This window comes from Kogia breviceps, chromosome 7, assembly GCF_026419965.1.
Source record: "Kogia breviceps isolate mKogBre1 chromosome 7, mKogBre1 haplotype 1, whole genome shotgun sequence".
NCBI classification, from domain to species: Eukaryota; Metazoa; Chordata; class Mammalia; order Artiodactyla; family Physeteridae; genus Kogia; species Kogia breviceps.
In genome coordinates this window covers 107440209-107509830 of record NC_081316.1, presented here as the reverse complement: position 1 = coordinate 107509830, position 69622 = coordinate 107440209, and the positions used below count along the sequence as shown (strand labels likewise).

Genomic DNA, 69622 nt, shown 5'->3' with positions numbered 1-69622 from the left:
CTTATGGCTTCTTGCTTGCTGGAGTATGTCCTGTCCCAGGGCTGCTGGAATTTGGTTTCAGGGGACACCGAGGTCTACTCTCCCCTTCTCCCTCTTGGGAGCTGAGGAGAGTGTCCATTACAGTCTGGGAGTCTGGAGGGTGTCCCTGTGGAGCAGTGAAGCCAGAATTGGCTTCTGTCTGTCTGTCCAGCTTCCTTCCTTCCTTCCGGGTTTTTCTGACACCCCCTCCTCCCTCCTCCTTCTGTCTGTCTGCTGCTTGGGGTGTGGGTCTGTGTCTGTGTCTGGGGGCCTCTGCTGCAGGGAGGAAAAGTGTTGCTCTGGGAGAGGTGAGCTGGGCATGTCACTGAGCCAGGGGAAAGGGACTTGGAGGCCCCCTTGATCTTTGGCCTTGGTTTCCTGTTTTACCTAGGAAAGCTGTCTTCGCACAGTATCTGCTGTAACCCTACTGATGCCTCTGGGCAGCTCTCTGAATGAGACCCGCAGGGTGGGTGGGCTTCCACTCCCCTTGCTCTCCCCCCTCCTCAGCCTCTCCAAGGAGCAGCTACTTTTTCTGGGCTGGGGCTGCCTGGCTTGTCTGCTGCCCCCCAGCACTAGCTTGGCTGCCTTCTCTGGGTCAGGACCATGATTTCATGGCCCCAGGGGAAGAGCATGTTCAGGCCCTGTCTTTCTGGTATCAGCTCTGAGGCGCCTGCTGATAGGAGCTTCAGGACAGGATGAGAATGGGAGAGAAAGGAAGGTAAGGGGCTGGGGTGGGGTGGGGGGGTCTGGTATCAGGAAGGAAGGCGCTGCCCTCCCTCAGCTGATCAGGCTCCTTGGCCTTGGAGAACAAGGCCTGGAAGCTCAGCCTTCTGGCCACTTGCCTCTGGAGGTTCTCTGCTTACCTGTGTTGCTTCTGATTGGGGTGGGGCAGGGGTTAATGCTGGAAAGGGTGCCCCTGAAGGGGAGAATACCTATATAACCTTGTATCCAGTGTGACTCTTGTGCTCAGGGTAGCAGGGGCCTCACGCTAGAGATGGTTTCTGGAGGTCCATATGGAGGCTCAGAGTCTCTAATTACGGAGGTTGAGGGTCCAGGTGGGAAGAGATTACAGAGTCCTGGAGAAGGATTAGTATTGGTGGTCCACAATCGATCACAACAGTGGTAATGTGCAACCTAGTGAACTTGCTTATTGAGGCTGTGTTGGGCACCCGTGATTCCCTTTGGATAGTGTCTGCCTCCCAACTTCTGGGTATTTCAGTTAAGCAGGAGCCCTGGGCCGCAGACTCAACTTCCATGAAGAGGCAGGGCAATAGCCTTCTGGGCAGAGGCCTAGTGGGTGGCAGTGTCGACTCAGCAAGGGCTGGAATGCCTGGCACCTGCTTTAGATTAAAGGAGATGCCTGCAAAGGGGGCTGCCTGCCTGCAGGGGGAGGGGCCGGGATGGAGCTGCGTGGAGCCCAGGAGTGGGGTGGAAGGAAAGGAGCAGGGTTGCAGGCAGCAGCAGCTCTGGCAGGAGTGGAGGGAGCCAGCAGTCACCCAGCTCAGCAGCCCCTCCTCCAGGGAGTCCAAGACAGGAGCTGGGGGCCGCCACACTGCCTCTGGCGCCAGGGGCTGAAGTTCCGTCCCAGCGCCCTGGGGGGGCAGCTGCAGGGAGCCAGGGTGTCTGAGTGTCCAGTCTGCCCAGGACTGGAGGAGGCCTGCAAGGAGGTAGGGGGCACTTTGGGGTTCTTTTTGGCCTGACGCCATGTTTACTCTTCTGGGGGCTCCTTGGTTGCTGGTAGTGAGGCACTCCAAGAGCCTGGGCACCCAGGGGTGATGGGGAAACGGCATCCTTTCCCTGTGCCAGGAGCCCTGGGCACTGCTTGGTTGCTGACCTCAGGGGAGGGGGCAGAGGGGATGGCACCGTGGGAAAGTGGGCAGCCGTGGGAGCCAAGCGGGTACAGGCTGGGTGCCGCGGGCAGGGAGCCTCTGCCAGGCCTGCTCTCCCTGGGGTGGGGCTGGCTGTTCCCGGGACTGGCTCAACCTGTTGAGCACCTGGCTGCTCTAGCTTGGCATCTGTGCCCCTGCCTGCCAGCCCCACCAGCTGCCCACTCGTAGCCACACTGTCGGGGCTGCCCCCAAGGATCTGGGGCGAGGAGGCTCTGACTGGCCAAGGGGCCAGGATGGAGCTGGTAGAGGCTCCTCCAGGGGCGCTAAGTTTCCCCAGGTCCCACCCTCTACCAGAGCTGGGGCTGGAGCCAGTTGGAGGGCCAGGTAGCCAGAGGCTAGGAGCTGAAGGACAAGGTGAAGAAAGCTGCAGCACCAGAGGTGCTGTATGTCACTTGGATGGGCCTCCCTGAAGGCAGCCTGGAGTTAAGGCCTGGCATTTCCTCTGCTGGGTGCCAGGGCCAGGCCTCCAGAGCCCCACCCCCAGCCTGGCCTGACCTCCCCTCCCTGGGAGAGAGCTGCCACTTTCCCTGGAGGTTGGGGGAGGGGTAGTAAGGGCATCCTGGTGCCCTGGGAGGAGAGGGGTGACTTCCTGGATGTGGGGGTCTGTTGTAGTGCCTCAGCCTCCCGAAGAGCCCCCCTCCCTGGGAACCCAGGTAGGAAGCTCTGGCTTCCCAGGGAGATGTCCCCCACCCTGCCCTGAGTGTGGGTGGTCCTGGGTCCCCTGGAAGGTCCCTGACCCCCTGAAGGCCCTTGCTGTCCTCCCACACCCTCTGACCCCGTAGCTTTAGGCCTGCCTTGGGGCTCTGCTAGCTGGTGGGGAAGGGGAGCCAGCTGCCACTCTGTAGGGGGCCCTTCCCCACCCAGGGGTCGGGGAAGGGCCCAGGTAGGTTCCTTCGCCTTCTTTCTTCTCTAGTCAGTGGCTAAAGTGGAGGCCTCTCCTTCTCTGCCTCCTTTCCACCCCAGGCCCTCCCTGCTTGGCCCTGGGCCACCTGCCCCTCCTAACCTTGGTGTCTGGCCTAGTCCCCATCCCCAGGGGCTGGGATGCCCTCTGTCCAAGTCCCTCTTCCAATGGGCTGGTGGCCCTGCGCTGGCCTGTCTTCCTCCTCCCCTTCACTCTCCACCCCCCAGCCTCAACTGAGAATGGCCCTGAATCCAGCATTTCCAGCATTTCGAAACCGGGATTGTTTTGAAATCCCTGAGTACTTCTCCACCCCCCTGCTCTGACTCCCCTCCTCCCCACTAGCCCAGAATTTAGTCCTCTAATCTGACTTCATGCTCTGCATTGCCTCTGTGTGTGTGTGCGTGTGTGTGTGAGTTTGTGTGTGTGAGTTTGTGTGCTAGCACATGTCCATGTGCATATGCTACTCTGTGTGTGTGCTCGTGTATCCCAGTGTGGGTCTATCTTCTGTCTGTCAGTAGTTCTGTGTGACTGGCTGATGTCATTTGTGTTTCCCGAGCTCTCTTTGGCCTTCTCTGAGTATGGGAGCCTCTATGGGTCTTAAGGAGTCATTTTGGGGGAGTTTGGGTTATTTTAAAGAGGTATCCTGGATGTGTGTCTTTGGGGATTGTGTCTGTTTCTCCGATACACGTCTGGGAGTATCTGAGGAGTATGTGTGCTCGGGATTGTGTCTTTGACGCACGTGCGTGTGTGCGTACATGCGCACACTCAGTGCATTCTGTTTCTGTTGCCGCCTTTATCCTCCTCCCTCAGGACATGTCTGGGGTGCGTAGCCACAGGTCTCCCCATAGCTCCCTGGGACATGGAGTCCTCTGTCCTTTGATAGGGAGGTTTCTTGGAGCGAGGCCAAGGCTTCTGGCAGTTCTGTGGTCCTTGGAGAGAAACTGCAGTGGGGAGACTTTGGGATAAACTGTCCCCAAGGCTGGGCTCTCTTCCTCCGCCCTTCACGGACACCCGGCACCTTAAGGGATCCCAGTACTCCCAGTGCATCCTCTTCTTGTGCTGGTGATATCGTGGGGGCTGTCACAGGGCGGCCCAGTGCTCTCCAGAAAAGGCTGGGGAAAGGGAGTTAACCCTCCACCCTTGGGGTCACTTGCTTCACTGGGGACAAGAAACAGCCAGCCACATCAGACCTGGGAGCTTGGTGGCTAAAGTTCAGAAAAGTTGACTTTGCTAGCTAGGGGCAGACAGCAAAACAAGACAAGACACTCATATTTCCAGCCTGAGCAGAAGACAGAGGGGCCTGAAACGCTGGGGCGGGGTGGTGGGGTGATGTGCCACCCCAGAAATATGAAGTGTTGGATGTGAGACCAGCTGCCATTGTAGCCTTGACCCTGGGAGTCCTTCTTGATGTCTGACCTTAATTGTGTTTTACAGGAGGGGGGTGGGGATTGCTAAGGGGAGCTTTCTTTCTTTCTTTTTTTTGCCAAAGCAAGAGTTGTGTTAGTAGAGTTATGTCTGCATGGGATGCGGGCCCTTGGAACCCCTGATGCCTCGCTGTGACTCAGTTTCCCATCCTGGGATATAATTGAATACTTTCCTCTAGAAGCACTTGTAGCAAATCAGTGAAGAAGAGGGTTGGGGCAGGGGCTGTTTGTCAGAGTCAAGGGCCTGTGGAGACAGCAGCACGAGGTGGGCAGAGAGAAAAGTTGTCTGTTTATAAACCCCCTTCCCATGGCCTCTGGTCCCAGGACACAGTGGGAGGAAGGGAGGGGTAGAGGCACAGGTTGGTACAGTGCTCAGTGACCCAGCAGGGGCAGGGCCTTGGCAAGGAATTTTCAGTTTGTTTCTCAATCTCTGTCTCTGAGACACGCACACACACATCACTGCAGACACCTTCAGGAGATGAGCCCAGAAAAGTCACCCAGGTGGCAGTAGGGCGGGGCAGTACCAGATGGGGCCATGTGGTACCATGTTCTGGCAGACACCCTGTGCTTGCCTCCTAGAACTGGAAGTTGGGCCCAGCGGGAGGTCCCTTCCCCAGCTCCCCTGTCGTGTGCCTGGGAGCACCACAGGCTGGAGAGGGTTAAGTCTGGTTGGCAGGGACACCCCCCCACCCAGTGCAGTGAGAGAGAGGGAGGGGTGGTTAGCAGCTTGCTCTAGTTGGCGTCTCTCCCAGAATTCTTCGGAAAAGAACTCCCCTTTGACCCCCAGTACAAACTGAGCCCAGCCACCAGCCTCCCTCCCGCCTGCCTGTGGGAGCTTCACCCAGCCCCCTCCTACTGAACTGCTAAGCCTGATTCTCTCACCCTAGGCCCTCCCAGCCAAGCCCGGTCCCCAGGGGCATCTTCAGGGGACAAGAGAGACCACATGGGGACATAGGACCCACACCGTTCTTCTCCATGACACAGGATAACCCCGGGGTGGCTGGTGCTGGAAGCTGGGGTCCTCAGCCTCCCCATCCATCCCTCCACGCGGGTCCGCAGGCCAGGCCATGGGAGTCCTCCCCCCTCTCCCTGTGGGCTGAGCTCTGAGGGAGCTCTAAGGCATCTCCAGCGCCTTCTCCTTTCCTGCTTGCAGGGGAGGGAGGGGGAGCTGTGCGGTGGGGCCGCTGGGTCAGGCCTGGCTCCCAGCCAATCCACAGAAGTCGTGGAGGGGGGGTGGTGTCCAAGTAGCTCAGGGACTTCCTGGAGCTGCAGGCCCGTCTGTGTGTACACGCTTAGTGGTGTGCGTGCTGGGGGTGGGGCTGGGGCTCTGGGAGGAGCGGGGGTAGAGATTGCTGGCCTGGGGCTTCTAGCTGTGACCCTCTCTCCACAGGGAGCCCCAGCCCAGATCACACCCTTGAGCCTGAGCCCGACACGCATTATCCTGAGGTGAGAGGTCTGTATGCTTATGTGTGTCCTCACAGCCTCCTCGCTCAGCTCTGTCTGCCTCTGCCGTTGCCTCCTGCTTGGCTTTTTGTCTCGGGCGCCCTCCTCCTGGCTCTCTGCCCCCACTTCTCCTTTCATTCTCCTCCCCCCGGAGGAGAGGGTGCTGACTGCCTACAACCTGGAACCCGGTAGGGGATGGGGGCGGGGCCGGGGCAGGAAGGGTTAAAGCGCCACAGCCGCTGCTCCAGTGAAAGTCCCAGCCGGGGTGGGTGGTGGGGAGCCCCAGCCCGGTCACCCCTGGAGGGCAAGGTACGGTTTCCTTCCCGGTCATCCCAAGTTCTTGCTCCCCGTCGCCTGCTGGCTTTGGCCTCAGCTGGCTGCGTCAAAGCCAGGGTGGCTACCAGCCACAGTAATGTGGTTTCTGCCCTGGCCTCTAGACACACACGCACACACACACACACACAGGCGCGCAGACACACACACACACACACACACACACACACACACATACACGCTTTCTCCCTACTGCCACCCCCACCCCCCTCCCTCCCTCTCTCCCTCCCTCTCCTCCTTCCCTACTTAGCAACAACTCCCTGAATTCACAACAAACACGCCTGTAGGCTCCTGGTCTGACTAGGGAAAGCTGGAGAAAGCAGAGGACTTCGAGGAGGCACTTCTCCTAGACTGTCCCCAGGAGGGAGGGGCTTCAAATCCCCCCACCCTCCCTGCTGGAGGCCACCACCCCTCAGGGACACAGAGGAAGTGGTCCTGCCTCCAACTCAGGCAATGAAAAAAGTCGGGGGCAGTGCCAGGTGTGGCTGAGCAGGTGCGGGGGTGGGGGTGGGGGTGGGGGCAGGGCTGGGACTCCACCCGTCACTAGTGAGTCCCACTTGACCTTTGACCCCCACCTGCAGAGACTCTTCCTGCCTCTGGGCCTCTCAGCAGGGACCTGTGCTGTTGTCATGGTGACTTCCCTTGCTTCTTCCCCAGACTCTTAGGGACCAGGATGGGTGACGATGTAACAGATTGGGGGTAGATGGGGCTGGGGTGGCCCAGGAACTCTGCTCTCAGAGCCCCAGTGGGCCAGGCACCTGTGTTGAGGGGGTGGGGAGTGGTGGCCTCTCTTTGATCTCTTCCCTGAGCAGGAACTGTTGGCCTCTAGCTAGGACCTGGTGCGAATAGGGGTTGGAGGGAGTATGGAATGAGGGGGTGAGGCGCCATTCTTTTGTCATAGCACAGAGGGCTGCTACCAGGGTGAACATGTATTGTGAAATGGTTAATAACCCAGTTTCTGGAGTGTCTGAGTTCAAATCCTGACTCTTCCAATTTTGGACTGTGTGCCTCAGGCAAATTACTCAACTTCCCTGGGCCTCGGTTTTCTTATGTGTAAAGTGGGGATAACAAGAGAACTTTCTCGTAGAGTACTAAATTAGAGGAATTAATTAGATAATGCATGTGAAGTCTTCAGGACAGCTTGATGTTACAGAGTAAATGCTCAATAAATATTAGAGATCCTCCTTGTTATTATTAGTCATAGCTCTTCATAGGAACTCGTGGTCCTCCCGGGGGCTTTAGCAGGGGAAGAATTGATGGGGCTGGGGAGAGTGGACGGTGGGGAAGAGACAGCCTTTCCAACACTTCAGACTCCTAGATTCTAACACCCATCCAGACCCACTTTCTTGCTGCCTCAGTTTCCCCACTGAGGGAAAACTAACATCTTGGTTGCAAGTTTGCCGAATAGCCATGGGCCTGGAGAGGGGTCTGAGGACTTAGGTCCTGTCTCCCTCCCCATCTCCCAGCACTTCTCAGGGCTGAGCCCTCCCTCCCCCATGCTATTAGCTCAGATCAGCTTCAACACCCCTCCCACCATCCCATCCCCTGATGCTCTGTTCCTTCCCCAGGCTGAACAGCCATTAAGACACTCTGTTCTAAAATGGCTTAGATGGCTGCCTCCTCTCTTTCCTGGCCTAAGGTGTCAGGGACCTTCTTTGGGGAGAAAAGTAGCAGTGTGGGGCTGTGACATGGATGGCAGCTGTTAGGCCTGCCTTGGGGCCCAGGGTCCACTGGATTCCCTGTACCCTGCCTGGGCATTTTCCCTGAGCGTGGCAGGGCAGTGCCCAGGCCTGTGATATGTATAGAAGCCCAGATGGGCATGCCTGGCACCTGCTGCACACAGATGGGCAGAAGCCCAGAGGAGGGGTGGGGTCATATCAGCATCCAGAGGACACACCCAGAATCCTTTCCTCTGCGCCGGTGAGTGTGGGCAGGGCTGGGTAAAGTTCTGTTTCAACTGCCCTGTGTGCCCCGGGGCAGGCCAGGGGAGAATGCTGAGTAACTTTGGGTGAGCAAGGCTCCGAAAGGCCCTGGGATGAGAGTTGGATGACGGAGGGGCCAAGGCTTGGGAACTTCTGGGTGAGGAGCCCAGCACTGGGCAGCAAGGATGGTGTGCCCACAGAGAGGGAAGCTCTGCAGATAAGTGGTTTGGTCTTCTGGGGAGTGAGTGTCCAAATCTCTGGAGAAAGTGGATTCAGATGTGGCAGAGTGCCTGGGATACCAGGGCTCCTGAGTACCTTCTCTGGCCTGGTACCAAGGGGGATGGGCTGGAGCCCCTGGGTCTACTCACCACCTCCTTCTGGGAACAGAGGGAACACCTCCCTTCCATGGGCCTGGGAGTGAGGGCTCAGTGTTGGCCTGGGCCATGCCTCACTGCTGGGCTGGCCATGCCGCTTTTGCCCAGCCCCTGGGGCCTGTTCCTTGGGCAGGCTGGGGCTATTTTTGGGATCGGGCTGGGGCTCTGGGGCTGGTTTCAGATGTTCCAATGTGAACAGGAGAAAATGGGAACAGATGGCTGGAGGGTTCCAATCAGCAGGTCCTGCTGGGAGCAGGTTATTTTTAGGGCCTTGTTAACCCTTTGGGAGCTGTGGAGCCACCCTGAGAGGGACAGCCCTCTCTAGTTGAGAAGAGCACAGGTCTTCTCTCTGGACCTCTGCTTTCAGAACTGCTTGTCCCAGTTGCTCTTCTTTCCCTCTCAGACCCTCCACTCTTTAAAGAGGCCCATGGCAAGAAAGTAGGCTCCAGCTTCCTCCCAGAGCAGACCCTGCACGGAGACTGCCAAGGAGTAGGATGGGGAGAGGGGTGGCTGGTGGAGGGGACGAGACGCGGGCCACTGTTTGAAAGGAAACTCCCCTTTGCTTTTCTCTTGGGGTTTTGAGACAGCCCTGAGGCTAAGAGAGTGGATAACTGCTCTCTGGGTTCATGCTCTGGGTTTGAGTGTATGTCGATAAACCCAGTGATGCCCAGGGAAGTGCTAGCTGAGGGAGCTGGCCTCTGTGAGGACAGAGAAAAAGCCAAGCTTTTGTACTTGATACCACTGAGATGATGCCCATGGGCCCCGATCCCTTGGATACTCAAGAGCAACTATCTCGAGAGTGCCCACATCTTTACCAAATGCCCACGGATTCGGGTGCCATGTAGGGTGTAAAGAAGGGGACATCATGGCCAGAGGTGGTTTGTTGAGGGCCGAGTATGTCACAGGCATTCTGTTGGATGGTGTCACTATTAGTATCTCACTCGATATATTGATCCTCATTTTGCAGATGAGGAAACTGAGGCTCAGAGGGCTGAAGGGATGGACAAGGTCCCGTCGCTCACAAGGGATGGGATGTGATTGGCATCCTTGACGGCCTGACTGCAAACCCGGTTCTCATTCCACTGCATCACTCACACTGCCTGCCAGTATCCCAGCCCCAGAGGGCGAGGCTGACGGGACTGGGCCTCCTCAGGGAGCAGGTCTATGCAATGAGTGTAGGAACGGAGGCCCGGGGTCAGGGGACCCTGCCTGTCACTGCTCTCACAATCCCTTAAGCCCTTCTTGCCTGAGGGTGCCAGGACTGACACCAGAAACCCCATTTGGCCTTCCTGTCTTCCCTGCGGGAGGATCACACGCATACATCCTGTCTCATCAGCCCCCACCCTCACCCGTCCTGGCCCACATGCCCCTGCTTCCTGCAGGGTCACAACAGTCTGGATGTCAATGTGGGCAGAGCTCGAGGGCCCTCCAGCTGCTGCTGGTGCCAAGAGTTTGGGCCAGGCCGGCGAGGTGAGGTCTGGGAGGATGCCTCTGACGCCGGCAGTACCTCGGGGAGAGAGCAGAGCGGGCAGGCGGGCTCTGGGTGAGGTCCCGCGCCCCATGGTGCACTGCCTGTGCCAGCAGTCTGCCCGCACTCGCAACTCCCACAATGGCCCCATTGTTCCCAGCCGCCAGGCAGTCAGGCAGTTTGGAGGAGGTTCCTGGGCCACCCCTAATCCCACCCCCCCAAAAAAAAAGGGCCAGATTAACCCCTTGGAGGACAGAGGCCAGGTGAGGGCCCACAGGGAGCTACCCTGCCCATTCTTCCCTTCTGGGAATCAGGGCTTGGGACGCCACCTCCCAACACGTGTACCCAGCGACAGGGCATCTCTGGAGATCGGGGTTTCCCACAGGGTGGGGAGTAGCACCTAGACCCTCTCCCACCCCCAGGGTGGTGTAGGTGCCAGGGGGCAGGAAGTGCCAGTGGGGTGGCAGGCGGAGACCAGATATATTTGGGCCGGTGGGGCTAATTCCAGCCACCGCTGCCTGCCCTACTGGCTCCTGAGCTCCTTTCCTTCCTGTGAAACCAGAGCTGGGTTGGGCCTAGCTCAGGATTTCGGTGGATTTAAAGAGGCAGCACCACCCCTGCCAGCTTGGCTTCCTCTCCCCCTCCCGACGTAGGGTCTGGGGCAGAGAGAGGACTGGAGAGCTGCTTGCTCCTCCCTTGCCCCAGGCTAACCCCTGGCCCTTGCCCCTGCTGGGGTACCAGGCTTTTGACACTCCCTTCTCCCAGAGCTTTGGGTGGGTGGGGTGGGCGGGGGTGGGCTGTGGTTTCCTGTGTTGGCTGTTTGTGCCTGGCCCAGAGTGCCCGCTGCCTGCCTGGGCTTCCTGCCCTGTCTTGTTTCCTTGTGCCCCCCCTCCCTCTCCCCCTCCCCCCGGGGGAGGCAGCAGCCAGAGATCGGGCAGTAGCCTTTGGGGGCACCCTACTGCCAGGCCGTGTCTGCTTCCCGAGGCCTGGCCACTTGGGCACTGGCTACGGGAGCCAAGTGAGGTGACCTCCGGCTTGTCTAGGCCATGACACTTAGTCCGGTAGTTTCCAGAAGGGCAGAATCCCCTCCAGAAGCACCCTGTTCAAAGACCCCAGACTGGAAGGTCTGGGGCCAGGAGTTTCCATGTCCCAGCAGGGTTAGGGTTGCCTTGACATCACCCTGGGGCTGCAGGTGGGGTGGGGCTGGAAACTCCCAGACAAAATGGTTGATTTGCATGGTCTCCTTTGGCAGGAGGTGGGCGGAAGTGGGGAGAGCTGCTAGGAACCAGGGTGAGGGGAAGGCCCCCCCAGGCCTGGAAGTCCCCACACAGAGGGTCCCAGAGCATTACCTTGGTTCTTGAGCAGATTTCCTGCTGGGCTCTGAATCCTTGACCTCCCCACCCGGCTGAGTCACCACCTCAGGAAGAGGAAGTGACCTCGGTGGTAGAGGAGAGCTTCTAGGGACCAAGGAGTCCTGACACCCAGGAGAAAGGGGACTCGGGACCTTGTTGTCTTGACGGCTGCCTCTCCCTGAGTCAGTGGCTGAGGATCCCACCACTAATACTCCCAGCAGGTTCCTGTTCTTTCAGCTGCCACAGGGTCCTAGCAGCCCATTTCCTCTTTAGAGGTGTCTGCCCGCTGCGTGTGGAAGCATGGACCCTCCAAGCGTGTTCTCACTGCCTCTTTGGGATGGTTCTGAGCTGGACGATAAGACTGGTGGGCTGGCTGGTGAACCAAGGAGAGGCTCCCAAGGTAGGGGCAGCTGGAGAGAGGCAGGTTGCCCCGTCGAAGCCTTCCTGGTCTCCCTCCCCCAGCTGAGGTCAGGTGCACTTTAACCCTTAGGTCACTGCCCCCCCCACCCCGCACCCCACGTTGCACCAGGAGGGCACGATCTCAGGCAGGCTTTGTCTCAGCAGCCTCCTGGGCTCCATTCTCATAGGTCTGCCCCTGGCCTCTTCACTCAGGTGACTGGCACCTGCTCCCTGTTTGTGAGCACATGTCACTGCTCCCCACCCTACCCCCTAAGAGGCAACCACAGCGCTGTGTTCCCAGAGCTCCATCCCTGTCCTTTCAGCCATCTCAGGGGCTCCTGGCCTGGTGCCAGGAAGCCCCTTCACTCTTATTTGTTTAAAAACTGCACCCACCAGGAATCAGCTTTCCTGCCTCCCATCCCCAAGGTTTTCCAGGTCTCTTCCGGGGACTGTGAGTGCTAGAGGAGGACGGGGGTCTCTGGGATCTGGGGCAGACCCCTAAGGGGCAAAGGGGGGAGGTGTGAGATGGGAAAGTCCTGACTCATCTGTACTTGACTCAGCTCGTCCAGCCGCTGGGTGGGAGCGAGGGGGTGGAGTCCTAGAGAGGAGGGCAACTCCAAGATTCTTCTGGAGAGGAGGCTCGGCCTGACTGTGTACCCTGTAGAGGACTAATTTTCTAACAGCCCCTTCCCAAATTATTAGATGTCCCAATATTTGAAGCTGTAAACAGAGGAAAGTGGGTGGCCTTTGCCCTGCCCCAACCCCGGGGTCTGGGTCCAGTGACCTGCGGCGTGTGGGAGGCCCATCTGTCTGGTGCAGGCTCAGATGAGCTGTCATGACTTGAGGGGAGGACGCTGCAGTGTAGGGGAAATACCAGGGGAATGGGGTCTTGGTGCTGCCATGTAACGGTCATGTGACCCGGGGGCCTGTCACTTCCTTTTCCCAGATCTCAGTTTCCTTACTATGAAATGGGGATAACAATGCTCTTGTGGCAGATGGTTGGTAGTTTTGAGGATCAGCAAGGTGGTGAAGGTGGAAGCCTGGGACCCATGTCAGCCCCATAGGCCTGCCCCTAAGCCCAGGTGCCCTACAGCTCTCCCCGCCTCAGTCCCCCCAACCCCGCGTGATGCAGGAGATGGGGGCTGGCAGCAGGCTGCTTCCCAGCCAGGCCCTGGACTTTGGAATCTTCCCCTGAGGAGCCTCCCTCCCTAGAGACAGAGCTGGGGTGGGGAAGGCCAATCTGCCCTGGGGTTAAGTTAGGGTTAGACTCCCACAGGGTCACTGGTGTGGCCCCCACCCCGCCCAGGTCCCAGCCCAGCTCATCAGGGAACGTGGGCCGGTGTCTGGCTGGGCCTGTCACCGGGACAAAGCTTCTGGCCCAAGACGACTCCTCTCCCCCTACCCCTTTCTGGGATCTGCAGGGGGAGGGGGGGACAGGGCTGAGGGCGGTCGGGTGAGGCTTCTGTGTTTGTGTAAGTCTGTTTGTTGGTGTATCTATGGCCCCGTGTGTGTGTGTTTCTTTGTGACTACCGGGCTCAACTTTCTATGGCTCCCTTGTGGCCGGGCCTCAGTCTTTTCATCTGTTCAGTGAGTCGATGCGCTCCCTCTCTGCCCTCTGGCCGCCTCTGGAAACATGCCCCAGGCTGCTTCTGTGCTCCTGCTTCGGCCAGCGCCTCCCTCGCCCTCCCGCACACCTCCGCGGGCCGGCGTGAGCGCGCCTCTAGTTTCCTGGGCTCCGTGCGTGTCTTTGTCTCCCCGTCCACGTGTGAGCTGCGAGTGTGTGTGAGTCAGAGTTTTGGTGCTGGTGGGTCCCAGGGCCCCCGCCTGGCGGCGCCTAGCGGTGGACCGAACCTCGGCCCCGCCGTGGCGCGCGCCAGGCCCCTCGCCGCACTTGGCCGTGGGTCTGTACAGGCGGCGCGTGCGGGGCCGGGAGAGGCACGCTGCAGTCCTGCCCGTCGCCCGCTCCCCGGCTCGCTGGCCCGCTGGCTCTCTCGCTCGCTCGCTCGCTCGGCCTTCTCCGCTCTGGCTCTGCCGAAGGGGGCGGGGTGGGGTGCTGGGGCGGGGGGAGGGGAGGCTCCTGCATTCTTGCGGTCGGGGAGGAATCTGAGCCAGCGTTACTGGTCTCCAGAAGAGCCCAGCTGCAGCCCCGGGGCCCCGCCAGGCCTCTCGCTGCCCGCCTGGGCCTGCTGGGATGGGCACGGGCTAGGCCTCGAGCTGGGGGCGGGGCATCGCCCCTACCCGCGGCCCCCTTCCCGCCTGGGCGCCCAGGGGCAGGGCTCAGCGCTGGGGGCGGGGCGCCAGGGGGTCCCCCGCCCCCAGGATGAGGGGCGTGCCTCGGGGCGGGAGTCCCCCCCTACCCCGGGGCCTGACAGACCTCGCGGCCGCCCCAAGCGGGCACTTCGGTAACCCACCCTTTTAGTGAATTCTGCCGCTGCGGCCGGGCGCGGGGGACGGGGGGGGGGGTGCTTGCTAGAGACTGCAAGCTCCCTGAGGGTAAGGTGCGGGAGGAATGGGGATAGGAGCAGCCACTAGGATCCGGACCCCGACTAGTAATCCTTGCCATTCACACCCTACCCTATCCAGTTCCCTAGTCCCAGGGCTGTTGGGTCTTCCCGTCTCCCCTCCCCTTCTCACACCCCCTCCCCAAGTCACAAGTTTTCTCTTTGGGGCTTGTTGCTGCAGTCCCTGCTCCAGTACCGAGTACCTCGCTGGGCCCTGGGCACGCACAGGGGCCGTAGCCCCACTGTGTGTGGGAACCATGAGGATCCTGGCTAACAAGACAAGGTGTGTGGGTGTCGCGGAGGGCGGGATATGTGTGTGGAGTGAGGGGAAGGGAAGGGCCCAGTGGTGATGGGACTGAACTGTGCAGGCTTGGAGAGCGAGCCCCCCCCCCCCCCCCCGTACCTGGCTTCCAGGCCACCGGCGGGCTAAAGGGGGGTCAGAATGGGAAGGCCTGCCCCGAGGCAGGAGCCCACAGCTTTAGTGCCTGGGCCCAGGGGACAGAGGGGAATGGCAACCAGCTAAGCCTGCTGTTCTAGTCCCTTCCAGCCCTTTCCTCTTAAAAAAGGTTTGAGCAGACCCCTGCCCACCCCACCGTCGGGTCCGATGGCGCCCTCTGGCCTCCGTCTAGCTGGGGGTGGGAGCTGGAGGGAGGGGCGGTGCCTGCCTCCCTCCCCTTCTCCAGGAGAAGCCGGCAGACAGGGCCAGGCGGCAGCAGCAGGACAGCAGAGCTGAAATAAATCTGAGCTGGTGTGGAATGAGGGGGGATAAATATCCTCTCCCGTGATGTGATCTTTCCAGCGGCTATTAATAGGTCTCCGGGGAAGGGGAGGCGGTGGGGGGAGCGGGCTGGAGCTTAAAGGGCCCGCAGCCTAGGCTGCAGGAATCCTTGGCTTCAATCTGCTTTGCACACCAGTCCCCTCCCCCCCTTTTTTTTTTCTGCTCCTGCCTGCCGGCCAGGCATACTAGTAGACCCTCTTGAGGCATTCCCCTCCTGCTCTGGGGAGCTGTCTGGACCAGTGGGTACCACTCTCTGGTGTGCTTTTCCCCACTTCCCCAGGGGAATGGGGCTGGGGCATGAGCAGTGACCCTCAGGTCCTGTGCCCCTTCCATGCTGGTGTTGAGACACATGGCAGTTGAGGTTTGGGGACCTTGGAAGGAGTCTGAAGACAGCAAACCCTTGAAGAGAGGATGCTTAAGTGTTGGTCAGGTGCTAGTGGAGGGGGGTTGCCATGGAGGCTTGCAGTCTGTTGAATGCTGGGGCTAGGGGTGGGTTGGATTCTGCCAATGTGAGGCCCTGGTTTTCGTTTGAATTGTGGGGATTGGAGGGCGGAGGGGGTTGCCCCATCTTCACTGCCCAAGGTGGAGAAGGGCATCAGCCCTTCTCTGAGGAGCCATGGAGGGGGGTAGGGGATAGCTGGTGGTCTTAAGATGCCACTCAGCCCCCACCTCTCCTACCACTAGGTGAGGCAGGATGGGGCGATTAAAATCCAGGCATGCTACACCCCTAGCAGGATTAACTTTTCATGTCTCTTCCACCTTCTCCAGGTTACCCCACCCTAGGAGGAGAGAAGCTCCAGGGAGCCCGCCGCTGTCCCCCCGCGGCCACTGCCCCCCTGCCCCAGCCAAGCCAATGCACCCAGAAAATAAGTTGACCAATCATGGCAAGACAGGGAATGGCGGGGCCCAATCCCAGCACCAGAATGTGAACCAAGGACCCACCTGCAACCTGGGCTCGAAGGGCGTGGGGGCGGGGAACCATGGGGCCAAGGCCAACCAGATATCACCTAGCAACTCAAGTCTGAAGAACCCCCAGGCAGGGGTGCCCCCTTTCAGCTCGCTCAAGGGCAAAGTGAAGAGGGAGCGGAGCGTGTCTGTGGACTCCGGAGAGCAGCGAGAGGCTGGGACACCGTCCCTGGATTCGGAGGCCAAAGGTATCCCATTTTCTGATCCCCAAGACCCCAGCATCTTCCACAGCCCTAGACTCACACTTGCTGGGAGATCATCTTTCTAACCCCCTTGCCTAATACTCAACCCCCACTCCTCTCCAGCATTTATGCCGGGGGCACCTTTCTCTTACCGCCATTATACCCACCCATCTGGTCATTCTCTCAGGATTAGGTGATGTCTCATCCTTAGGTGCTACCCATGGAGGGGCCACACAGAGGGATGGGGCCTCTGGTCGGTCAGTCTCATGCCTCTCCTGCGTTCCCACCAGAGTGGGAGAGGGAGGTGCTCTGGGGTTAGGAGCAGACCGTCACACCTCCCAGGAACCTCCTGGTATCCTGGCTGGTGGGAGCTGTGGTGTAGGCACTGGGGCCTGGAAGAGTAGCAGCAGTTTCTCCCTCCCCCGCCCCCAGCCCTAATTAGAACCAGTTGTGGTTGGGGATTATGCTGGGCTTGGTGCTGGGTGGGGGAGGGGAGGCAGGCAGCAGGGCTGTAGAGAGAAATCAGAAACAAATGGTGTCGTGGTGGGGGCCAAGGGCTGGCAAAGTGCCCACCATGGCCGGGGCAGTGCCCCCTGGGGCGGGGCATCTGGGAGACGGGCTTGGGAAGGATCCTGGCTGTGGGAGGACAGGGCCTCTGGGTACCTCACTCTGACCCCTGCCTGCCTGGGCAGAAGTGGCACCCCGGAGTAAGCGGCGTTGTGTGCTGGAGCGGAAGCAGCCATACAGTGGGGACGAATGGTGCTCAGGACCGGACAGCGAGGAGGATGACAAGCCCATTGGGGCCACCCACAGTGAGTGCCCATCACTGCCAGGATGCTGTGGCCCATGGTGCCCCCAGAGGATAGCCGCCCTGAGGGAACCTCCCTCTCCTCACCTAAGGCTTTAGAAGGCCCAGCCTGGGAAGAGGGAGCAAAGGGTCAGGAGCCCAGGCTCCTCCTCTCCCATCTCCCATCTCTGACTCAGTCCCTCCCTGCAGTGTGACAGCTCAGTTGCCGCCTTCCAGGTGCCCAGTGGCCCCCTCTCCCTAGGGACCACGGTGGGGTAGGTTGAACCTCAGGTGGCCTCTCCTGGCCACATCTACACTTCCTCCCATGAATTCCTGGCCTATGCTGCCACCTACTGGTTACTAGAGGGAGGGCGGTGAGTGTCCAGCATCACTGGGAGCTGGACAGCTGGCTCTGCTGCGCAAAGCTGTGCTAAGCCTGGGTGTGAGCTGACGTTGCCTGTGTCTCTGGTGCCCTTCCCTACCCTCTAATTGACTCCTGCAAGTGCCTGGTGTGCACCACCAGGACGAGGAGTGGGTGTGGGTGGACGCCCACCCCTCTCATTCTTGCATTGATCAGCATTTATTTGGGCCTGGCAGTAGTGATGGGGGAGAAATGGACATACTCCTGCCCTTGGGAAGCCCATTTACATTGATTTGATGCTTTCCCTCCAAGCTTACGTCTGTGTGTGGGGAGAAACAACTTAATGCATAAGAAACTAACCAGAGAATGTTAAATTGTGAACTTGTGGAAAGCCAGACTGTAAAAAGAAGGAAGAAAAAAATATGCTGGATACTTTGCTACTTTGCTACTTTGTTTTATTTAATTCTTATAACAGCCTTGTGAGGTAGGTGTTATTGTGATGCAGAGGAGGAAACAGACTTAGCAGATGTTTGTGGAAAGAGCATATCATGTCCGTGGAGGTGGTGTATGGGATCAAATACTGAAGCCTCTGCAGCTGGCTGGCACTTTAAAGGTCATCTGGTCCCAGCCACCCCCCACCCCCACCCCAGGGGACTCACTGGTGGTCCATAAGCCCCTGGCCAAACCCTTCAGTGATAGATGGGGGTGGTCACTGCTTCCCAGGACAGACCCTCCTCAATTCACTTTTGTAACACTAGACTGTACCATTGTAGAAACATGAAAACACAGGGAAATCAAAGAAGAAATTGCTAACATCCCATACCTGATACCAAGGCAAGCACTTACTGTTTTAGTTATATTGTCATTAGATTCTCGAACAGTTCTTGATGGTAGGGCAGTATAATGTAGTAGTTAAGAGCACAGACTCTGCAATCAGACCGCCTTGGTTTATATCTTGGGTCTTCCACTTATTATTTGTGTAAATTTGGGAAAGGGCCTCAGTTTCCTCATCTACAAAAATAATCTTTTCCTCTTAGCATTGTTGTGAGGAGTCAAAGAGTTGAGACATGTAGCACACTTAGAACAGTGTTAGCTTTTTTTTTTTTTCTGGCTGCAGTGGGTCTTCGTTGCTGCGCGCGGGCTTTCTGTAGTTGCGGTGAGCGGGAGCTACTCTTCGTTGCAGTGCGTGGGCTTCTCATTGCGGTGGCTTCTCTTGTTGCGGAGCACAGTCTCTAGGCGCGTGGGCTTCAGTAGTTGTGGTGCACGGGCTCAGTTGCTGTGCGGCATGTGGGATCTTCACCTGGACCAGGGCTTGAACCCGTGTCCCCTGCATTGGCAGGCGGATTCTTAACCACTGCGCCACCAGGGAAGTACCCAGTGTTTAGCTTTTATTGTTATAATTGTACTAGAAGTTTCCTTATTGAAATAAAGCCTGCCTCTCTCCCCATAACTCATCCCCAGGAGTCCTAGTTCTGTGTATTGAATGTGCACCTTCCTCTTCCCCAGGGCAGCCCTCACACATTGAGGTCAGCTCTCAAGTTCCCCCCGCAAACTTCTGGCTCTGTTGTTCTATGTAAAACTGGAGACAGGGTCCAGAGCAGGGCTTTTAATGAGGTAGGAGTGTTAGAGAAGATTTCTTCAAGAAGAGGAGTCTGCCCGTGGGCCTGCGGGAAGGTGGCTGCTGCCCCAGCTCAAGGGAGACAACTTGGGACAGTGGGTGCTGTCACTTACTGTCTGCAGGCCAGGCACTTGACTGGTGGCAAAGTTCCGCCCACTCACTAGACCCATGAATGACCAAGCGTAGATCTTTTGTAGGCGAGGCCTTACAATCAAGGCTGTGACCGTGGAACAAAACCTCGCTCGGTGCCGAGGGTGGCCGGTCTACCCTGGCAGTGAACCCAGTATGTCAGGCTTTTGTAACTCTGTTTTCTAAACAGTTTTTTCGTTTGTGACATAGTTATGAACTTGCTGTAAAAATACATTTCTCTGACCAGCCCCTCCCCCTCCTGCAGGGCTGGAGTTAGTGTTTCCATTTTACAGATGAAGGAACTGAGGCTTAGAGGGAAGAAGTATCTTGTTCATAAGGTTGCAGAACAGTTAGTGGTAGGGCTAGAATGAAAACCATTCAGCATTTGAATCATCAGCTGTACAAGCTCTTTGCCTTCTCCCCTCACCTGGCCAACATGCATACACACGCACAGACCACGGCGAGGGGTCGGAGCAGGGCCAAGCTTGGGGCTCTGCAGCCCCTACCTGGTGCAGACACTGGCTCTGCACTGCCTGGCTGTGTCACCTTGGGTGAGTAATGTCATCCCTCTGAGGCTGTCAAGTGGAGTATACGACAAGTGGAGTGTACGACAGCTTCCTCCCAGGGATGTGATGATTAGATGGAATCACATCCATAAGCGTCTGTCAGGGTGCCAGGCATACGGGAGCCTATTCATAAGGGTCACATTTTCCCTTTCCCTCCTCTCCACGTGGTCCGTACAATTTCCATCCTTTTCAAAGCCAGGTCTAGGGCAAGTATAGAAACTAGACTAGTGAAAATGCATGATTGGGGCCCCAGATGACCCTGTGGGCATGAGCTATGAAGCAGTGAGCCTCTCTGTCCCTGGGCATCTCTGGGATGGCACGGTAGCGGCAGGGGGGGTGGGCGGCTGTCCCCCCGCTGGATCTCCTCTCTGAATCTGGGCCTCTTTCCCTTTCCTCTCCTGTGCAGATTGTAATGTAGCAGACCCAGCCATGGCGGCCCCACAGCTGGGTCCTGGCCAAGCCGCCCAACTGCCCCTCAGCGAGAGCAGTGCGCCAGGGCCCCCGCACGGGCCCCCGCCAGGCCTCCGGCCCGACGCCCCCGGGGGTGGAGGCGGGGGTGTCCCGGGAAAGCCTCCCTCACAGTTTGTGTATGTCTTCACCACCCACCTGGCCAACACGTAAGTGCCTCAGCCCTTGTTTGCCTAGCACCCCTCAGCCTGGGGTCCTGAGTGAGAGCCTGCAGGGGGCCAGGGTTGGCTTGGGTTGGGCTGGGTGAGGTTGAGAGCTCCCTCCTGCCCGCCTCTCTGAGCTGTCTGTGCCCGACCCTCCTGTGTAGGGCTGCAGAGGCAGTGCTGCAGGGCCGGGCCGACTCCATCCTCGCCTACCACCAGCAGAACGTGCCCCGTGCCAAGCTGGACCAGGTGAGTGTGTTACCTGGCCTGGGCATGGTGCTCTGTGAGCAGCGGATTGGCCAGTGCATCCCCTTACCTGTCTCGTGCTCTGCCTTTGTCCTCTTGCAGGCCCCCAAAGTGCCACCCACCCCAGAACCGCTACCCCTGAGCACGCCGTCAACAGGCACCCCTCAGTCCCAGCCTCCTCCACTGCCGCCACCGCCACCCCCAGCCCCAGGCAGCGTCCCCCCTGCTCTGCCTGCCGAGGGGCCTCCTGAGGACACCAATCAGGACCTGACACCCAACTCGGTGGGAGCTGCCAGCACGGGTGGTGGCACTGGGGGTACCCACCCTAATACCCCTACAGCTTCCACCGCCAACAACCCGCTGCCTCCTGGAGGAGACCCCAGCAGCGCTCCCGGCCCTGCCCTGCTTGGGGAGGCCCCCACCGGCAACGGGCAGCGGAGCCTGGTGGGCTCAGAGGGCCTGTCCAAGGAGCAGCTGGAACATCGGGAGCGCTCCCTCCAGACGCTTCGAGACATTGAACGGCTGCTGCTCCGCAGCGGGGAGACTGAGCCCTTCCTCAAGGGGCCCCCCGGAGGAGCAGGTGAGGGGGGACCACCAGCACAAGCCCCTCCTGCCCCCCAGCAGCCACCCACAGCCCCGGCCAGCGGGCTGAAGAAGTACGAGGAGCCCTTGCAGTCCATGATTTCGCAGACACAGAGCCTCGGGGGCCCCCCGCTGGAGCATGAAGTGCCTGGGCACCCCCCGGGTGGGGACATGGGGCAGCAGATGAACATGATGATGCAGAGGCTGGGCCAGGACAGCTTGACACCTGAGCAGGTGGCTTGGCGCAAGCTGCAGGAAGAGTACTACGAGGAGAAACGGCGGAAGGAGGAGCAGATCGGGCTGCATGGGGGCCGCCCGCTGCAGGACATGATGGGCATGGGGGGCATGATGGTGAGGGGACCACCGCCTCCCTACCACAGCAAGCCTGGCGATCAGTGGCCCCCCGGGATGGGAGCCCAGCTGCGGGGGCCCATGGATGTCCAAGATCCCATGCAGCTCCGGGGTGGACCACCCTTCCCCGGACCCCGTTTCCCAGGCAACCAGATGCAACGGGTGTCTGGGTTTGGGGGTATACAGGGTATGCCCATGGAGGTGCCCATGAATGCCATGCAGAGGCCTGTGAGGCCGGGTATGGGCTGGACTGAAGACTTGCCCCCTATGGGGGGGCCTGGCAATTTTGCCCAGAACGCGGTGCCCTACCCAGGCGGGCAGGGTGAAGCCGAGCGATTTATGACCCCTCGGGTTCGTGAGGAGCTGCTGCGACACCAGCTGCTGGAGAAGCGGTCGATGGGCATGCAGCGCCCCCTGGGCATGGCCGGCAGCAGCATGGGGCAGGGCATGGAGGTGGAACGGATGATGCAGGCGCACCGGCAGATGGATCCAGCCCTGTTCCCCGGGCAGATAGCTGGCGGCGAGGGCCTGGCGGGCACTCCCATGGGCATGGAGTTTGGTGGAGGTCGGGGCCTCCTGAGTCCCCCCATGGGGCAGTCTGGGCTGAGGGAGGTGGACCCACCCATGGGGCCAGGCAACCTCAACATGAACATGAATGTGAACATGAACATGAACATGAACCTGAACGTGCAGATGACCCCACAGCAGCAGATGCTGATGTCGCAGAAGATGCGGGGCCCCGGGGACATGATGGGGCCGCAGGGCCTCAGTCCCGAGGAGATGGCCCGGGTGCGGGCCCAGAACAGCAGCGGCATGATGGGTGGCCCGCAGAAGATGCTTATGCCCTCGCAGTTTCCCAGCCAGGGCCAGCAGGGATTCTCTGGGGGCCAGGCACCCTACCAAGCCATGCCCCAGGAAATGGGTAATACTCAAGACATGTTCAGCCCCGACCAGAGCTCAATGCCCATGGCAAACGTGGGTACCACCCGGCTCAGCCACATGCCCCTGCCTCCTGCGTCCAATCCTCCTGGCTCTGTGCATTCAGCCCCAAACCGGGGGCTGGGCAGACGGCCTTCAGACCTCACCATCAGTATTAATCAGATGGGCTCACCGGGCATGGGGCATCTGAAGTCGCCCACCCTTAGCCAGGTACACTCACCCCTGGTCACCTCGCCCTCCGCCAACCTCAAGTCACCCCAGACTCCCTCACAGATGGTGCCCTTGCCTTCGGCCAACCCTCCAGGACCTCTCAAGTCACCCCAGGTCCTCAGCTCCTCTCTCAGCGTCCGTTCGCCCACCGGCTCGCCCAGCAGGCTTAAGTCTCCCTCCATGGCGGTGCCTTCTCCAGGCTGGGTCGCCTCGCCCAAGACAGCCATGCCCAGCCCCGGCGTCCCCCAGAACAAGCAGCCGCCTCTGAACATCAACTCTTCCAGCACCCTGGGCAACATGGAACAGAGTGAGTCAACGGGGCTGGGCAAGTGGGCCCTGGCCTCTGGTGCTGGGAGCCTCCCCGGTGGGGGTATTCTTTTTTTTTTTTTTTTTTTTTTTTTTTTTTTTTTTGCGGTATGCGGGCCTCTCACTGTTGTGGCCTCTCCCGTCCTGGAGCGCAGGCTCCGGACGCGCAGGCTCAGCGGCCATGGCTCACAGGCCCAGCCGCTCAGCGGCTTGTGGGATCCTCCCGGACCAGGGCACGAACCCGTGTCCCCTGCATCAGCAGGCGGACTCTCAATCACTGTGCCACCAGGGAAGCCCTGGTGAGGGTATTCTTGCTGGGCCAGGGGAGTGAGTTAAGGCATCTGTGCCGGGGCCCAGAGGTAGACGGCTCTGCTCGAGGGGCAGGCGCTGGCAGCTGTGTGTGAGCTTTCACAGGGAGCACCATGTTCATCTCCCAGGCATTTCAAGGGGGTCATATTTGGGATCTCCCCACTGCCTGGGTCCCTGAGGCTGCAGGAACTGCTTGGAGACAGGTGGGCTGTAGTGACAGTGGGGGGCCTGTGTTGAGTGGGACATCTGTGCCTGGAGGAGTCAGGTGGAGATTTGGGAGCTGACCTCTTCCTAAGCCACCAGTGTGAGCAGCCAAATCATCTTCCCCTCCCCAGTCACCCCCTGCTCTTTCTGTCTCCCCGCTTCTGTAGGTGCCCTCCCGCCTAGCGGCCCCCGGAGCAGCTCTTCAGCGCCTCCTGCCAACCCTCCCAGCGGCCTCATGAACCCCAGCCTGCCATTCACTTCCTCCCCAGACCCCACGCCTTCCCAGAACCCTCTGTCACTGATGATGTCCCAGATGTCCAAGTACGCCATGCCCAGCTCCACCCCGCTCTACCACAATGCCATCAAGACCATCGCCACCTCAGACGACGAGCTGCTGCCCGATCGGCCCCTGCTCCCCCCGCCACCACCACCGCAGGGCTCTGGGCCAGGTGCGGGGACAGGGAGGGGCCGCGGGGAGAAGAGCTGATGCAGGCACTGGGAGTGGGAAGAGTTGCCACGGCCAGCAGCTGCCCCTGCGGTCCTGCTGGCTTTCCAAAGAGCCCTGGGTGTGGGGCGTGTGTGTGTGTGTGTGTGTGTGTGTGTGTGTGTGTGTGTGTGTGTGTGTGTGTGTGTGTGTGTGTGTCCTGGGACACAGTTCCTAGTCGTTGTCACTCAGTGAAGCCAAGGCCGGAAAGCGGGAGTGGTCTTTGTGTCTCTGGCCAGCTGGGCCAGAGCTTGGGCCTCTTGGCTTCTCACCTAAGTGCCTGGAGTCCCTTCCCTCGCAGCTAGGGCAGGCCAACGGTGAAAGCCCTCAGCCCTGGTACCAGCCTGGCTGGGGAGTAGGGAAGGACTGAGTTCTGCATCTTCCCCCAGCTGGGTGCACACGGTTCCTGACCCCCATTTCTCTTTCCCCGCAGGGATCAGCAATAACCAGCCCACCCAGATGCACCTGAACTCAGCTGCTGCCCAGAGCCCCATGGGCATGAACCTGCCAGGCCAGCAGCCCCTGTCCCATGACCCCCCACCTACTATGTTGCCCTCCCCCACCCCTCTGGGCTCCAACATTCCACTGCACCCCAATGCACAGGGGACAGGAGGGCCCCCTCAGAACTCGATGATGATGGCTCCAGGGGGCCCAGACTCCCTGAATGCCCCCTGCGGCCCTGTGCCCAACTCCTCCCAGATGCTGCCCTTCCCCCCTCGGCTGCAGCAGCCCCACGGTGCCATGGCCCCTAGTGGGGGCGGGGGTGGGGGACCCGGCCTGCAGCAGCACTACCCTTCAGGCATGGCCCTGCCCCCAGAGGACCTGCCCAGCCAGCCACCAGGCCCCCTGCCGCCCCAGCAGCACCTGATGGGCAAAAGCATGGCCAGCCGCATGGGCGACGCGTACCCCCCGGGCGTGCTCCCCGGGGTGGCGTCAGTGCTGAACGACCCTGAGCTGAGCGAGGTGATCCGGCCCACCCCGACGGGGATCCCCGAGTTCGACTTGTCCAGGATCATCCCCTCGGAGAAGCCGAGCAGCACCCTCCAGTACTTCCCCAAGAGCGAGAACCAGCCCCCCAAGGCCCAGCCCCCCAATCTGCATCTCATGAACCTGCAGAACATGATGGCGGAGCAGACCCCCTCCCGGCCCCCCAACCTCCCGGGCCAGCAGGGCGTCCAGCGGGGGCTCAACATGTCCATGTGCCACCCTGGACAGATGTCCTTGCTGGGCAGGACAGGTGTGCCCTCACAGCAGGGCATGGTGCCCCATGGCCTGCACCAGGGGGTCATGGCCCCTCCACAAGGTCTCATGACCCAGCAGAATTTCATGCTGATGAAGCAGCGGGGCGTGGGCGGTGAGGTCTACAGCCAGCCCCCCCACATGCTCCCTCCCCAGGGCTCTCTCATGGGCCCCCCGCCCCAGCAGAACCTCATGGTGTCCCACCCGCTGCGGCAGCGCAGTGTGTCTCTGGACAGCCAGATGGGCTACCTCCCGGCGCCGGGCGGCATGGCCAACCTGCCCTTCTAGCAGTCCCCGTGGGGGGCTGGAGCTGGGTCGATACTGCAAATAGGATAACCTTAAGAAAGTTTCTTCCCCTTCGGTGTTGGGATGGCCTGGGTCAAGGGGTGGGGTGGAGGGGGTGGGAGGGGGCTTGTGTGGGGAGTGGCATTTGTGGAAACCAGATGTGCTGGCAGCTTGGGGGAAGTGGCAGAGTGGGGTGAGGGATTTGGGATGGGGGTTGGTCCCATTTCGGCCACCAGGACTGCCCTCGCCCCCTCCCCCCCCCAAGTCCTACGGAGCCTCGATTTTCCCTCTTTCTCTGCGTCCACCCTCTTCAGCTTTGCTTTCAGAGCCCTGTATCTAATCCTTGGCAGGGAGCGGAAGGAGAGGAGAGCTCTCCCTCCCCTTCCTGCCGCTGTCTCCTCCGGGAGCTTCACTCTCCTCCTCTTGGTTTCTCTGCCCGCCCCCCACTCCCGTTTTTCCTTCTGTCTTCTCCTGCCTCAGTTCCTCTCCCTGACGATGTGGCTGACCCCCTCTCCCACCCCAACCTGCAGGCGGCTGGCCAGGTGGGCAGGCGCCAGCCGTAGCTGTAAATAGAGCGCTGCGCTTTTGTGCCGGTTTGTGTGTGTGCTGTATTTCTGTGTTTTGATAGAGGTCACACAAAAAAAGGATAAAAGAAACCCTTACCCACTTTTTCAAATGATTGCCCCTTCCATCCCCCTGGACCCAGGGGCACGCAGTCTGACACACCTACCTGCTGTGGCAGTGTCTCTGGGTCAATAAAGGATACCATTCCGGTCCCCTCCCCCAATGGTGAAATGACGTAGCTACACCCACACCTAAACTGAGGTCTGACCACCTAGGCTTCCACCTGGTGAGCCCCAGCAGGGCTGAGATCCCCCAGGGCGGCAGCCTGTCTGCTGCTGAGTGATTCAGGAGAACACGTGCACGTGCATGTGTATTTGCCCCACAGAGGTGACACGGGGCCCTGGCTTCCTAGCTGTGGATGTCTGGTGTCTCCTGCTGCTACATCTTAGCCAGAACTTGAAGTCCTTGGTCCCCAGTCTGGGATGTAGGCAAGGAGGACGAGGCGGAGACTGTGGCCCCCTCGTGTGGAGCCGTGGAGGGGTGGCCTGGGGGGCCGGATGGCCCTGTGCCCGCTGCAGTGGCTCTGGGCCAGGTAGCCCCCAGGGCCATGACTCTTCCAGAGGCTACCACTTACTTCTTATCACCAAAGGAGGAAAGAAAAAGGGTTTGGCCGAGTCCGTCTGTCTCCCTCCAGCCTCCACCCGCTGAGGATGGAATAGAGAAAGGGTTGGATGCGGAGCAGGAGAGCGTCTTCCCGCTTCTCTCTGCCTGGCTGATCACTGGCAAAGCCCCTCTGCCCGGAGCTCAGGGCTCTGTGCCCACCCGGGCGCAGCCACTGCCTTCCCCTCAGCCCCCGGCTCTTTCCCATACGAGCTCCCCACCCACCTCTGGTCAGAGCTGAAGCCATACACGATTGGGTGTTTTGCCCCCCTCAGCCCCAGGAGTAAAACACTTCTCCTTTTCTCACTTCCTTTCCTGCCTTGTGAGGTGGCAGGGCAGTTACCTGGCTGAGGCCTTTCGTACCCCACCTCCAGGGCCAAGGGCCATTTCTAGACAATGTGTCTTCTGCCATGGCCCCATCCCCAGCCTTCCTGACCTGAGGGCCTGGTCTCCCATTGGCAGCTGTGATACAAAGGGAATTTGTCCCCAGTTCTCCCAGTCTGGTGCTGTCCTCAGTAGCCCATCAGCCAGGTCAAGTGCTTCCTCTGGGGCTGGCTGCGAGCTCCTGCCTCCCCCAGCTCCTCCCAGGGGCCAGGGCCTGGTCCCCCGTGTTCAGGGGCCACCTGCCCTCAATCCCGTCAGACAAGTTCCCACCCTGTCTCAACCCGGGCCTTGTGCCCTTGAATCCCCCACCCATGACCCAAGACTCCCCAAACCGACTCTTAAGTGTTTCCTGCGCAGAGGAGAGACGGGTCAGACTGAAAAGGGCCCGATGCCCTCCCCCTTCCCCGCTCCTCCCACCTCTGCCAGCAGACTAGCTTTCCAAGGTGAATTCCACAGGCCAGCTACTTCCCTCCATCCATGGCCACACCCCCAGCCATTTTGTACCATTATATAAATATATATATAAATATAAATATATAAATACAATATGTGAAGACATCTTCTTGGTTTTTATTTTGAAACAATTTTTAGGCTTGTTCCGGGGGTCTCTGTGCTGCCTGTACTGTATTGACCTGTTTTATAGGTGCCTTTTTATTAAAAAGAGAAAATTAAAAATCCAGTTTCTTGCTGTCTTGCTTCCGTGTCTGGCTCCTCTGCTGCCCAACTTACTATTGGGTGCTGGGGGGAGAAGGGGCCCCAGGGATTCCCTGGTGTTCCACGGTGAAGACCTAGTCCCCTGGGTCACAGCTCTGATCTCCCCTGCGGGGGCCTCTTAGGGACCGTGGCTGACTGGCTTGAGTGGGCCTGGGCAACCGATGTGTGCCCTCAGCAGCTACAGAGGTCCCTGATGTCCCATTCTGGGCAGACCAGAGGCTGGGGAGGAGGCAGGGAGAGCCCTCCCCGGGCAGGGGGCAGGCAGGCGCAGAGCAGCTTCCTCTGGTTCCATCTGAGTAGTATCCTCTCGGGGCAGCGCCCAGCTTCCTGGAGCCTGGGGACTTCCCTGCCTAGGCCTGCTTGTCACACTGCCCAGCCCAAGGGGATGCCTCGCGGCTCTTGCTGAGGCCCAGAGAGGTGGCCTGGCCTGCAGGCAGGGGGCTGGATGAGATGACCCCCAGGGACCCCTTAGGTCTGTCTCTTTCCTCAGGAGGTCTCCACCTCTGCTCCGTGGTCAGATTCTCTCTGTGGCTCCAGGAGTTTCCCCTGGCTGTATAGTTTGCGGGGAGAGGGACAGGGAAGAGCGCGTCTGTCCCCTTCCCCATCGGTGCCCAGACCTACCAGGGTCCTGGACCCTGCTGCCCCAGGCCCACCCTGGGAGCTCTCCACCCTGGGCAGAGAAGACAGCTGGCTTTGGTTAATACTTGTTCGTCCTTGGAGCTGGGGAAGGAGAATTTTTCCTTTCCTTTCCTTGGTTGGGCTCCTCTCTGCTGACCTTAGTCCTTCTCTAGGATGCTGGCTGGTCTCTGAGGGCGCCTGGAGTCTGCCTCAGGCTCCAGACCTCCCACGGCCTAGTGACGTGGGGCTGGCCCGGTGCCATTTTGGTCAGAGCCAGGGGCAGCCACCTGGACCGGGTCATCCTGAGCTTCCTGCTTGGTCAAGATGCTGCAGGGCTGACGACCTGACCTGAAAGAATGTCTCTGCTTATTAGGCACTGAGACATGTTAAGGCTCCACTCTGTTGCCAGCTGGCCTTTCCTCAGCCTTAACCTCCATCCATCCCCTGGTGCTCAGCTGCTTGTTACTTTTGGCAGGTGAGGTGGGAGGAGAGGTGGGTGGCTGTGGAGGTCGGTGGTCCATAAGATGATGGAGTACGTTCTGGAAGGGGAATGACTTTCCCTATCGACAGGGGCAGAAGGAAAATTTGTTTCCTGAGCTTTGGATGGTTAGGATGGGAGAAGGTAAGTGGGGTCCTCTCGGCCCAAAGTGATGCAGACGAGAACAGGTATCCTTTGCTTTGCCCTTGGCCTGCTTTCCCCTCCCTGGACCCCAGCCTAGACCCAGGGCGGGGAGAAGAGCTGGCGGGGGTGTCCTGGAAAGAGGGGTTGGTTCCTCCAGCTGCCCCATATGCAGACACTGGCCAAGGAGAGCTCTTAGGATCCCAGATCCTGTTGGAAGGAGTTCGAGCATCACTGCCTGCCCCGAGGAAAGCAGAAACAAAGGGGGGCTAGGACCTAGAAGGTGGTGAGGGAGGTGGCATTCTCTGACTCCGAGAGGCTGCTCTTGCGCCAACTAGGGAAGAACTGGCAAAGAGAGGCAGGGCCGGCACAGCCCAGCTTGGTCAGAAGCCGCGACAGGTCACTGCGGAACTTCACGCCGGCAAACGTGTAGAGCATGGGATTGAGGCAGCAGTGGGCCAGGCCCAGGAACTCACTCATGGTGATGGCCACGGAGAGATAGCCATTGAACTCACAGCTACTCCCCAGGGCCTTCAGCCTCGTCAGGGTGTCCAGGAAGATAACGACGTGGTAGGGTGACCAGCAGAGAAAGAAGACACTTGTCACAAGGATGGCCACCCTGACCGCCTTCTGCCGCTGAGGACGCCGCTGGGCCTGGCACAGCCGGTGCACCACCCCGACATAGCACCACGTCATCACCAGCATTGGCAGCAGGAATCCTCCGATGTGATAGAGAAAGCGGGAGGTGAACCAGGCGTTGGTTTCGGCCTGGTTCTCTTGGGGGAAGGTGCAGTGTGGCAGGGAGTCGTTGTAATGGGGTTGACTGACCTTGGCGAAAAGGATCTCTGGCAAGGCGAAGAAGACGCCCGCCAGCCAGATGGTTGCACAGGTGATGTGGATGGAGAGGAGGCGGCGGTGGCGGTAGGCGTGGACGGCGTGGACGATGGCCAGGTAGCGGTCCACGGCGATGCAGGCCAGGAGCAGGCTGCTGCAGTAGAAGTTGATCTTGTGCAGAGAAATCACGGTTTTGCAGAGGAAGCTGCCCAGGACCCAGCCCACGGAGCCCTCGGCCACAGCAAAGGGCAGGATGAAGACCAGCAGGAGGTCGGCCACGGCCAGGTGGAACAGGAAGGTCTCGGTTGAGCTGCGCGTTTGCCGGTGCCGCTCCAGGATCACCAGCACCAGGATGTTGCCCATCATACCCAGGAGGAAGATGAGGCCATAGGCCACGGGCACGAACACGGCCTTGAAGGAGGTCAGCAGGGGCCCCTCAACTGTGGAGCAGAGGTGATTTTCCATTGTGTGGGTCTCCATACTGTCGTTGTAGCTGCCTAATTCCTTGTACTGCAAGAGCAAGGAGACAGGAGGGTGGGAACTGAGAACCAGTGTTTCCTCTCAGAGAGGGACCCAGAGCCCCTGGTAGAGTAATCCTATCCCCCCAGGCTAACTGCTTTTGTCCCTGCACTCCCCGTCTGCCCAGGGACCGGACCGAATCCCAGTTTCCCTTTGTGTTCCTCAAACATATCACAGTTGCCTTTTCCAGCGTCAGTTTTCGCCTGTAAACATCCCTCACTGGGTAGTGTCAGAGGTGAAAGGAGTTATAGGGTGTGGATGTGCTTCATAAACTCTGAAGAGCTGGGCACCTGTAAGTCGTTTCTCGTTTGCGAGTCCTCAGGTGTGGAAGGGATGCAGCCGCAGGGGCTGGAATCAGGCAGGGCTTCCATTTGGGGGAATGGATCTGGTTGGGACAAAGAGCCATCTCTTCCAATTCTGAACAGAGCAGAGGGCGCTAAGACACTAGGATCCTGCCGAAGGGGTGGATGCTGATATGGCCTGCTGGCTTGCTCTCGGTTTGTCCCCTTGTTCTTTCGTTATGTCTGAAATTGTAGTAAGAGCCTCTTTTTTGTTTAATCGGCACGGCAAGCTCAAGGCACGTGACATTCCTGTTTCACCCATGTCTTGCCAGAGATCAGGTCTGCTTGAACCCACGCTGATGTAACTTCCACCACTACGCAGCACCGCCTGCCTGGCTGCCCTGCCCTCTACTCCCCATCACCAGCGAACTCCTCACTCTCCTCCCTTCTCTGTGAGGGGGGGGGGGGGAGGGGGGAGGGAGGGAGGTTTCCAAGTGAAGGGGATGTGCCCACTCTGTCTCCGGAAGCTCACTCCTCCCTTGCCTCCCCCTCCTCCCCCCCTCCCCCTCCCCCCCTCCCCACCCCTCCCCACCCCTCCCCACCCCTCCCCACGCCTCCCCACCCCTCCCCACCCCAGCACTCAGGTTGTTTACCCAGCTAACCGCAAAGGAAGGCAGGCTGCCTGTTTTCATACCTTTCACTCACAGCTGTCCCCCTGCACCTGCTCCTTACTTCCCAGCTCTGTTCTTCCCACCCCCTCCCCTAACCAGACCCCTCTCCACAGCATTTCAAAACCAATTATAACCAGCTTCTGTGGCTTCAAAAAGGCACTTCTGTAAACGATGAGCCCCAGGGAGAGAGAGGATGGGAGAGGGTACTGGGCACCCAGGTTCAGGGTGCTCCCACCCTGCCCTCCTTCCTGGAGAGCGAGGGTCCCACACAAGCAGAGGGCGGTTGTACTGCTACCCAGGGCCCCAGTTGTGGGTCATACACTTGCTCTCCATGGTGGGAAGACCCATTCCCCAACCTGGGCCTTTCCTTCCGGTTCCTGGGCCAGGTGGCTCTGGGAGGAGCGGGTGGGAGGATACATTAGCGCAGTGGCAGAGTCATAGGCTTGCCCGAGCCCAGCATCCCTCTGCCATCGCCCCAGTCTAGCCCCTCTTCACCCTAATGCTCAGGACTACTGTCTCCCCACGGTCCCATACTCACCGACTTCTCCGCTCTTATCCATCTCCTACACAGAGGACAGGATGAGTTTTTCAACCCACGAATACCATCACATCAGTGTCCTGCTTAAAATCTTTTACTGGTTCTCTGTTACCTCTAAGCAGTGGTTTTCTTTTCTTTTTGTCTTTATCTTTTTTTTTTTTTTTCAATTTCATAGAATTAAAAAAAATTTTATTGGAGTAGAGTTGGTTTAAAATGTTGTGTTAGTCATATTTAATAGCAAAGCCAGTTATAAGGAAAAGTCATGTTTGGGATCAAGTTCATCAATAGAAGATTGGAAGAAGCCAACCTCAGTGCATTCACACAGCAGAATACAGTGCAGCGCTCAAAAAGAGGTGACGTTTACCTGCACGTTCTCTTAGGAAGAGATGTTTACCATACATTACTAAATTTCAGAACTAATTGTGAGGCCTCCCATACAGCATAAGTCCATGGACTTTCTTTGCAGGTTTTACTGGGGTTGGGGGTGGGTGGGAAGGGAGGGAGCCTCCGGTCCTCCCGTCTTTAAACCAGACATCCTTGTCTCATGTGGTGTTTCACACATATGCTTTTGTTTACGAAAATGGTTCTGCTTTCACTGGAAGACCATGGACTTGCAGGGTGAGGTCTAAACTCCTCTACAGGGCCTTAACATTTTTGCAAACTGTATATTCCCCTGACCTTTCAAACCTTCTCTTCCACTTTATCCCTTTATCCCTCTCCTTCAGGTTCATCATTCTCCTGGCTGCCTGCCCCCATCATGCTGATACAATCCTGTCTCTAAAACTCTTCCTTTCACCCAGCAGTCCTTTCTTCCCAAGTCTGCCTATTGCTATGCTTCCTTCAAGGCCCCACTCAATCCCACCTTCCTATGTCCTTCCTAACTCTTCTGCGTGGAATTATATTCTCTCTTCTTCCATCATGCGTGCCTTTATTACCTCACTCAGGGTTGGGATGTCGGTGGCCTCCTTGGATGGTGAGCCCCTCGGGGGCAGGTCTCCTGTGTCTCCCTTACAAGGCCATGCGTTTTACACATGCCAGACATGCTGAGGATGTGTACTACACCCCTTGGAGAGCAGTTATCCCAGATAAGGCCAGGGGACCTCATATTCTGGGACTCTGGGGAAGTTCCTCCCTGTGCCTCAGCAGACTCAGACACTCCTTCTCACCCTTCTTCAGTTTTTGCCTCTTCCCAATGCTTTTGACAGCCTAGAGCCTATCTTGGGTTCTCTAACCATATTGGGAGTTATTTCCAACATCGTCATTGAATTCAACCATTTGATTCATCCTGGAATTCAGCAGGAGTTAAAGGGGAAAGCAGTGAGGTGAGCTGTTTTCATGCAGAGCAAAGCAATCGAGACAGAAGGAGAAGAGATGCAGGGTTTGGTGCAGTCAGCAGGGCTGGACTCCATCTACCTTGTGGTGGGAGCCTGGCCGTCCCACTGACCAGCGGAGGGCTTAGGTGCAGCCAGCCTGTCCGGTCCAGAACCAGTCAAGACCTGCCCTCTAAAGCATTCAGGTTGATTGGTTTGCCGCTCATTTAAAGTCAACACAGAGAGACAAGTCCCTAGGACCCCAGAGCCCCCATCTCCTGAGACCCAGGTTTAGAGGAGGGTTGGGAGTGGGGGGACTGTCTTTCCTTTCTTACCAAGAGGTCATGGTTCATCAGAGCGCTCAGACAGAGAGGAGAAGACAGAGGAAGCTGGTTTGAGGAGTGCTGAGAGATGGCGCTGCCTCTCAGCAGGAGGTGTCAAACAGACATCCTGGGGGCTCCGGAGTGGCACGTGTTAAAGCCACTTCCCACAGCCAGGGGGTCCCGCACACCTGCCCTTCCTCAAATCATGGAGAGAGGTGATGGAGCAAGGTCAGCTCTGGCCCACTGGGAAGTTAGGAATCAGGAATCCTGAATGCTGTGGGGAGTGAGTGCAGAAGGGAGCCCCCCAAGACTCACCCCCAGAGGGAGCTCAGGGTGGGCCACCTGGCCGAGCGCTCACACATTCTTTGCTATGAGGAGCTGCAGGAAGCCACGGCCCTCAAGCACACACACACTCTGATGGCAGCATGTATAGACTCAGACACGTGACTGCTGGGGCCATGACAACATGTGGCATAAGCAGGTACCCAGTGGACAGTAGCCTAACACAGGCCAGGCACCCAGGCCTCAAAGGAGGCAAGAAAACACGATGACGGGGATGAAGCTGCGGAGAGGGCAGGAGTGGGGACTAGAACATTCTGTGTCCTGATATTGAGGTGCCAGGAGAAGGGAGGATGGGGGGAGAGATCAAAGTGCTTGGAATTACAAATATTACTCTTCCTACCCCCACTCCACCCCTGTGCCCCTCCCTTCTTTGCTTCCTCAGGAGCCTCTGTAGGACCCAGGCCCCTCCCTGCATAATTAAGTCCTCCAAGCCCCATCTGACTTCAAATAATGAGGCTGTCTCACTGCCCTGCACTGGCCCGTGTGAAGCTCAGCAAACGTTTGCTGATGGGGCTCTGTGTCAGCAGGTGGGCAGCAGGTGTCTAGGACCTTCCTCAGGGGTCTGTCCTGGATCCTCTCCTCTTTTTCACTCTCAGCCCTGTCTTGGGTGATACGGCTGGGGGAGGCTTTCAGACAGACGGTGCAGAGTTCTCTACAACCTGGAACTACAGACCCAAACTGACCAGATGGAATTGATAAAGAAAAAGGTAGAGACCTAGACGCGGTTTAAAACTTCAACTCTTCAGGGACAGGTTGGAGAAGACCTGACTTAACAACTGTTTATGAGAAAAAGACCTGAGAGTTTGTTGACTGCAAGCTTCAGATGAGTCAACAGGGTGGCGTGGCTGCCAGCAGGGCTCTGTTACCTTATCTAGGTGAACAGAAACCTGTAGGTGGGTACCTGCCACCAAACCAGTTCGTTTGGGCTGGACGAGGGCGGCCAGCTGTTAAGGGGTCTGGAAATCCCCACCCTGGGGGGAGGTTTCCCGGTCCCGGGCTGTGGTGTCCAGGAGAGAGAAGACTTGGGTCCAGGAGAGCTGGCTCCTTCAAGGACTGGAAAGAGCCCCCATGGCGAGAAGGCAGGATGGGCTTATTGTGTGAGGTCTTAGAGGGTAGAGCAGGAGAAATGGGCAGAGGTTGCGATTGGGGGTGTTTCAGTCAAAGGAGAAAGAACCTTCTAACAGGCAGAACTGTCCAACCATGGGTTGGGGCCCTTGGGAGGAAGAGGAATGTTTGAGGCCAAGTGTGTGGGAAGGGATTCCTGCTCTGGAAAGGAAGCTGGGCCCTGCCCTCAGATGCGCCTTGCTCACAGCTCCCAGACGCTCCTCCGAGTCTCTGGCTTTCATGCCCTGCCCTGCCCTGATCTGGTTCTCAGTGTCACCTTCATCTAGCTCAGCACCTGGGTGGGAGCCGTTGCTTCTCCAGCCTGTCTGTCCTGCGCTGAGTGAATGGGCCAGCCTGACTCGCTTCTCAGCCCCCAGGAAGGAGGCAGGGCTGCTGAGTTCTGGCTCATCCAGGCCCAACTCCAGGGCTCCAGGGGCCTGAGTCATACTTGCTGCAAGAGGCGTCTACAGACAGACGTGATTCATCACTCTGGCTATAGGGGACACACACAGGCTCCGTCTCCTTTTATGTCCCTGGCTGGATATTCCCAACCCAGAGTCAGGAGTCGTGAGTGGGACCGGCCAGGGGGTCTCTCATTCCAGCTTTCCATGGCTTGAGGGGTGCGGGGCTCTGGAGGAAGGAGGCTGGGCTGAGGGGCGAGGGCAGAGGACTTTATCTCTTCCCCACTCTTCCTTTAGAGGGCCCACACCCCCTAAAGACCCTCTGAGACTCTGGCTGGCCATTTGTCACATCTCCCCCCTCTCCCCACCCCCACCCCTGAGGAGCGAGCCCGCCAGGCTCCTCTTTCATCTCCACCCAAGGGTTTTGGCCATTATGAACATGGCACTACTCCGGGTGTGGTTCTGGGAAGAGACTTTAAGCTACCCCTACCTCTGCACTGAGTCTTTAGGTTTCAGGGGGTCCCCCTTAGCACCCCAGATCAAGTTGCACTTTGGGGACAGAGCCACACAGTCCGAGGGACAGGTAGACAGGTCTCTTAGGTGCGTAGGGCAACCTCTTGAAGCCATCTCCTGCGTCAGTACTGATTTGAAATATTTTGTCCCTTCGTTCCTGAAAGAATACACATTCTTGTGTCCTGATTCTCAGTGCTAAATTCATGGGCACTTTTCCTGCCATTGGGCCAGAGGAGTGGATCAGCCACAGTCGGTGTCCTCACTGAAGGCAAGGTTTCTTGATGGAGACTGTGGTCTGTGTGCCTGAGCCCAGACTTGCCCCAACACTGACCCCTCCCCAGGCTGGCCCTGGGTCTCTCCCTCATCTCTGACCCTTCCAATCACCCCCAGTTGGGGCTTCTTCCACTGGGGTTCCTCTGGGACTTTTGACCTGGTTTGGGAGGGGGTGAGCCTCCCTTCCCCCAAGGTAAACCCCAGAAACAGCCTGAGCTGGTTTTGGTTCCTCTTCTTCACACCTCCTTGATGAAATGGGACAGTGCATATGAATGGCCTTTGCGTCCTGTGATGCCCTGATCACGCTGAAGTCATAGTCTGTGGGGGGTCATCCCTGGGGAGGGGTCGGGGGAAGCCAGGCCCTGGGGCTGGACCAGCTTCACCCTGCTCTATAGCAGCTTCCCCTCCCGGCTGGTGTGCAGGGTGGGGCTGGAGGTGCAGTTTATGCCCGACCCCTGTAGGTGCCCCAGGTCCTAGGTCTGTCAAGAGGAGGCTGTGTGCTTTCAGATCCAGGTTCCTACGGACAGAGGTTTTCTAGGTCTGCCTAGATCCGCCTTCCCAGCAGGATGGGTCCCTGGCATGCCCACCCCAGGGACCTGGCTCCTAGTTTCTGGTACTTAGCCATCTAGAGTTTTTCCTGTTTGGATCCTCTGTTCATGGGAATTAGCAACCTATCTCAAGAAAATGGACATTTTAAACAGTGGATCTTAGAATGCAAGAGGAGGGAGGGAAGATAGGATGCCCAACCCTTGCTTTATGGCCAAGAGCCCCCAGTTCTTTACCCAGCATTGGAGTCTAGAACCCAGTGTTCTAGGACACTGAACTGATACTTGGTTTGGACCAGGAGAGGGAGAGGAATAGGAAGCCAAATAATAGAAGTGAGACTAACTCCAGAGAGAGTTAGTGTCTCCAGTTGAGACACTCAGCAGGGCAGCACAAATCAGTACATACTTACGGAGAAGCTACTGCGTACAAGACTCTTCTGCTGCCCCACCGTGCCAGGGCCCCTGTGCTGGGAGATACCGTCAGGGAGACTGTCAGAACTGCCCAGGGTCCTGCTGCGAGTGGTGGGGGTGCAGAGAGAGGGTCTGTACTTCTGAGGGGGCAACAGCCCTGGAGAGAGAGTGTATGGGAGGTGGGTGCAGACAGGATGAAGTGCTGCGGGCTGGCTGGAGAAAGGTCCAGGGACCGGATGCTCTTAGGACTCCTGGCTCCTGGCCCGACCCTGAGGGAGGGGGTTCAGGCCTGCAGGGATGCCTGGACCGAGACCACTCATTTGAGGCATGACATGAAGTGAGTCATTGCTCTCTCTCCCTGGGCTGCAGGTTTTCTGCGGTATGTGGGACATGCCCTGCTGTCCCCCTGCCCCCTGCCACCACCTGTCTCTAGTAGGTCACGCAGTGGAGTGAGGCGTGCAGTTAGGGGAACTCTTGAGGTTTCTCAGAAGCCAGAACCGGCCAGGTCTCGAGTTGGTTACTGTGATATCCAACTGGGTCAGGGCTCGTGGTCAGCTTGAAGCTTCGGGCAGAGGAAGATGTCAGGTGAGGCCAGGGGCCAGGGCTGGGGGCCAGGGTGGGAGCACGTTGCCTTGTCAGGGTTGTGGGGTTTTTGTCTGATTGGACTCAGGGCCAGCTTTATGGCCGTGAGACCAGTCCAGTCACGCAGGGCCCGGCACTTAGAAGAGCCCTGTGCTTGGTTTAGTGCTCTGCTGTCTCTATCGGGAAATTTTTAACAGAGGCCCTGCTTGTTCATTTTGCATTGGGTCCCACAAATTAAGCAGCAGGTCTGATTAGACTGATGGTTCTGGCTCTGCTTTTATTGGGGGGTTGGATCTGAGAAGACAGACCTTGGGTACTTCTCCCTTCCCCCACCTCCCCGTGCTCTGCTTAATGCTTCCAAGTCTTGGGATCTGGGCAAGTGAGAGGCAGACTTTTCCAAGCAAGTCTGGGAACACTGTTGGTGGAGTTATAGTATAGCCTCCAGTCAGGGGAGCTAGAGGGAGTTGGGGACCATGTCAGGGTGAGTTTAGGGCCAGGAGGGCTGGCAGGTATAGGAGAAAAGTTTTGGACCTTTTGAAAAGGATCCAGCCCAGAATTTAGCTCAGAGAGAAGTTTTTTTCCTAGCAGTGCCCTTGGCCATGGGGGAAAGGGAGTGAAGACTACGAGAAAATTTCCAAAAGATCCTTACAAGCAACCCTCTGCTGCTCTCACACAGGAGCCTTGGGTCTCTGGTTGAGTTGCTCCCTACATATATCTTTTGGGGACCCAGTAACAGCCAAGCCAACTGGGTTACTCTGCTTCACGAGACAGTCTTGGGTGGGTGGCAGAGAGTGACACTGAGGACTATTTTCTTAGACCACTGAAAAATACCTTATCTCTAGAGAGCCCGGTCCTCTGAGGGAGGCCACAATGTGCTCAGAGACACTTCTAGGATTCACACCGAGTTCTTCCACTAACTTGATACCAGCTTGGCACCCCCTACCTCCTGGCCCCAGCCCACTGGGGTCCTCTCCCTTGCTGACCATCTCCTTGGGTTTAGCGCATAATCATTGTCTATGAGCTTCTGGTGAGTAATATTTTTTTTTTCTTCTTGGCTAGCCCGTAAGCTAGTTAAGTGCCAAGAACAGGCTGTCACCTTCTCTATCCAAGAGAGAATGTGGTGCCCCGATGACAGAATCGTATAGCAAGAGATGAATAAACATACACTGATTGGTCAACTAGCAATGCCAGCCTCCTGATATTAAGAAAACCTCCAGAGTACTTTCCCGTCTACCCCGTATTCCAGCCGTATGAGATGAGGAGAGGAGCCCCTACTGAAGAATGGAGAGGCAAAGTGGCTTGTTCTAGGTCCTAGAGCGCGTCAGGGAGGATGTAGGACCTGGACCCATACTTCCAATCCCCTCTAAATAAAGGATGTCTATTTAAGGCAGCAGCTCTATTTTCCGTGGAATGAGAAATGAAACCTTAAAAGGCAGGCGCCGATGGGCTTGTCTAGATTCTGCTGATCCGTAGTGAGAGAGGACTGCATGTCTTTCCCCTCTTCCTTGGGCCCCGGGTGCAGGATATTTAGAATTCCTGGGCGGCCATAAGCCACCTGTCCCTACTCACCAGGTCCTCCAGATTGTAGTTCATGAGGTCCATGTCCAGGGTTAGGGGGTAGTTCATGGTTGTAGCCGTATGTCACCAGACTGGCTACTGCCTGATGTTGAGAGCTTCTCCGCCTGCTGACTATAGAGAGGTGGCAGCCGTCAGCTGCAAATTTAAACAAATGAACTGTGTGCTGTCTCCTGGGGCTGTGTAGGACCCGAGGCCTGTCTCACAACTCATCATTTTTTTTTTTTCCACTGGGTCTTTTGTGTTTTTTTGAAGAAAAAGGGAAAATCCCCACAGCATCAGTGCTAGTCAAGCATTTCAGCTTCTTTCCCGGCAATAGTTGTCGCAGTTGGGGCTTGTAACTGGTTTAAAGGCCGCCGCTCGCTTCTCCTCCCTGTATCTCCACCAGCCTCCCAACAGGGAGTTGTGCCTTGTAATGAAAACCACCACTTCGGTCGGGGGGCTTTGAGGGAAACTCCACGTAGAAGGGGAACAGGAGGTGAGCTCTTCCAGGCCTTCTCCTCCAAGCTGCCTCCAAACCCTCATCTGTCTCCCCACTAGGGCAACCCAGCCCCTAGTGTGCCCAGGGCTGAAAGTCCCTTGTCCTGGGAAACCCCTCAGTCCGAGGCAGACTGGGATACCCTACATGCATTATCCTTTTGCCCAGGCAGGGGCAAAACCCCTTTCCTTTCTAGCTCAAGTTCAAAAGAGATAGGTTAGAAGTTTTCAAAGGGAGCAACACTAAAACATTGCTGGAAGACAAAAACAAAATTACCCAAATCACCAAGCACAAAAATATAGTCACAGAAGAGTCATTTTCTGACTCAAAAATAATGATGTTCTAGCTATAAATTAACTTGGTTGGCACATAAATGGTTAACGTCATAGACTACCCAGCTAGAATAGACTTTTACATGGGAGGACCCTGAGGCCCAGAGAGGCAGCGTGACGTCCTCAGGACCGACAACTAACCAGTGGCAGAGCCAGGACTGAACCCAGGCTTCCTGACTCCATAGTCAGCGTTTCCTCTATCCCACCAGGCTGCTACTCTTACAGGCTCAACGGAACCCTTTTCCTTTCCCTCACCTCTGCCCTGTCTGTGGACCCCTACCTTTAAGAAGCTCAATGTAGACACCGATCAACTTCCCCTCCAAGTACATCTTCGTGCTTTTTCTTCCAGGAGAGGTCCACAATGATACGAAAACAGTGAGTGCGCACACAGAGGCACCCACACATGACGTGCTCTTTCCTTGTCCCACCTCATCCTTCCCTTCCAGCCAAGTGGCCATTGGCTGGGATTCTCCCCTTTCTAGTGCCCTCCTTCTCCTTTTCCTCCGTGTTCATCTTCCCCTTTTCTCTCCCCCACTTCACCCCAACAGATACATCTTTCTTGGGTTTGACAGCTTGAGGAGTTTTCAGCCTGTATTTGTACTGTTGAGGTCTTTCTTTCCTCAATCTCCATTCGCTGTCTTCAGCAACAGCTTTCAAGGAGGAAGCGTTTCAGGAAAAGGGGCCAGAGTTCCCTTCTGCACTTCCAGTCCAGAAACCTTCAGGAGGAAGCTGCCCCAGTGTTTCCTGTGTACTCGCCATTCTTCCAACCCCACCCACCCCAACATCCCTGCCCTTCCAATCAACTGATACACTCAATTTAGCTTTCGCTACTCTAAGGACATTGATCAGGAAAGAATATAGTACATAGAATCATGTAGGAATTGGAAGGGAATTTGAAAGCGCAACCATTCCGTCCTCATTCCCCCCTTCCCCTATGCCCAGCAAATTCAAGATTCCTGTCACTACATCCTCATCAGATGGTCACCCAGTGTTAGTCAAACATCACCAAGGGTGAGAAATTTGTTTCTTTCAAGAGGTCGTGTTTTAATGCAGGATGATTTAATCAACCCATTCTTTGACCTCTGGGTGATTTCTGGTTAATGGTCTAGATATAATCTGACTAGGACAAAATATAGGAAGATAAGATTTTCTTTGTTCAAGGTTCCATACTTATATAACTGTAATTAAAATGGTCTTTCCTGTGGGCTCCCATTCCCCTTGACAACATGCTTAACAAATTTCATTTTGATGGTTCTAGTCCATCATCTCAGCTTATAAGGGGAAACTTTTGAAATCCTGATTCAGTCCTCTGTTGATGTGATACTAACTTAGATAAGCCTGTTATCCTTGGGTCTATCCAAGTCTTGATGGAAAATATTGACAGAACAATGCCCAAAACAGAACCCTACTTCATGCCATTAGAAACCTACTATTCTCAAAGGTCAGAGAAGACTTCATGGAAGAAGGAGGACATGAGCTGGACATTGAAGGTTTGGATAGAGTGACCTGATATGCCTGGAAGGGAAGGTGCAAGGTAGGGGGCGTGGGAGATGATGAAGACTGCATGAAAAAGTGTGTGGAAAGAATTAGTCAAGATGTGACGGGTGTGGTTATGGTGGTGTTGAAGATGATGATGGGGGGGTGGGCGTGGGCAGCAGCAAGAAGATGGAGGAGGTTGGAGTGTACACTGGACAAGGTGGGAATTGCTCTCGTGACCTTCTCCTCTCTTATTCTTCCTGTGGGTGTCCATTCACCTTGATGTGTGGCAGGTCCAGAAGAGGGGTTTGGGAGGAGACGCAGGACTGCTCCTTAGGTGCATCAGCAGAGGCTTTGGCTGTGATTGCAGCTATGATGCGGGGGGCAGCGAGGCATCTGCTGGCTTCTCAGTGGCTTACCTGGGTTTTATGGAGAAGAGAAACCTGTGATGTCACCTGAACTCCTCTCTAGTCCCTTAACTTCCTGGTGCTTCTTGCATCGTGGGCCCATTCAGATGCCCCTGGTCTCTCCAGATGCTGGGACATACTGCAGGTTCCTAGGGCCCACTTGTCCCAGCCACTGACCTTTGATGGTCAACTGGGTTTGCCCTAAATGGGTAAATACCACCCGACTATGAGTTAGAAGCTTCAGAGAGTAACTGCCTCTGGTAGAAAAGATGATCTTAAGATCTTCAAAGCCATAAAGCCAGACTAGCCCTGCAGAACAGAGAGGGGAATGCCTAGCCTGTGACCCTTTGACTTTAAGGATGAGATGGCAGGGCTTCCACCTGTGTGTGAGGGGGACATTTCCAGAGAAGGCAGCCCACATTTTATTTCAACTTGTTTATATTTCTTCCGTGTGGGATCCCCATCCTCACCCCATGGGCAGCCTACCCGAGGCAGAGCTGTTTTCCAGGCTTCTCATCAAAAGCCTGACCACTGGCGGTTCTGACAAGGGTAGATTTGTGTCTGCCTTAGGAAAGATGGTGGCTTAGTATCAGCCCAGGTGGATGTTTCTCAGTAATTTTGCTTCACAGTTCATGCGGTAATTAAGTCTCTCTTTATTTCACATACTAGATACAGTCACTTGTCTTGGAGTTCATTTCCTACCCTCCACAGAAAAGTTAAGTTGTTCTGCAGAGTGTTTGGGGTTCAGGGAAAGGTCTGGGGCTTCCCCCCTATTCTTTCACTACCCTGGGATGCTCGCTCTCTCTGACCTGGACAGAGATCTTGTTCTCTTCTTTCTCTGGGTCTTCCCCAGCTGTTCGGAACAGCGCTCCACAGGTCCCCACCTAGCGAGTCAGCCCAAGGAAGTGTTGGGTATCTTTCTAGGATAAGACCATAGCAATAACATTCGTATAGCATTTACCAATCTACAAAATCTCACAAGTTTTATATTTCATTTTTCTTAATCTTTGTACTTAATTTCATATTTACCTCTATTTAATCCTCAAAACTCGTTATGCAGGAGGTATTGGCATCACCCATGGCCATATTTGCAGGGGGTGGGGCTGGAGGATGAGAAAACAGAGGCTCAGTTGCTCCCTCATGAGTACAGGGAGAGTGAAGGCAGAGTCAGTCTGAAGCCAAACCCGGGGGTGTCTCTACCAGAACACATGACCTTCTCTCAGGGATTTAGTTTCACAAAGGACGGACACTTACCTGGCTATCTGAGGGGAAAACTCTGCCTAAACCCTTTATGAGCTTTTTATCAGACACTTACTATGTGCCATGGACCGCTAAGCTCTTCACACACATCACTTCCTATGGTCCTCTGAACAGTCTCTACGTGCTAGGTATTTTTATCACATTATCACACGTGTGGGAACTGAGCTTCAGGCAGTAGTGGGAAGTAGCTGTAAGTGTTAACAGCTCTCTCAGTCACCAGTGACCCAAAAGCACAATAAAAATGAACACAGGAAGTGGGGTGGTAAAGGTTCTCAGTGCTGGAGCCAGCACCCACGCATAGCTCCTCTCTCATTAGGTAACAGGTAGGAGTCCTGCGGGGAGGAAATGAGCTGCAGGTGCTGGGGAGGTGCATCAAGGTTGCCTCAAGGTTATAGGGGCCATGAGCGTGTCTGGGAACCTCCGGCCTGGGGCGGGTTGTGTGGTCAGGATTACAGAGTGAGTGAGGTTCCTGGATCAGGTGCTTGCATGCTGAGTACGGCTGAGCCCCAGCCAGAGGGGTGACGTGAAGATCGAGGTGGGTGGGCTTCAGACTCTGCCCTGGGAGGACTTTGTCCAGCAGGGAAGGCAGGACAGACCCATGTACCCAAGTCTGCACACTCATATACACATGTAACTTGAGAACGTTTTCAAAGCAACATACACGCATGTATTTGAACCCAGTGCGGGCCAAGTCCAGCAGTGTGGAAGACACACAGAGTAGGAAGGATATACCCAGCGTTCCTTCGCACATAATCCTGTGCGTGAATGTGCCTATAAACAGTGGAAAGAAAGCCAGGTTTTATAGCAAAAGGCCTGGACTGGAGGCCCAACGTTTCTATTTTTCAACAAGGCTGCTTTTAGGCCAGACCTGCCTAGATATTCCAAGACACATCAAACACGGAATGCCAAACAGGGCATCCTTACGAAAGTGGTTCTCAAATGTCATGCCTCAGAATCACCTGGAGGGCTTGTTAAACAGATGACGGGGCCCTCCCTCAGCTTCTCTGATTCCCAAGGTCTGGGGTGGGACCTGAGAATTCGAAGTCCTAACAAGTGACCAGCTGATGCTGATATTGCTGGCCTCCAACCACACTTTGAGAACCACTGCCCTCGGCTACACAGCACTGGTACGCGGAGATAGCTGACCCTGACCCAGCCCAAGCCAGCCAGCAAGCTCTCAGCCTCTCCACGCAAACCCTGCCACAGCTGAGGCTTCTCTACAGCAACTCACCTTGCACAACCGGCAGCTGCTTTCCCTCAGAACAGCGGCTTCCCTGGGCCCCAAGCTGGCCCAGCTGAAATTCAGATCATGGCTTCCATCTCTGGCCCTTCTCTTGTCCATCTCGGCCTCCATGATAATTGGTGAGGCTTAAGTTCTGCTGGCTAACCTTCAGCACACTGTGTAACCCAGTCACTTTGACTGTGGCCCATGGTATGAAACAGGTTTTACATCACAGCCTCGTTGGCACGTGTACACCCCCCCCACACACACATTTCCCAAATAATACTTTATTCTTCATATGTGGGACGTACTCATATTTTCTACCCTTCCTTTCTTCCTCCCCTGCTCCCTCTGGGTCTCTGCCTCTGTCCCTGTCTGTCTGTCTGTCTGTCTGTCTTTTTTTCTTCAGTGGAAGTCACTCCACCAAATTGCTTTCGTGGATCCACAAGTAAGTCCAATCCCTGGGTATTATAAGTTACAAATAAAACTTCTCTGAGCCTTAGCTTCAAATAGAAATACACCAATAGGTACAGAGTGCTATGAAACACACACACATACACAAACCCACACCCATACACACCACACTTTTAAAAGGGGCTTGGAAAGGAAGGAAGTTCAGACAGGACTTTGAGGGATGGGAACAGGGGATGACTGAGCCCCAGCAGAGGCCTGCAGGTGGTACGAGCATATCTTGGGGAGAGGATGGTGGGCAGTTTTTCTGGACTGGAGCAGAGAAAGATGTGGGACAAGGACAAGAGGCTGGGAAGGTGGATTCTGAGAGGCACAGAGAGCCTCTCTGGGCATTTGGATCACAGATGGGGCAACCGGGAAATGCAATGGATCCTTTAGCAACAGAACTTCACAGTGAAGATAGAATTAAAGGAAGTTTGTTCATTTCAACTTCAAAAAAACACTTATTAATTGCCTACTCCATGCCAGGGTGTAGCAGTGAACAAGACAGACTAGCCTTGCAGATGTCTCTGGTGAGGATGGGTAATGGGTCCTCATATAACTTAATTATTCCTTAAGCCTCCATTACATTCCAAGCACTGAACCAGATGCTGGGAAAAATAATAAGAAACAATCCTACACATGACTCCCGCCCTATCATAGCTTACACCCTGGAGAGGAGGTAGGCAGTAAACCAATCAACTATTTGCTTAGCAGTAATGATAACTTATAAAAATCTGTAAGTGCTCTGAAGAAAAGGAACAGGATTCCCAGAGAGAGAACATTAATGTGAACTCAATCTCCACAAACTAATAACCACAATCATAATACTCCCAGATTAATTTACAGTTTATAAAGTCCTTTCCCATGCTTTGTCTCAGCAGGACCTCATCTCAGGCCTGTGGGAAAAGCCAGCCAGGAGTTCTTTGCCTCTTTTTTTTTTTGATGTTCTGCTCTTTTCAATCATTTTATTCCTTATCTTTTTATTTTATAAATTTATTTATTTTACTTATTTATTTTTGGCTGCATTGGGTCTTCGTTGCTGAGCGCAGGCTTTAGCTGCAGCGAGCGGGGGCTACTCTTCGTTGCCGTGCGCCGGCTTCTCACTGCGGTGGCTTCTCTTGTTGCGGAGCACGGGCTCTAGGTGAGCAGGCTTCAGTAGTTGTGGCACACAGGCTCAGTAGTTGTGGCTCGCAGGCTCAGTAGTTGTGGCACAGGGGCTTAGCTGCTCCGTGGCATGTGGGATCTTCCCGGACCAGGGCTCGAACCCTTGTCCCCTGCATTGGCAGGCAGATTCTTAACACTGTGCCACCAGGGAAGCCCCTCTTCACCTCTTTTATTTGTGAGAAAACCAAGGCTCAGCCGGTCTCATGAGTTGCATGAGTCTTTCCAGTAGAAAAGGAAGTTCAGCCAGTTCTTCTGACTCCGGACCCAGTGCTCTGCCCTCCAAGGAGCAAGAGATGAACTGGCCCCCAGTGGGGGAGTTAGCCTGCTTGTTCTAGAGCAGATGTAAAGTGGCAAAATGTTCATCTCCAGGTGTAATGAACAAACTTATGATTACCACGGGGGAAGGGGGGATGGGATGAGTTGGGAGATTGGGATTGACATATATACACTATTGATACTAATGAGAACCTACTGTACAGCACAGGGAACTCTACTCAATGCTCTGTGGTGGCTTAAATGAGAAGGAAATCTAAAAAAGAGTGGATATATGTATATGTATATCTGATTCACTTTGCTGCACAGCAGAAACTAATGCAACATTGTAAAGCAACTATACTCCAATAAAAAATTTTTTAAAAGTTCATCTCCCCTACCTCCATGGCCTCAGAGCCTCTACGTGAGGCTAGAGAGAAGAACTGTGGTCAGCGAGGGGGTAGGTTAGGGGCCTGGCCTTGGATGACTCAGAGTGAGGCGGGCAGGACAGAGCAAACTTGAAAGGCAAAGGCAGGAAACGCGAAGCAGGACGGTGAGCTGGCATCGTCAAATCATCTGCACCATCTCCATCTCCGTCTCCAGCAGTGAAAGTGAACCGGGCCCAGGGCGGAGGTGATGGGCCAACGAAACTCACCACCGCGTTCACCTCCGTGACTGGGGACACAGTGAGGCAGGCCCACCTGCCGTATCAGCACCTTGATCACGGAGCTCATCAGAGAGAGGTTTCCAAATGACTCGGCCCTGCTGCCCCAGGAAGGAAGCCTTCTGGGCTGCTGCGTGGGGGCCGCTGGTTGTGGGCCAGGCACTTGAAAGAGAGTAAACGATGACACAGCAGTGGGGGACAGGGCTGCTGACACTGTGGTTCCAGCTCTGGAGAGGAGGCCGGGAGAGGCTAAAATGGAGCAGCCACCTGGCCTTACCCACCAAAGGGCGATGCTGGGAAAACCCCATAATGGCTCCCTGTTAGCAAGGAAACAAGCACCAGATTCTGTAACTTGGCATTTTTGGTCCCTGTAATCTGGCCCAAATGTACTGTTTTTCAGGTAATAACTACTTATAGAATGTCCACTATCTATTTCTAAACCTCTTCCCTCCTGTTCCCCCTCAGGTGCATCATCCTCCAACCACCCAGATTCCTATAGTTTCCCCCCTTCCTCTCTCCACCCTTTCCTGCCTTCGCCTTTTGCTTAAGGTGTTTCCTGAAATCTCAGCAGCCCTTCCCCCATATCTCTGCTGGACCCAAACTTGAATATCCTCAAGGCCCATCTCAGTGCCCCTCCTCCACAAAGATTCTCCTAAATCAGAGTAATTTTTTCCTCCCTTGAACTTGATCTAGCGCTTTACCTACATTTCTTACCTTTCATCTGGCATTGTAGTTATTTATGTACTATATACTCTCCTATTAGGCTATGAGAGCTTTTGGTGACCAAGTCCTTTATGATTCATTTCCCCCCTCTCCCTGAGAGCTTTGTACCTAGTAGGTGCTCAATAATTGTCTTTGACTGACTGACTCACTGAATGAAGGAATGAAGAGGGAATGGGAGAGGGGCCAGTGGAGGAGACGTAGGGAGTCTGGGTAGGGCCCAGGGGAGGTTGGCTTGCCCTTAGGCTTTCTATGGGCTGAGCCTGCAGAGCTTAACCTGGGACTGCCAGCAAGGTCAGGTGAAAGAACTCTGGCTTTTGAATCTTAGTCATCAGTAGCCGTATGACCTTGGGAAAGTCTCTGTCTTCTTCCTCATGTGTAAGTGATCTAATACCTATCTCAAAAGTTCATTATGAGGATAGATATGTGATCAGTACAGGAAAACCCCCAATACCCAGTAGTGTTCGATAAAGTTGCTGACCAGTTAGCCAAGTGAGAGGGGTTTGTTTTAGCTGCTTGTTTTAGGTGGGGGCGGGTGGGTGCGGCATTTGTCCTACTCCTCTTTGTAGCAGATACATCTGCACACTGATCCTGCTAGATTATAACCCAGCACAGTGTCAGGCACACTGCATGGAGTCAGCAGTCCACAGAGGTTTGATGAATGATGGATGAACACTGCATGATAACTGAGTCAATAGCCTCTGGAATCTAAAATCCTCCTTCTGGGGTTTCCCTGGTGACGCAGTGGTTAAGAATCCACCTGCCAATGCAGGGGACACGGGTTCGAGCCCTGGTCTGGGAAGATCCCACATGTCGCGGAGCAACTAAGCCTGTGCGCCACAACTACCGAGCATGTGCTCTAGAGCCCGCAAGCCACAACTACTGAGCCCACGTGCCACGACTACTGAAGCCAGCATGCCTAGAGCCTGTGCTCCGCAACAAGAGAAGCCACCGCAATGAGAAGCCCGCACACCACCACAAAGAGTAGCCCCTGCTTGCCGCAACTAGAGAAAAGCCCGCACGCAGCAACGAAGACCCAATGCAGCCAAAAATAAATAAATAAATTTTAAAACTAACTAACTAAATAAAATCCTCCCTCTGGAAACTAAAGGAACATAAGCTGTGGCTGTTACTGTTGTTCTGCTTCAGGCAGAGGAATTCTTGTCCTCCGGGTGGTTGATCCAGCCCTGTGATCCTCCAGGGCCCCTGGTTAGATGCCGAGGGGAGGCTGTAGAGGCAGAGGTGGGAGAGAGGTTCAGCTTGTGCGCGAGGGCAATCACCCTTGCTTGACAGCAGCCCCAGAAACGAAATGGTGCTTTTTGTCCTTGTCAGGCCTGGGGTGGGGAAGAGAAAGCCACAGTGCCCAGAAAATGGACCCTGGCCAAGGCTGCATAGCCGTGGAACTCACTGTCCTGGAGACTGGCCCGGGAGGCTGAGCCCTGGTCAGCAGCAAAGAGATGGCTCCTTGGGCTGGGCAGTGGGCAAAGAGGGTGGCTGGGGAGGTGCCTGGGGATAGGGTAGAATGAGCCCAAACTGGCCTTGACAACTTCCATGCACCCATTTCCTCCTGTGAGATGAACAGAGCTTGGAACACATCATAGAAGGTTCTCGGACCAGGGGCACAGAAGGCTGATGAGGGGCTCCTTTCCATCATCTGAGGCTAGTGCACCGGGATGTGTCATGTGTGGAGGCACCCTGGAGAGAAACTGGCCTCACTGATGTCTAGAGGTTGCTGAGCTGCAGGAATTTGCGGTCGGAGGACCACTGTGGAACCGCACAACTCAGCCTGGGGGCTGGAACCCAATTGCACCTCAGCTGTGACTCGAACCCAGCCAAAACACTCAGACTGGGAGTTGAACCCACTGTCTTTTTTTTTTTTTTTTTTTTTTTTTTTTGCGGTATGCGGGCCTCTCACTGTTGTGGCCTCTCCCGCTGCGTAGCACAGGCTCCGGACGCGCATGCTCAGCGGCCGTGGCTCACGGGTCCAGCCGCTCCGCGGCGTGTGGGATCTTCCCGGACCAGGGCACTCACCCGCGCCCCCTGCATCGGCAGTCGGACCCTCAACCCCTGCGCCACCAGGGAAGCCTGAATCCACTCTTTTAATTGAAATCACACACCTGGTCTCGGACTTAATGAAACTCAGGTTCTTTATGTCTCAGCGCAGAAGGAATTCAGCGAGAAGCAAAGTGATAGGTAAGAAGCAGATTTATTAAAAGAGATACACACTCCATAGACAGAGCATGGGCCATCTCAGAAGATGAGAGGCCTTTTAGATACACATTCCTTAGACATAACGTGGTCTGTCTCAGAAGGTGAGGGTGGCCCTGAAATATGGGGTGGTTAGTTTTAATGGGCTGCATAATTTCATAGGCTAACGAGTGGGAGGATTATTCCAATTATTTTGAGAAGGGGTGGGGATTTCCAGGAATTGGGCTACTGCCCACTCTTTGGCCTTTTATGGTCAGCCTCAGAACTGTTATGGCACCTCTGGGTGTGTCACTTAGCATATGCTAATGTGTTACAATGAGCATATGTATAACGACGCTCAAGGTCTACTGGGAGTTGAATCTTCCGCCATCTTGGGCCTAAGCGGTTCTCACCAGTTTTGTGTTTTTTTTGTTTTTTTTTTGCGGTACGCGGGCCTCGCACTGTTGTGGCCTCTCCCGTTGCGGAGCACAGGCTCCGGACACGCAGGCTCTGCGGCCACGGCTCACGGGCCCAGCCGCTCCGCGGCACGTGGGATCTTCCCAGACCGGGGCACGAACCCATGTCCCCTACAGCGGCAGGCGGACTCTCAACCACTGCGCCACCAGGGAAGCCCCTCTCACCAGTTTTTGTCGTATCCTCAACAGCTAGCCATCCTTTTAAAGGTTGTGCCCTACCCGCTTCCCTCCTGTCTCACTTGGGAGGTCACAGTCTCTCCCCAGTTTTTTTTCTCTGGGTGGACTAAATCTGTGTGGATCCCGCTTTCAGAGGGCCCATCTACTCTTTCCCCCCCTTGCTGGGGGTCTCTGAGGAGAGGTTTTAGAGCCCTGCTGGAGACAGGGAGAAGGGAAGAGGGTGTCCTCACCCAGCCACCCCAAAACTGCCTGAGGGCTTTGGGGGTGTGTCCCTGGGGCCATATCCTCAGGGGCAGGGGAGCTCTCCAGGTCTCTCTCCAGCCCCCCACAACTGTGTTTAGGGGAAGCCCCCTGGAGCCTGGCAGGGGGAAGAAGCGGAGATTTGTTGCTTTGTGAAGCCTTTCCTAACGGACCTGACTTTTTTTTTCTAAAGAGGCTTCTTCTAGACTTATTATTTGTTTCAATCTAATTACACAGTATAAGAACATGTTATTTTTGTAAATGATTCACAGAAAAAGCCCTTTGGTCGAGACCAACGATGGCTCCTCCTCCTCCGCCTGGATAACCACAGCGGCAAGGCCAGTGTCCTTCTCTCCAGACCTATTCCAGGCACCGTCAAAAAGATAAGGTATTGCTTTGCTTCACTTTTCTGTAAAGGATGTCATGTTGTTCCTACTTCAGTACTGTAAGTCGAAGTCTTGTCTTAGAGGCAATATTACATGTAATTGGAAAATAGCAGGAAAAATCCGTCATAATGTTACAGTGAGAACTAATGCAAATTTTGTGCACCATCTTTTTTCTTACACACAAATTGCAAATTTGTAATCATAGTATCCATGTGATTTTTTTAGCCTGCCTTTTCATTGAGCGTGCTCTCATAAACATTGTTTGGAGGCTTTTTTTTTTTTTTCCCACCACCCACGTGGTTGTCGGATCTTAGTTTCCTGACCGGGGGTTGAACCTGGGCTCACTGCAGTGAAAGCGCCGACTCTTAACCACTGGACCGCCAGGGAATTCCCTGTTTGGAGGTTTTTAGTATGAAATGTGAATGCTTAAAATTGTTCTTTTCCTGACTCTTACTGTTTCCAAAATGATAAAAGAGTAGCCAGAGCGAATAGCTATTAATTAAATGTATTCACAATTATTGTCAGGAATGTACTATATATGCCAGGTTCTGTTCTAGGCTCCAAGGATGTAGCAGTGAGCAAAATAGACAAAGACCCCTGTCCTCCAGTCTTCATAGAGCTTACTTTCTAAAGGTGAAAGACAGATAATAGGCAAAATAAATTAGAAAATTAGATAGCATATTAGATAAATATGTATATGAGAAGGGCATATGTGCTATTAAAAAAGGTACAGCAGGAAGGGAGGACAAGGAGGGCTGAAGCTGTCAGGAAATACCTAACATTTAGAAGGGGACTTTTGGGTGAAGATTTGAAGGTTACAAGAGTGAGCCAAGAGCATAACTTGGGGTAAAAATGTTCCAAGCCTCGGTTAGCAAGCACAAAGATTCTGAAGTGTGGGAACATGCAAGGAGGCCAGTCTGACTGCAGCAAAGCGAGCAAAGTGCTGTGTAAAGAAGATGACAGCAGAGATGGTGGGACCAGATTATATAAGGCTTCATAGGTCCTGTAAGGACTTTGGCTTTTACTCTAAAGCAGGAAGTACTGGAGGCAGAGGAGTGTCATAATATGACATTTGTTAAAGGAGGCTCACTTTGGATGCTGCATTAAGGATAGACTCGAGGAGGGCCTTCCCTAGCAGCGCAATGGTTAAGAATCCGCCTGTCAACGCAGGGGACACGGGTTCGATCCCTGGCCCGGGAAGATCCCACATGCCGCGGAGCAACTAAGCCCATGCACCACAACTACTGAAGCCCATGCACTCTAGGGCCCGCATGCCGCAACTACTGAGCCTGCATGCCACAACTACTGAAGCCTGTGCACCTACAGCCAGTGCTCCGCAACAAGAGAAGCCACCACAATGAGAAGCCTGCTCACCACAACGAAGAGTAGCCCCCACTCACTGCAACTAGAGAAGAGCCCGCACGCAGCAACGAAGACCCAACACAGCCAAAGGAAAAAAAAAAAAAAGCTCAAACATCAAAATAAATAACATTAAAAAAAAAAAGAATAGACTCGAGGGGAATAAAAATGGAAGCAGGGAAACCAAGAAGCTATTTTATTAGTCCAGGTAAGAGATGACGGTGACATGAACCAGTGTGGTTACAATGAAGGCGGTGAGAAGTGATCAGATTCCAGGTGTATTTTGAAGGAAGCGCTGACATAATTTGCTAATGAACAACTCCAGGAGCTTTGGCCTGAGCAGCTAGTAGGATGCAGTTGCCAGTAACTGAGATAGAGAAAACCTGGGAAAAAGCATGTTTAGGGAGGGAGATGAAGAGTTTAGTTTAGGGCATGTGAGGCTTCAAATAACTATTAGATGTCCAAGGGGAGTTGTCCGTCAGGCAGTTGGATATTCAAATATATCAGAGGAGAGGAAGGAGCTCAAGATGTAAATTTGGAACAAACCAGATAGAAGTGAGTGTAGGCAGAGACGAGATGAAGGATTGTGGCCTAAGGCACGAGGTTCAGAGATGAGGGACATGCATTCATTCATTTAATTCTCACAACAACGCTCTGAGGAAATTACTATTATTGTCATCATTTTATAAGTGATGAAATTCAGGCATAAAGTGGTTTAACAACTTGCCAAAAGTCGCATAGCCAGTAAGCAGCAGAACTGGGATTGGAACCAGCCAGTCTGGTTCCAGTTACCATACACTTACCCTCTAGTTTATACGGGTAGGTTCTATTCATGATCACAATTTACAGGTGGGGAAACTGAGTCTTAGGCTAAGTAATTTGCTAATACTGGTGGCAGAGCTGGGATAGGAACTCTCTCATTGACTCTCTGCTTTGAGAGATCTCTGCTTTTTTAATCACTCTGCCATATGACCTGAACAACTTTCTGGAGGTGGGGAGAAAGCCTTCTGCATCTCTCAAGTTATAGCCCTTAAACAACTGCCTTTCCTCCTCACACACAAGAATTTTCTTTTTTAAAAAAATTAATTAATTTATTTATTATTTAGTTAGTTTTGGCTGTGTTGGGTCTTCGTTGCCGCACGCGGGCTTTCTCTAGCTGCAGCGAGCGGGGGCTACTCTTTGTTGCGGTGCGCAGGCTTCTCATTTCGGGGGCTTCCCTTGTTGCAGAGCACAGGCTCTAGGCGCATGGGCTTTAGCAGTTGTGGTGCACGGGCTCAGCAGTTGTGGCGCACGGGCTTAGTTGCTCCACGGCATGTGGGATCTTCCCAGACCAGGGCTCGAACCCATGTTCCCTGCACTGGCAGGCAGATTCTTAACCGCAGCGCCACCAAGGAAGTCCCCACAAGAATTTTTTGACTTGTCACCGTGCTTGGAAAAATGGGATGCTAGGTGTAGCTGCCAAGGCAGCCTCAGCCCCTCTGACCCTTCCCCTCCCCCTTCTCCTGGTCAGGAAGCCCATGGTTGGATGTGATTCCTGACTTCCTGAAGCTTAGGTCTTAAGGTGGTCCTGTGGAATGGTTCTGTGTGGCTATCAGCAAGTTGCTTCCCTTCCCAAACTCAGTTTCCTCTTCAGTAAAACAAGGGGATTAGGTCAGGACAGTGGTTCCCAAGCTGGCTGTGTACCTGATTCACCCATCTGAGGATTGTTTAGAGCCTGTAATGCCCACAACAGACCTATTGAATCAGACTCTTCAGGGGCGAGGCCCAGGCATGTGTGTGGTACTTCCAACATACCCCTAATTAGGACGCCCTGGGTGAGATGATCTTGAAGGCCTCTTCTTAGTTGTGTGTGCTGTGGTTCTGGGGCCTCCCTCATCTTGGACTGTGCTTCTCTGATGTCTCTCAGGGCCCAGAGCAAGGTGCAACTCTGAGTAGAGGGCAGGGAACTTTTTTTTTTTTTAACATTTATTTATTTGGCTGTGCCAGGTCTTAGTTGCAGCACGTGGGATCTTCCTTGCGGCGTGCGGGATCTTATTTGCAGCATGTGGGATCTAGTTCCCTGACCAGGGATTGAACCTGGGCCCCCTGCATTGGGAGCACAGTCTTAGCCACTGGACCATCAGAGAAGTCCTCGAGGGCAGGGAACTTGAGTTCTCATTGCAGCCAGACCAGTAGCTCAGCTCTAACAGGTTGCTTCCTCTCTCTGTACCTCAGTTTCCCCATCAGCAAGGAGAGTTTATGGGGGTGGGGTAGAGTTGCCCTAGATCCATTCATCCAGCAAGTATTCACTGAGCACCTACTTGACTCTTTGCCAAGCTCTACGATTCACTGGGTCTGAGTCTAAATCACACAGAAAGGTAATATCATAATGGGTGAGGGTGGGAGGAGGGCTGCTGCCAGGCAACTTGTCCCAATTGCCTAGACTTCCAGGCATGGATGCCATAGGTTCTTTTTTAGCAGGGTGAGGGTCCCCTCTCCCTAAGCCCTCTTCCTGGCCCTGGCAGCTCCAGCTGGTCTCTACAGCAACAAGTAAGCCTGCTGGGCTCAGGAAGGGAGCAGTATGCAAAACTGGTCAAATAAAAATCATTAGCTTTTCTAGATAATCTCAGTAACAAGCTCTAAAATATTAAACTAAACAATCCCACTTAAAATAGCATAACTACAACCTAGTAAGATCAACATGTGGGCCCCAGCACCGTAGCAGCATCACTTGAGAGCTTGCTAGAAATCCAGAGTCCTAGCCTCTGCCCGGGGCCTGCTGACTCAGACTCTGCTTTTTAAGAAGATTCCCAGGTGATGGTATGCACGTCAAAGTTTGAGAAGCACTAAACTAAAAATAAAATCGCCTCAGAAAACCCCTTGACAAGAAATGTGTGTGAGACCAGCATGAGGACAAGCACGTGAATTCCCTGAGAGACAGCACATAGCACGCCACGTTCCTGGATGGGGCTACTCAGAGGTGTGAAGATGTCTATTCTTATGAGCGCAGAATGTGTAAAAGTGATTTGTGAAGTTCATCTGAAAGAATGGCCAAGAATAGCTTTTTTTTTAAAAACTAAATAAAAAGAATGAGATGGGATTTGCCCTATCAGAGAGAAATGGTGATAAGTAAGAATTCAGGTTCCGGAGGAAGTAGACCTGGGTTTGAATCTGGCTCCACCACTTCCTGGACATGTCACTGTTGTAGAATGAATCGTGCTCCCCCCCCACTATTCACATGTTGAAGGCTTAACCCCCAAATGTGACTGTACTTGGAAAGAGATCTGTCTCTCTCTCTTTGACTGAGAACAAAGGAAAGGTCATGAGAGACTACAGCAAGAAGGAGGTCATCAGCAAGCTAGGGAGAGAGCCCTCACCAGAAACCAAGCCCTGCCAGAACCTTGATCTTGAACTTTCCGGCCTCCAGAACTGCGAGAAAATAAATTTCTGTTGCTTAGGCCACACAGTCTGCAGTATTTTGTTGTGGCAACCTGAATGGACAAATATAGTCACCTTGGGAAATATTTGTAACGTCTAGTAGCCTCAGTTTCCTCATCCAGGAGAGTGGGAACAAGAATACCATTTATAGCATCATTTTGAGTATTAAATGGAACAATACTCAATAATAAATGGATTCAAAGCACTTAGCACAATGCTTAGCCCTTAACAACTATTCAATAAATAAAAAGTACAATGATAATAACTGTGCCACTGGGGCAGAAATTCAGAGAAAGACCAATGGAACCAAGTAGACAACACAAAAACATACTTCAGGGCTTCCCTGATAGCGCAGTGGTTGAGAGTCTGCCTGCCAGTGCAGGGGACGCAGGTTCAAGACCTGGTCCGGGAGGATCCCACATGCCGTGGAGCAACTAGGCCCGTGAGCCACAACTACTGAGCCTGTGCCCCGCAATGAGAGGCCACAACAGTGAAAGGCCCGCGCACCACGATGAAGAGTGGCCCCCGCTTGCCGCAACCAGAGAAAGCCCTCGCACAGAAATGAAGACCCAACACAGCCAAAAACATACTTCAGCATTTATATAAGCTCCAGGAGAGAGGAGAGGGACTGTATTTTTATTCACTGTTGTTTCGTTCCCCCCCATGCAGCACGAGTATGGCACATAGTAGATGCTTTAAAATATTTGTTGACTGCCTGAATTAGAATTTAATATTATACATGCTAAAGGAAGACTCATAAATCATTGGTGACAGAAAAGACTATTCTTTGAATGATGCTGGGAAAATTGCTGATTTGGAATAAAATAGATTTTATCATTAAATTTTGTAAAGGGGATTTCAAACCATGACCCACGGTAAGAAATATGTGAGATATCTCAGCCCAGTAAATACACTCAAATATAAATTCATAATTAAAGCGAAAGATCGTAAAACAGTGTTTATCCTTATTATGTCAGATGGACTCTGATCTAATCTATTCTACTCCATTCCACTCCTATCTTATCCTATTAGAAAGAAAATTCTTGTCCCTACCCGGTAGACTGATCTCACAATACTAATGGTAGCTATCAGCAGTTTGAAAAGTACTACCTTATAAAATTAATTTCCAATTTGAAAAAGAAAAAGAAATTATAGATAAATAATATGAAGTCTTGAAGTGAGAAAGGACTTGAGATTAAAAAACAATGGGAAAAAGCTCGCAGAGGCAAATGTCAACAGGTTTGACTATTTAAACATTTACTTATTTATTTATTTATTTGGCTGTGTCGGGTCTTAGTTGCGGCACGTGGGATCTTTGTTGTGACGTGTGAGCTCTCCATTGGGAGCTTGGGCTTCTCTCTAGTTGTGGTGCACGGGCTCCAGAGTACATGGACTTAGTTGCCCCATGGCTTGTGGGATCTTAGTTCCCCGACCAGGAATCGAACCCGGGTCCCCTGCATTGGAAGGTGGATTCTAAACACTGGACCACCACGGAAGTCCCGGTTTGACTATTTAAGCCTTTGAAACGTCTGTTGGAGGGATTGTGTGTGCAAGAGGCAGCCGTGACTGAAACAGGACATGGCCATGACGCGAGGGGAAGAGGCCATTCATCCCTGACACTTCTTTCTTCCTCACACTCACCTGCCTCTAAGCATCAGCAAGAACTGAGGATGCGGACTTCATCTGTGCCCTTTTCTCCCTCCCACAGCCCCCACTTAGTCCAGCCACCATTATCTCGCACCTGGACTGCCGCCACCACCTCCTAACTGGTCTCCCCATTTCCACTCTGCACCCCACCATCCTATCTCCTCTCAGCAGTGAGAGTGAGATATTTAAAGTATAAATTAAATCACTCCCTTCTTAACACTCTTCACGTACATACAATCCAAACTCTTGGATGTGGCCTCAAAGCTCGATGGAGCCTGGCCCCTGCCCACCTCCCACCTCATCCTCAGATGCTCCCCATCTCCTTTTTCCCCTGGCCTTGTCTCGGTTCCATCTGAACACAACACTCTTCCCTCAACTCTCTGCTCCCCTGGCTTCTTCCCATCCCTCGGTTATCTTCACCCAAAGCAAAGCGGGCCCCCTTCCAGCGATTTTTTCCCCAAATGTGTAAATATTTGCTATTTGTTTGCTCCTTTCTTTACTGTCCAACTCCCCTTATAGTCTAAGTTCCTTGAGGGCATGGACCACTCAGTCTTCTTGACTGCATCATCCTCGACACCAGCACAGGGTCTGGCCTATAGTAAGTGCTCAGTAAATATTCACTGAGTGGAGTACGTGCTAAGACCAGAGCAAGAGGGGCTCCAGCTTTGGGCCTGTGCTTTAGGGGGCCCTGCTGTGGCCCTCCCGTGGTGCTGCCCTTCCCTATAGGGAGGAGAGAAAATGTGCCCACTGGGTGGTTTCTCCCCACAAATACATATAATACCTGAGATCCTAGAATTCCTTTCCCAACTCCCCTCAGCCCTCTTCCAGGGCCTGCGTGGGCCTCTTTCCTGGGCCCGTCATCCCAGGGACAGTTTGGGTTGCTTACGCGTGCATCCCTAGGCCTGAAAGGTGGCCAAAAGTGACTGAAATTTCGGTGTGTAGTGGAACTTGGAGGTGCTGGTTGAGGTAGCCACAGGCATGCCCCCAAGGCCCTGTGCGGGATGGGCTGGAGGTGTCGGGTTAAAAGAGGGAGATGCCAGCTCTGCCTGTACCCCGACATTCTAGAGAGAAACTCTAAGGAGTCCAGGAATTCTAAATTAGAGCTAGGCCTTCCTGGTTGTTCTGAAGGTATATTTGTCAAGGTAGGAGGATAGACTATATATATATATATTTTTATTTTATTTTATTTTATTGAAGTACAGTTGATTTACAATGCTGTGTTTATTACTGCTGTACAGCAAAGTGATTCAGTTATACATATATATTCTTTTCCATATGGTTTATCACAGGATATTGAATATAGTTCCCTGTGCTATACAGTAGGACCTTGTTGTTTATTCATTCTATATATAATTGTTTGCATCTACTAATCCCAAACTACCAATCCATCCCTCCCCTACCCCCCCACCCCTTGGCAATCACAAGTCTGTTCTCTATGCCTGTGAGTCTGTTTCTGTTGTGTAGATAAGTTCATTTGTGTCATATTTTAGATTCTACATATAAGTGATATCATATGGTACTTGTCTTTTTCTTTCTGACTTCCTTCACTTAGTATGATAATCTCTAGGTCCAGAAGATAGACTATATTTTATCTAATGATCTCTTAGCTGGACTTATAACTTTTATTTATTTATTTTTCTTTCTAAATTATTCCTATGAGAATTTTACTACTTTAAATTGAAGTATAGTTAATTTACAATGTTGTGTTAGTTTCAAGTGTACAGCAAAGTGATTCAGTTTTATATATATATATATATATATATACATATATTCTTTTTCAGATTCTTTTCTATTATAGGATATTACAGATAGAGTATAGTTCCCTGTGTTGACTTATAACTTTTAAATATTAGATATATGGTCTATGGGTGTCCATCTGCACTTTTGCCCTGGGCCTGGCTGGATCAGGGACAGGCCTGGCTGAATGCATGGACAGTGACTTCCTAGGGCTGGGCTCTCCTTCCCATGGATAGGGAGTGAGGACACACACAGACTCTGAGAGTTGGAGCTCCCACTGAAACTTGACCCTAAAATCTTTGAAGCCTTGATAGGAAAGGTGGGGGGGAATGAAAAACTGTCATTTCAAAGCTGGTGTTAGTCCATTTTCATTCTAGGGAAACAGCGTAAGAGGACTTTTACTTATGCAAATGTAGAGCAAAGCTACTCTTCTGAAAAGGAGATGTCTGTGGCCCAGTGGCCCAGGAGCATCACTTCTGGTCAAACAGTGGCAGTAAGCCTTTGTTGTAGCCAGAAAGGCATCTCTTCAGATTCTGTTTCCAAAAAAAAAAAAAAAAAAAATTGTATAAAATATAATTTATACAGGAATATTAAATGAACGATCATCATCATGTGTCAGGTACTGTGATAAGCGCTTTACATGATTATCTCATTCAGTCTTCATAATATCCAATATTATCATCTTCATTCTATAAATAGGGAAGCTGAGGTTCATAGAAGTTGTATAATTAGCAAGCAGCAAAGCTGGGATTTGAACCTTCATCTGGCTCTAGAGATGGCACCACCTCTATCAACCTCTGGAATCATTAATGATCCTCTAATGTGGAACGCCCAGACTAGAAGGGCATCCTCAAGACTGACTCAGACTGGAGCAGAACAGGAGAAGCCATCACTTTGTGTGAAGTGTGTGCCAATCAGAGTCATCTTTTCAGTTCTGACTGATGGCAGTCAGAACTGCCATCAGTTCTGACTTCTGAACTGTTTCTTGACCAAAGAGGGAGAGGGAGGAACCACTTTACAACAAGGGCACAAAGATGCAGCAGGCAGGAAGGAGCCAAGGCCATTTCTGCCTCTGGGCCAGGCCAGGAAGAGTTGAGCCCCACCCAGGTGATCAAGCCACGTTCAGAAGGGTGATGTTGAGAAGGCCTCAAGCTGATGCCAAGATAGCTGGAGTGTCTCACAGAAGCTTGGGGCCCACTAGACAGGGGCCAGTGGCCAGAGTGAATTGCTGGGGTGAACCACTTTGGGGAGCCAGAGGAAATCTGAAAACAGCTCCCACTAGCAGCCTGGAGCCACATCCTGGACAGGGCTGCCCCCCTGATGCAGACTGGGGGCTGGACACTGTATTGGAGACCTGTGGGTCCAACATGGAAGGATGTCCTTGTCCTTGGCTGTGGAGGCCTGTAGGACTCAAGAGAGCTTTTGCTTGTAGATTTAGCTTTTTAAAATTTAAACTTTTCAAACCACATGGTTAGCAGAGTGCAAATGCTGCCTGCCTCCTATCCAATCCCCTTGCACTTTCTGGGAATCCAGGTGAGGGTTTGAGCAAAGAAAGTGTAAGAACTCCATCCTCTCCCACCCCTCCTCCAAGAAAGGAACCCTGCCTATTTGCTGCAGCTCAGTGGTTACACCTTTATCGATACTTCTTAACATTATATTGTAAGCTGTTCATATTTAGCTTGTGGTTGACCTAAACAGGCAGATCTTTTTCATACAAACTTCTGTCAGGCCAGTTTTTCCCAGCCTATGCTTCTAGTATTTGTGCAACTGATCAAAAATAAAAGCAAAATGTAAATGCAGGACATTTCACTTTTCATTTTGTTTGAATCTGGTCTGCTGAAATAATGTAAATATTTTATTCTGTCACCTTTTATAGTAATCCCTTGGCAGCTTTGTATCATCTACAAAACTGATGAGCACTAATTACTTTGTAGTTAATGAAAATTAACTACAAAAAATTCATTAGTAATTAATGAAAATGCAAAATAGGACAAAACAGTCTTGTGGCATAGCATGACAATGGGTTCTCAAAGTGTGGTCTGCGAATCCTGGAGTTCCATGAGACCCTTTCAGAGGGTCTATGAGTTCAAAACTATTTTCATAAAAATGCTAAAATGTCTTTATCCCTCTCATTCTATTGTGAACAGACTGTGGAATTTTTCAGAGGCTACATGATATATGATACTACAATAGACTATGCAGAAGTAGTTATGAGAATTCAGCTGTTCTCTATGAGCCAGACATTACAGAGGTTTGCAAAACTGTAGAATGAAACTACTCTTTTCTCACTATTTTTTTTCTTTTTGGAAGATATAGTCATTTTTAATAAAAAGGTTATATAATATAAAATAGAGAAACAACAAGAACCTATAGGGAATTATATTCAATATTTTATAATAATCTATAATGGGAAAGAATCTGAAAAAGAATAAATATATACATATATATATAACTGCATCACTTTACTGTACACCTGAAACTAACACAACATTGTAAATCAACTATACTTCAATTTTAAAAAATCTAAAAAATTTTTTAAAAACTTTACATAACATACAAGTTTATTTTATTTTAAAAGCAGTTAAAACATTTAACGTTTTATTAATTTTAATTTCCAATACAATAATATTGTATTGACAGATATAATCCACATAAACAAAAGTTCTGAGGGTCCTCAATAACTTTTTAAAAACTAATTTATTAATTTATTTATTTTTGGCTGTGTTGGGTCTTTGTTGCTGTGCCCGGGCTTTCTCTAGGTGCAATGAGCGGGGGCTACTCTTTGTTGCGGTGCGCAGGCTTCTCGTTGCAGTGGCTTCTCTTGTTGCGGAGCACGGGCTCTAGGTGCGTGGGCTTCAGTAGTTGTGGTGCGCGGGCTCAGTAGTTGTGGCTCGCGGAGTCTGGAGAGCAGGCTCAGTTGTGGCACATGGGCTTCACTGCTCCGCGGCATGTGGGATCTTCCCTGACCAGGGGTCGAACCCGTGTTCCCTGCATTGGCAGGTGGATTCTTAACCACTGTGCCACCAGGGAAGCTCCCCCCACCCCCCACCCCCCAATAATTTTAACCGTAAAGATCCTGAGACTACAAAGTTCAAAACCACAATGGTAGAGCTATTCCTCTAGGCTGATAGCTAGCCCTTACTCTATGAGTTTTCACAATAATGTGAAGATTCTCAGAATTTCTCTAGCAATTTTTTTCTAAGGCAGAGAGAGGCAGTATAGTCAGGAAGGCACTGGAGATTAAAGAGACTGGAGCTCTAATACTGGCTCGGTCACTAACCAGCTGTATGATCCTGGGTAAAACCCTTCACTTCTCTGGAGAACAGTTTCCACATCTGTAAAATTAGGAGCTATATGGGATTGACCTCTAGGGTCAATTTTTTAAAAATTAAAGCACTTCTACCAACCTCTTTGTGGGAGGGAGGAAGGGACAGGTAGGTATTTGTTCTTCATTTTACAACAAATACCTACAACAGGGAAGTTAAGGTCCAAAGATGTTAAAGAGAAAGACACGTCCTAAGCTGGTATCAGATTCAGGATTGAAGCCGGGGTCCTTGTCTTCTGGGCTAAGACTTGATCCACTCAATTGGTAATATTAAGAATAATAGTATTTGCATGTATATAGCATTAAAAAATAAATTCATATTTTGAAACAACTCCAAATTTCAAAAAGTTGGACAGAGGGAAAGAAGAACTTTGTAATTTTCATGACTATGGGAACCAGCCTCCATCGTGGCCCCCAATAATCCTTACCTCCTGGTATTTGTGGTCTTGGGTAGTCTCCACCCACATTCAATAGTGCTGACCTGTGTGACCTACAGGATCTTGGTCATTAAGTAGAAGTATAGAGTGTGACTTCGGGACTACGTCATAAAAGACAATGCAGCTTCCACCTTGCTCTTTCTTAGATTGCTCTAGGGAAATCCCACCACAATGTTTTGAGGACACGTAAGCGTCCCTGTGGAGAGTCACATGTGATGAGGAACTGAGTCTTCCTGCCAACAAGCAGCACCAACTTGCGTTCATGTGGAATGCAAAGGAGGTCAGAGGTCTTTGCAGACTAGACTATGACAGAGGTTGGAGGGTTGGTAGAGCCCTTGGGTAGAGCAGTGAAGGTGTACTGCTGGCTCTGCCAACTAAAAGAAAACTGCATCGGGTGATCTATTCTAAAAGGTATAGAGTAAAAAGCACTAGCCAAATCAATAGCAAACCAAGTGCCATGGGATATGTTGATTTGCTTTAGCAAAGAAATCATACCTGGAACAGCAGATGTGATTGAGCCGCAAAGTTTGGATCATCCATTGTTATTCTCCAAGTTCCATCGGTCTTCGGACAGACAAATAGATGATTTGAGTGGGGGATATGGTAGGAATAACTACCTCTGTATCTTTCAAGACCATGTTGGTGGCACTAATCTCTTCAATCCTTCCAGAAATGCGATACGTTTTTGGTTCCCTATTTTAGTAAGTGGACACAGTTCTAGTGACTGCCATGTGGCCTTTTCTATAATGAGAGCCTTTCCTCTCTGGGTCAGGGAAATGTCTAACAGTTGCTGAATATATCTACCCAGATACCTATCTAAGCTGCAATATATATCCATCTATGTATTCCGGGACTGAGGAAATAATAATAGGATGGGTTCTGGGAATCACTGGGCTTGCCGTGAGACAGAGCCAAGCCAAAACTCCAAAGACCATCTGACTTCCCTAAGCCCCTACTTTGACAGTGGACCACAGTGACATTTTGAGTCTCCAGGGATTAGCATCAGTTCAGAGCCAATATTCCATAAGCCCCTACAAATCTGGTTATCTCCTCTTCCTAATGCACAGTCGCCCTGGTAAATGGCTGCAGGTCCCTTCAGGGGAAAGGGTTGGCAGATTTACAGGTATGACTTTTTGGCAATAGAGCAGGTCCCTTCCTCAAGTGGTCCCAGTCTTCCCTTCATTCCAGGGAGTCAGGATTTACGAACTGGCTCCAATCTAAGAACTGGTTGAAGGGCTCTTGCTCTATTGTCAGAAGTCAGACTTCTGTTCACTACAACTAGAGCTTTCCCACTCATACAAACCAAGTAAGACTTCAGCAGGCTGCCTGTCTAGTTCTGTCCCAGGGACACTCTGATCAGTTAGCTGGTGCCAAAGCTTTGTAATCCAAACCACTATGATGCCTGCTTTGGCTCTGCTGCCCATTAAAGTAACTACACTAACTTGTCTTGGTTACTAAATGCCTCCACTTTGCTCCTGACACCCTGATATCCCATCATTTCCGTTGCATTAATTCAGGGAGCCCATTTTGAGAACCGCATTTTCCACCACCACGCCCTGCCTTTAGAGAATAGCCACTATAGAGCTCTTCAAGGATGCTGTCGTTCTTCTCACCAACGCATGTCTCAAAATCCTGGTGAAGGAAGTATCCTCTGGATCCTACCAAGGAATAGTGTTCATTGGTTTTACATTATAAATCTACTCTAGTATTCTGAATACCTTCCTCTTCTGTACTAGAAGTTCTGACATCTCAGCTTCATTCAGTGCAAGCCCTTTTTTGGTTTAATCAAACTGTTAGAGCCATTCCCAGCCGACATGAGCAAATACATTCAATCCAGAATCTGCTTAGTGCACCCCTGTTAACACATTCAGCCCAATCCACAATTATATTCCTTCCATCCTGATCCAACACCTTTAGGATCCATCCTCATGCATATTGTCTGGGTTTCCGTCAACATACGTTGGCATTGGTGGGGGTCTTGATGAAAGGTAAATAGTATTGTTTGTACTATTGTTATAACTTTCAGTAAGGGTGAAATTATGTCAAAACAAAAAAGCGAAACAATATATAAACTGACAAACTTTCAATATTCTTTTGGTGTGTATGGTGCTTCCTCATGGGTCACACTAGCACCTGCTGTCACTTGAATCAGGTCACAGATCTAATAGAGGTGGGTGGGGTTAGGTTCCTAGGAGGATGAACAGTCCCCCGCGAGGCAAATACTTCAGGGGAGGTCATTACAGGTTCTTCAGGTAAGGGAAGAGTAACTTCATTTTTATTGCTGAAGGAGGGTCAGCAGAATTTAGAGTTTAAGGACTTCAGTTTCATCAGAATCTGTCCATCTGTCCCTATCCTAAGATTCAGGGTCTCACTCCTTCCCAATCAATGTCTTATGTTAACATGAGATCCTGCTTGGTTATGAATTCAATTTGTATTGAAATTCAGTTCCCTGCAAGTAAAAATTGAGGGTTTGGTTATCAGAAATCTTGACCCTGAGGCTACAAGTGATAAAAGTTTCTTCTAGGGCAGTCAGAGAAGTTTTTTGGTCCCTTTCCCAGATTTTTGGGCTGGGAATTTAAAGGCCTAAGCTTATTATTTTCTTTCTCCAAACTCTCCAGCATACTTAGAACCAACTAACAAAGCTCACTGTTTGTACTAAAATGTTCTAGGGCTGCAAATATTTGGTTACTCAAAGGCCTGCCTTCCACAGGCATTTATCACAGTGAACATTACCTACAAGTGAGAATTTGACTGTTTTGCCACTGAATGCCATGGAATACCCATGGCCCCTTTACCACTGGCAATAATCATTAATGCATTTAAATTTAATCAGATCAGAAAACCAATTCCAGATTCCCTTCCTTAAGAGTCTACTTCCCTGAGACCACAGCCAGAACCAGTAAGCGTATCAGTCAGGAAAGCTTAACCACTGTGAAATATAAGATAAGGAGTTTACTATGGAAATTAGAGTTTACACAGTTTTGGAAGGAGCTGGAGAAGTAAAGGGCCAACAGAGAAGTCAGAGGATCAGGAAAGGAGTCACCAATATGGGAAGCCAAGCATATCTAGCTGACATGGGACTGTGATGGGAAAGCTCGTGAAACTGCCACCTCCACGGGCCCACCAGCAAGCGTCTGGAGGTGGGCCCGGGGCCACTGTTGGTCAGCAGGGTCAACAATTGGGAAGCATTTCTGGACACTAAGGAGAGCAAAGCAAGGACAAGCTTGAGGTCATTAACACTTCTGTTTCCAACAGTTACCACATCTAACCACAAGGACCTTCAGAGAATCGTATTTGCTGCTTTATTTCTGCTTTCCAGATCGCATACACATTCCTTCCTTTGACTAATTCTAACCTGAAACCACCTGGGGAACAGGATTCTGGCAAACATAGCTCCAGCTGAACCAAGTTCTCACAGTGCAGAACCACTCCAGTAACGTGCAATGTGTGAGCCTGGACTGGATCCTGGACTGGAGAAAAACAACCCACAAAAGACATTTTGGGGACCTTGGGATTTTTTTTTTAAAGAAGGCTGCTATTTTATGAATTTATTGTTTGTTTATTTATTTATTTACTTTTGGCTGCACTGGGTCTTCGTTGCTGCACGCAGCCTTTCTCTAGTTGGGGCGAGCGGGGGCTACTCTTGGTTACGGTGCACAGGCTTCTCATTGCAGTGAATTCTCTTGTTGCAGAGCACGGGCTCTAGGTGGTCGGGCTTCAGTAGTTGTAGCTCGCGGGCTCAGTAGTTGTGGCGCACGGGCTTGGTTGCTCCGCGGCATGTGGGATCTTCCTGGACCAGGGCTTGAACCCGTGTCCCCTGCATTGGCAGGCAGTTTCTTAACCACTGCTCCACCAGGGAAGCCCTGGGATGATTTTTATATGGAACAGCTATTAGATGATTAAAAGGGATTAATGGGGGTTTTTTTGGCTGTGCCGCACGGCTTGAGAGGATCTTAGTTCCCCAACCAGGAATTGAACCTGGGGCGGTGGCAGTGAAAGCCCAGAATCCTAACCACTGGGCCACCAGGGAACTCGCATAAAAGGGATTATTGTTAGTTTTTTGTGCTTGATCATGACACTGGTTGTGTAAGAGAATGTTATTCTTAGGAGTTAAGTGCTTAAATATTTAGGGGTGAAGTTTCCAATGTTCTAGCATTTATTTATTTTTATTACTTATTAAGTGAATATGGTAAAATATAGGTGGTGGATCTGCAGATATTTCAACTCTTCTGTGTATTTGAAATTTTTAAGAATAAAATAATAGGGAAAAGATAAGACTGCTATGGTGATTACTTCCTCTGGAAGCCTTTCCTGCCCACCTCCCCCTTCTCCTCCAAGCTGGTTATGTTCATTCTTTTACTCTGTAACACCCCAGATGTAGCTCTGAGGCATTTATCACACTGTATGTTAATTTCTTGTTTTCTCTTCTCTCTCCCCCTCTAAACTCTGAAGTCTTTAAAGGACATCACTGTCTCTCGTCTCTGACTCTCTAACGCTTCTTCTGTACCTGGTACAGAGTAGGTACTCCATTAATCCTTGTTGAGTCAAGAACAGAAGAAAGTCTATTTTATACATATTAATACAATTTTTAAAAAAAAGAACAGAAGAAAGTCTAATTGAGGAATTTCCTTCAGGGATACCACCAAATTAGGGTTCAAGTGAATCTAAGGAAAGCAAAGTTTTGAGTTTAAAAAATTTTTGTTTCAACTTACAAAAGTAATACATGAAAATAAAAATAATAGAGAATTAAAGTGAAAATGAAATTATTGTTTTATTCCTGTCATATACATATACTCCAACCTGGGAGTCAAGAGTTTAGAATGTATCCTTCCAGAACTATTTCTATGCAATTATAAACACACACACACACACACACACACACACACACACACACACACTCACACACACACACCAAAACAAATGTTTGGTGACTTACTTTTTTCTTTTCTTTTTTAAATAATTAATTAATTATTATTTTAAAATTTTTGGCTGCATTGGGTCTTTGTTGCGGCACGCAGGCTTTCTCTAGTTGTGGCGAGCAGGGGCTACTCTTTGTTGCGGTGCGCGGGCTTCTCATTGCCGTGGCTTCTCTTGTTGAGGAACACAGGCTCTAGGCGCGCGGGCTTCAGTAGTTGTGACACGCGGGCCGAACTGTGTCCCCTGCATTGGCCGGCGGATTCTTAACCACTGCGCCACCAGGGAAGTCCATAATTTTTCTTTTAACCTAATAAACCACATCAGTGTATAATAGATCTACATCATTCTTTACACAGACTACAAGTAATTTATTGTATGTATGCGCATTTATTTATGTAACAATAAATACATTTGGATGAGCATGTAGACAGAGGAACAGTTTCTACAGGAAACCAGTAGCCTAGACAAAAAGGGATTTGGCAACTCCAGTAATCAAAGGAGTAAGAATAGCTCAGCCTTAGACTGTGGGTATAAAGTCAGGGTAAACTGTCAAGGAAGGGACTTTACCAAAGCCTCAGCTTACAGAAAAACTTGGCCTTTTCAAGTAATGAAATAGAGAGTATAGAAGAGAATGATCCAAGAGTGAAACTGAATTGAGCCAGCTGACAAATGTGAGACCATGTAAACACCTAATCTGCATACACTGACACCTTCCCATGAAATTAACACAAACTGGAGGACTGTGAAGCAGCCAATTGCAGACTGCAAATAGCCGCCAGGGAACAAGTGAAAGTGGCAAGTGTGTTGGGCCTGGTTCATCTTGGAGGAGAAAGTCCCACAGGTTTCCCATTGACAACAGAAAGTTACCCAAACAAGTGCTGATGAAATCCTGCCAGAAGGCTGTTTCGGGGGCCATCTGATCTCATCAACTGGGACCCCCACTGCTTTCGCTTTCCCTACTCATTCCTCATGCACAAAAACAAGCTTGTTTTGTCCTGTAGCTCTCCCTCCTTTTTGAGCATCCTCACCCTCCCTAATTATCCAATCTTTTTTTCCCTCTAAATTTCTTTTTTTAATAATTAATTAATTAATTAATTTGGTTGCTCCGGGTCTTCATTGCAGCAGGCGGGCTCCTTAGTTGTGGCTCATGGGCTCCTTGGGTGCGGCATGCAAACTCTTAGTTGGGGCATATGTGTGGGATTTAGTTCCCTGACCAGAGATCGAACCCAGGCCCCCTGCACTGGGAGCGTGGAGTCTTAACCACTGCACCACCAGGGAAGTCCCTCTCCCTAAATTTCTAATGCCCACCTTGTGTTCCACTCAGACTATTACTGTGTCAACAGAAAGATGCTAGACTGCACTGAGACTGTTAAAATGATGGTGTTTACCTATTCCAAAGCGTAGTATGAACCCATACACGTCAATTTACCTTCACTGCCATGTCATAAGTGTGTGTTTGGGGTTCTGGCTGCTGCTAACGGCAAGTATTCCTGCAAAAAAAAAAGTTAATAAGTTTAGATGCATAATTTACTTTATACAAATCCAACGAGTGGTGATCCAAGAAATAACAAGTTGTGGAGGCAAAGTAAGTCCTTAAATTGGCAATTTCGAACTGAGATTCTGTGTAGTGCCGGGAAATCTGAATGTTCCACTATTCAAACACATACTACTCAATAGTGTTCGAGGTTGGTGTTTCTTTATCATTTGAATATTCACTGTGAATTACAGTCATTTGTATATACTTCAACGGAAGTAATGCAAAGAGAAGAGATGTGAATGTTGTAGAATACACTGACATGAAATCAGAAACTGATCTAAGGGACTTCCCTGGTGACGCAGTGGTTAAGACTCCGCCTGCCAATGCAGGGGACATGGGTTCGATCCCTGGTCTGGGAAGATCCCATGTGCCGCGGAGCAACTAAGCCCATGAG

General features: G+C 52.8%; 2 protein-coding genes across 8 annotated transcripts in view; one reads left to right on the top strand and one right to left on the bottom strand.

The window, feature by feature from the left end:
- The window catches only part of BCL9L (BCL9 like), a 27438-nt gene extending 1665 nt beyond the window's left edge, over positions 1–25773 (top strand). Inside the window, exons 2-10 of one of the 6 annotated variants that reach the window (XM_059070050.2) lie at positions 5623–5678; positions 14206–14307; positions 15571–15956; positions 16643–16762; positions 19818–20028; positions 20187–20271; positions 20371–22657; positions 23337–23618; positions 24087–25773. In XM_059070050.2, the coding sequence (XP_058926033.1) occupies positions 14282–14307; positions 15571–15956; positions 16643–16762; positions 19818–20028; positions 20187–20271; positions 20371–22657; positions 23337–23618; positions 24087–25180 (4491 nt within the window). In that variant the 5' untranslated portion in view covers positions 5623–5678; positions 14206–14281 and the 3' untranslated portion in view covers positions 25181–25773. Of the gene's footprint in view, positions 1–5622; positions 5686–11397; positions 11525–14205; positions 14308–15570; positions 15957–16642; positions 16763–19817; positions 20029–20186; positions 20272–20370; positions 22658–23336; positions 23619–24086 lie in introns of those variants that run through there. The other 5 variants (XM_067039086.1, XM_067039087.1, XM_059070052.2 and 2 more) reach the window with 5 other exon arrangements.
- A 3239-nt stretch (positions 25774–29012) lies between these two features.
- Positions 29013–39009, bottom strand: CXCR5 (C-X-C motif chemokine receptor 5). 2 transcript variants are annotated; one of them, XM_059070091.1, is made up of 3 exons: positions 38953–39009; positions 31103–31111; positions 29013–30080 (listed from the first exon to the last, which is right to left on the bottom strand). In XM_059070091.1, the coding sequence occupies exons 1-3, from the start codon at positions 39007–39009 to the stop codon at positions 29013–29015; spliced, it is 1134 nt and encodes a 377-aa protein (XP_058926074.1). The 2 variants fall into 2 exon arrangements, with proteins under 2 accessions (XP_058926074.1, XP_058926073.1); XM_059070090.2 differs by lacking the exon at positions 31103–31111.
- Positions 39010–69622: the final 30613 nt, after the last annotated feature.

Bases quoted from the DNA above. Each gene is read 5' to 3' on its own strand.
- CXCR5 (XM_059070091.1), bottom strand. From the start codon at position 39,009: ATGAACTACCCCCTAACCCTGGACATGGACCTCATGAACTACAATCTG.